This window comes from Anthonomus grandis, chromosome 13 (genome assembly GCF_022605725.1).
Source record: "Anthonomus grandis grandis chromosome 13, icAntGran1.3, whole genome shotgun sequence".
NCBI lineage: Eukaryota > Metazoa > Arthropoda > Insecta > Coleoptera > Curculionidae > Anthonomus > Anthonomus grandis.
In genome coordinates this window covers 26,604,949-26,677,037 of record NC_065558.1, presented here as the reverse complement: position 1 = coordinate 26,677,037, position 72,089 = coordinate 26,604,949, and the positions used below count along the sequence as shown (strand labels likewise).

The 72,089-nt window shown below is 32.5% G+C and overlaps 2 protein-coding genes and 1 long non-coding RNA gene across 3 annotated transcripts; 1 reads left to right on the top strand and 2 right to left on the bottom strand.

Moving 5' to 3' along the window:
- Window positions 1-32,393: 32,393 nt before the first annotated feature.
- Window positions 32,394-35,313, bottom strand: LOC126744115 (uncharacterized). The gene is made up of 2 exons (XM_050451464.1): window positions 34,829-35,313; window positions 32,394-33,383 (listed from the first exon to the last, which is right to left on the bottom strand). Exons 1-2 carry the CDS (start codon window positions 35,137-35,139, stop codon window positions 32,414-32,416), a joined length of 1,281 nt encoding a protein of 426 aa, XP_050307421.1. The 5' UTR covers window positions 35,140-35,313; the 3' UTR covers window positions 32,394-32,413.
- Window positions 35,314-37,574: 2,261 nt separating this feature from the next.
- LOC126744205 (uncharacterized) lies at window positions 37,575-38,965 on the bottom strand. Its single transcript, XM_050451562.1, has 2 exons — window positions 38,771-38,965; window positions 37,575-37,859 (listed from the first exon to the last, which is right to left on the bottom strand). The coding sequence occupies exons 1-2, from the start codon at window positions 38,942-38,944 to the stop codon at window positions 37,575-37,577; spliced, it is 459 nt and encodes a 152-aa protein (XP_050307519.1). The 5' UTR covers window positions 38,945-38,965.
- A 9,782-nt stretch (window positions 38,966-48,747) lies between these two features.
- Window positions 48,748-49,616, top strand: LOC126744127 (uncharacterized). Its single transcript, XR_007663071.1, has 3 exons — window positions 48,748-49,045; window positions 49,105-49,212; window positions 49,456-49,616. It is a non-coding gene; the product is annotated as an uncharacterized LOC126744127 (long non-coding RNA).
- Window positions 49,617-72,089: the final 22,473 nt, after the last annotated feature.

Here is a 72,089-nt window from a genome sequence, read left to right as displayed (position 1 = left end):
ACAAACTTCTCTCCAAGGCGATTTAAGTGGTGACCATAGCAATAATGCTCAAATAGGTATCGAGAGCGATCAAGAAGAGGGAGAAGAGCAATATAGCGACAATATGATTGGTCTGAATAATATTCAAGACCAATTACAGGACCCTAATTTTTTACCGGATAATAATGAGCTTAGTGAGGAAGAAAATATCGATGAAAATACAAGAGGTAGGCCTAGGCAAGGAAGAAAAAGAAAACATCCTGACCAAAATAGGCAGATTCGAAAGAAGAAAGCCAATCAAATACCAATCAAGATCATTTTAACGGAAAAGGCAAAAAAGTTGCGGCCAGAAAATTCACAAATTTTAATTGCACTTGTCGGAAGAAGTGTACCGAAAAAGTGTCTGCAAAGATTCGGCAAGCGGAATTTGAAAAATTTTGGTTGGCTGGATCATATGAAGCTAGATGCGCGTTATTACAAGCAGGTGTTAGCAGAGAAATAAAAAAGAGAAGAAGTTACTCTGCAGATTCCAAAAGACAGTTTAGTAGACAGTACTATTTTTCAGGTGTCGAAGTATGTAAAAGTACATTTATTAAGACTTTAGGTATAAGTCAGACACGAATTGATTTTGCGTTATCAAAATCTAGAACTAACCAACCAATTAATGATAAACGTGGAACCAATTCTGGAGGAAGAAATGCGACTTCGGAAGAAAAAATAAATGAAATAAAATCTTTTGTTAATACTATGCCCAGATATATTTCCCATTATACACGTAACACTACAGCAGCCAAATTTTTGTCTTCAAATCTTAACCTTCAATCATTATACGACCTATACCATGAAAAATATCCAGAGGGTGTACGATTATCCAAATTTAAAAGATTTTTTACACTTCGTTTAATCTTCGGTTTAAAAAACCTCAAAAAGATACGTGTTTACGTCGCGACACCTTTAAAATCAAAATGCAGGTAGTAGATGGCAATGACCTAACTGTAGTCAAAAGTCAACACGATGCTCACTTAAAACATGCCTACGAATTAAGAGAGGAAATGAAAAATGACTTAAAACTTGCTAAAACAGAAGTTGCCATTGAAACCCTTACTTTTGACTTAGAGAAGACTCATAGCCTGCCAAGACTTCCAACGAGCATTGTATACTACAAAAGACAGCTGAATTTATTTAATCAAGGAATACATTGCGGAAGTAGCGGTAAAGGATTTTTCTACGTTTGGTTGGAATATGAAGCGGGCCGCGGAACCCAAGAGGTAGGATCATGTCTAAGGCATTATATTGTAAATCATTTGAAAACTACAGCTACCAAACTAATATTGTGGGCAGATTCTTGTGGCGGACAAAACCGCAGTATTAAAATGGTTTTAATGCTTCAACATATTGTTCAAAATCACCCAACTCTTAATACTATTGTGCTACGATTCTTACAACCCGGACATACATTTTTGCCAAACGATTCAGAGTTTGGAGATGTTGAATGTGCGTTAAAAACTCACAATCGTTTATACACTGACAATGACTATATCCACGTTATGACAACTTGTCGGCGCAAAAATCCTTTTATAGTAACTAGACTACACAAAACTGATTTTGTATCGGCATCTTCCCTTCAGAAACTCATTACCAATCGTAAAATAGATATTGAGAAAAATAAAATCTCTTGGTTAAAAACTTGTGAAATAAAATTAAAAAAAAGTGATCCGTTTAAATTGTTTATGAAGAGCAGACTCGCAGATGAACCGCAAACTTTTGACATATCTAAAGGTCGTAAAGCTAAAACCTCAATATTTACTAAAGAAATGCCAATATTATGGCCAAATGATCGAGAGCTATCTGCTGCCAAAATCAAAGACCTAAAAGAAATGTTAAAATTAATTCCAAACGATTCAAGAAGCTTTTACGACTTTTTAAAAAGTGTCGCTTCTGGGGACTTTGTAGACGATACAGAGGGATTTGGTGCTTCGATTGATTAGATTTTGATATTGAGCAAATGAATGATCCTGATGTTGATATGGATTAAGTGATTAATTTAAGTATTATTTTTATTATTTGAAGGTACTATGCTATGTAAACCATTGTGTTTTTAAAAGAATGTATTTGTTTATTTTAATTAAAGACTTTAAAAGTATATCTAGGTAGGTTCAATACTTTAATCAAATGTATATCAAACAGTTTTGCTTTTCAAACCGTGCAATAGTAAATACTAGTACTACTTTTACTAAAGTTTAGATACTTAAAGGTCCTAAAAATATAGTTTATAAAAAATTTGTATTTTATGTTATTGAAGAACTTATTATAGGTTAAAGAGAAAGAATATTTTTGATACTTTAGCCGGCGATATAATAACTAGGCTGACTTACATTAACAGGCTTGTTTATCGATATTTAATTTTTGTAATATAACGTTAAGTGCTATAAAACGTAATGTGTATTATTTGTGTTCACTAGGTTACGGATATGCAATAACATGTTAAGTACCTTAAAACATTTGTTGAGTGTGGAACTGCTTGAAAAATATTTGCAATAAAAATTATAGTGTTTTTTATAAGCCTTTTGCAATATTTGCCACATTTTACTAAATAAATATATACTATAAGCAGATACTAACAAATTTTACCAAAAATTTTATCCTGTGTGGTCGCAATGTTAATGAAATATTGTATATTTACTTTAAAACTTAAAGCGCGTTTTACTCAAAATGACTTGCGCGTGGCTTAAGACTCTATTGCATAACACTGTCCATATGGAGTAGAACATTTTTTCATTTAAATTTATTTTTGTTTCCAATATGCAAGTGCGATATATCTTTAAAAAGGCAATAAAAAAGCCGATTTCTTGACATAAAAAATACAAACTGTAATAGGTACTAATTTTTTTTTTTAATGATTTTTTAATAATTTAAAACTTTGGTCCAAATCTTCATTAAAATGAGCTAATATTTTCTAAGATTACAGAAGACTTTGGAAGACTAAAGAAGCAAATTTTAAAACGTAATAATAATAATATCATATTGTGCGACTTAAAACACACAAATTTGTATATTATTGTGTCAATCGTAAAAACTATATTATGTACAACAAGATACGGTATTTGTATGGTACAAACCATTGTGCACATCAAGGTCAGAGGCCAAGCTACTTTGGCCGAATTCTAGGTAGGTATACATATTTATATTCATACAAAAAACAACAATAAACCCCAGTATAAAAATTGTTTTATACAGTGATAAACCGCGCTTCGATTCATGAGAAAACAATTTGATTATGCATTTGCTAAAACTCCCCTGGGTACCCGATATCGGTTTTCTTTCAGCTGAAACGAAATGAGAATTGCCGCGCTTGGCCGCTAAGCGTCGCTCAAAAGCAGCAAGTCCCTCTCGTTCCGCGCGTCCCCGGCCCTCACTACAGATGGGCACGGTTTAATGCAGGGCATTTACGTATCTTCCCAATTTCTCAATCAACGATACTACTGAATAAGTTTTCTGAGCTCAGGAAGACTATAAGAATTATTGCTTACATTTTGCGTTTTGCATTAAATTTAAGGTCTAATTATAAACGAAATTTTGGCCCGTTAACTCTAGAAGAATTAGATAATGCATTAAAATTAATAATTAAAAATGTGAAAATTGAATGTTTTCCGCGTGAATACGCCAATTTGATTAAAAATCGATCTATTCATTCCTCAAGTGTATTATTGCCACTCAATCCCTTTATGAAAGAAGATTTAATAAGGGTAGATGGTAGATTAAAAAATTCAGAGAAATCATTTGAAAGTAAATATCCCGTAATATTACCTAGCAGTCATATATTAACTAAATTGCTATTAAAACAAGAGCATGAAAGGTTACTTCACTGTGGTGTTCAGAATTTACTGTATAGTATCAGGGAGGTTATGGCCTCTCTCTAATTAATGGCCTCTTTCAGGTAGAAAAGTTTGTCGATCTATTGTACGCAAACGTATTAAATGTTTTCGGGTTAATCCAAAATCCTCAGAATATTTAATGGGGGATTTTCCAGAAGTTAGAGTGAATTCCTTTTCTCTGTTTACAAATGTAGGAACGTACTTTGGCCGACCTTTCTTACTTAAGGATAGACAGACTCGGGGTGCTAAAATTGTTAAAGCTTATATATGCTTATTTATACAGTGCTTTTCTTTGAAGTCCCCCCCCCCCCCCCCCCCCGCCCATTTATTTTTTGAACCGGTCAAAAAAAATTTTTGAAACTTGGCATAAGTAAATTGGTCTATAGATACTATTTTTCACTGTAAACTAGGTAGTTGTAAATTCCAAGATGGCGGCTGGGCGACATCTTGAGAAAAAATTTTAAATAGAAAGGGGGGTCGTGTTGTACCTCATTTTAAAGGCCTCAATGAGTACTTGTTTAACTCGTTTCAAAATGGCGGCCTAATAAAAAAGTATTTTTTTTTATTTTAACGTTTTACATTTTTATGATTTTTGGATAGGTAAAAATCAGTGTACGAAAATAAATGCGTCACTATTTTATTTTGACATAAAAACGACAGTTCTAAATGTCAAAATAACACATAAGCGCCATCTTGAATAAATGCATTAAATAGAAATCTTGTGTTACCTCATTTAAAAGGTTTTATTGAGTACTTTTTATATTTATTACATGGACTCGGTGGACTCCGTTTTGACCTATCTAAAAGTAACAGCCAAAAAAATACACTGTTGCGATTTTATTAACGTTTTTAATAATAATATACAAATAATTTACAATTTTTGAATTTTGGATTTAAAGATTAACTTTTTGGTTTCTAAAGACTTACTGAACCGCCCTCGTATGTCACATTTCACGTTAAAGGTTATTGAACATTATTTAGACATTCCAAAAACCAAATAGCTATTAAAAAAACTCGAAAAAAATTTTAAGATATTTTTCCTTAACCGATTTTACATACATTGTTAGATATTGTTTAGTGTGTTTGGCAGTTTGAATTTATTGTTTTTTCAAAATGGTTAATTCTCGTCCATTGGACGAAAAAGTAGAAGCAATTTTTATTTATGGAGCAACGCGTAATTTTCATGAGACTGAAAGGGTTTTCAACGAACGTTTTCCTGATCGTCCTATTTGCCGTAAATATTTAAGGGAACTTGTAAATAAATTTACAACTACTGGTACTGTCCAGGATAAAAAACGCCCAGGCCATATGTCTATTTCAGAAGAAAAGCAAGTCCAAATAATTGGCGAAATAATAGAAAATCCCCAACATTCTACTCCAACTGTTGCTGATATCTGTGAAGTTTCAACTTCGACGGCATGGAGAGTTTAAAAAAAAAATAAGTTTCACCCATACAAGATCCAAATGGTCCATCAACTGACTGAAGATGATCCTGACCGAAGAGTGCAATTCTGTGAAATTACGGCAGAGAGAGTAGAAAGGCAACCTACGTACGTGCGCAACATTTGTTTTAGCGACGAATGTACTTTTTTTTTAAATGGTAATGTCCACAGACAAAATTGTCGATATTGGAGTGATACCAATCCACACATTTTTCGTGAAACCCGATCTCAGTTGAATGGGTCAGAAATTTCTTGATCATTATTTTGTGAGTATTCTTTCTCATTTAATTCGACATTATGATTAGAAATTTGATTCGGTCTTTGGATAGATCGTATTCTGGAATTTGAAGAGGATGTATCCATTGGTTCAGGGATATCATTTCTGTTATTATTATTAAATGTTCTAAAATTATTATTTTGGTGTTAATACATTGTATTAGGTATAAATCTATTTTGTTGTTGGCGATATTGCATAGAGTTTGGCTGACTAAAGTTATTATTTTGATTATTAAATCTTTGATAATTATTATAATTATTCGTGTTTCTAGCCAAACGATTAAAAGAATCATTATAGCTTAAAGGTAAAATAACAGGTTTATTAATTTTATTTTGACAGTTTGAAGGATTATTATTATTTTTATGTTGATTACTATTAATATTTAAATTATTTGCTCTATTTTTAAATTGTAAAAAGTTTTCTTCTTCTTTAACGAATGAAAGTGCTTGTTCTAAAGAGTCTGGGTTTTTTAATCTAACTATTAGTTGCATATGATAATTAACACATTAAGCGCCATGCACATTAGTTATACACCCCTTTACCATGCATATTGTTTACGATGCATTTTGTATATTGCTTACTTATTATTTTTATGCCTTTGTTATATTAGTATTACCGTTGCTTTTACAGTTAGTCAGAGTTTAGAGTTGTTGTAACTAAGAACTATGTTAATTTGATTTTTGATATATTTTTGTATTCTAAACTTACATGTTGGCTGTGTAGCCTAATAAATAATTTTTTAAAAACATAAAATCGAAAAACCGATTTTTAATTGGCGCAGTCGGTAGGATTGCCAAAAGCTGATATATCGAATATTGGCTTTTCGTTCAACGATTGATTGGCAATCGAACGGTCGAGAGTGCTTCGAAAGGACATCGAAATATTCGCTAAGACCACAAGTTAAGTGCGTGCGGTTAACTGAGGACATCGTGACCTTTGTGTAAACTGTTTCGCAAAAATTAGGAGATTGGTACTACATTGACCAGTTTCACGAGGAGTTGGACCTTGGATTGGACTACAATCGCCACCCTAGAGTTCGCTACTTCATAGATGGCTAGAAACGCAGTCATAATATTCATGTAAGTCGATTTTTTGTTTAGTGCAACTGTATTTTGCTAATGTCGATTAATGAATTAAGCAACGCACTTGAAAGCCTTAGAATAGAACCTTCAACTAGCTCTGTCTCCGCTTCTATAACTGAGGAAGCGTTAAATAATAAATTAACTATTGATTTAGATCAATTGAAAGAAAATCTTTCTAATATTAAAAAAATTGAAAAATTAATTTTTAAAGACTTAGAAAAAGAAACTAGTCATAAAATAAATTCAGAAAATAAAATGGCGCAATTTAAACCAGAATTTTTAAATTGTGTGCCGAATTTTGATGGTAACCCATCAGAGCTGAATAGATATTTGGCAATTTGCAAATCAATTATTGATACGTTTTACGATGCTAACAACCCCGCAAATTTTCAGAATATTTATATTTTAAATAGCTTGATAGGTAAATTAGCGGGAAATGCAAAATTAGTAGTCAATGTTCAAAATGTCTCCACTTGGGACGATCTAAAAAATACCCTATATAGAAATTTCGCTGACTGTAGAGATGAAACTTGCTTAAATAGAGATTTAGTAATGTTAAGACAACAAGGCAATGAGTCTCCGCAGAATTTCTATGATAGAGTATTAGAAATCCTAAATCTTTTGTGCAGTTATGTTGATGCTCATGAAAATGCTCAAGCTGCCCCTATAAAGAGGGATATGTATAAAAAATTACCCTTAACTACTTTCATATCCGGACTAAGAGAGCCACTTGGCAATACTATACGTTGCATGCGACCGGTAGATCTAGCCGAAGCCATACAGTTCGTTTTGCATGTTCTCTTGCATGCGATGTTCTCTTGCGTGCGTTCTCATACAAAGTATTTTCAAAGTAATTATGTGCATAATACACAAACACAAAACAAACAGAAATTTCAACAAAAACCTAACTACCAGACTCACAGAGACACAAATCCTAACAGACATAATGTAAATATTTATAGTCATAACAATAACAATAGATTTTTCCCAACAGGCCCAGTTGATATAAGACCTAACCCGAATTATAAACAACCCCGTTTACCAACAAACTCGGAAGTTTTTGGTAGACAACAAAATGTCTTTAAACCAAATCCCAATAGGCAATTCCCCAAGCCTACTCCCATGTCTGTTTGTACTAATAATACAAATCGCCCTTCTACTTCTAACTATAGAAATAATAATTACCAAAATCAACAAAATAGGCCAAAACCTATTGTTAAAGAAATTTACAATACACAACTTAACCCTTCCGGTAATTTGCACCCTCTTTCGTATAGCGATGAAGATTACTATGAACAAATTTTCCAAAATGACCCACAAAACGAATACTACGAAGAAGAGGAACCGAACGACTATTTTGAAGAGAATTATGATTATTTTCCAAATGTCGATTAAGTCAACCCTCAAACGTAGCCCCACCGATCTTGTCTTTTAATACAAATAGCGTAAGCGAGTTACCGTATGTCACCTTTCCGGAACATAACATCAAAATCTTAATTGATTCTGGATCTACCAAATCATTTATAAATCCCCAACTTGCATTAAAATTTTACCCTAATTGTATAAAAAACGACCCTTTTATTGTAAGTACGGTCTTCCAGAAATCTGCTCATAAATTTAGTGCGCAGATACTCGCGTCAAAAATTTTTAAATTGCCACGCCCGAAAAATTTAAAGTTTCATTTGTTTAAATTCCATGATACTTTTAAAGGACTTTTAGGTCTAGATAACCTAAAATCTTTGGAAGCGAATTTAGATTTCAAACGAGGATATTTGATTACCCCTCACGCAAAAATTAAACTCCAATACCATCAAACAAAACAGGAACTTAATTGCGTAATAATAGCACCCCGTACAGAACAAGTAATTAAAATTGCAACAACAATAAAAAATGGCGAAATAATAATTCCCCATCAAAAAATTCACAATTGCGAAATTCCAGAATGTCTTACAATTGCAAAAAATGGTTCAGCGATCACCACTATTTTAAATAATACGTGTGACCCAGTAGTTCTCGATTTTTCACAACCAATCGAAGTAGAAAATTTTGATAGGAGATTCATGGAAACCATAGATTATAATAATTTTGATGATTCCCCTAAATGCGAACTAAATTTAAACCAAATAAGAACTGACCATTTAAATTCAGAAGAAAAGAATGCAATTTTATATTTATGTAAGGAATTTTCGGATATTTTCTATCAAGAAAATACGCCTTTGACTTTTACTAACAAAATTAAACATCACATTCGAACAACGGACGAAATACCTGTATATACAAAATCGTATAGGTATCCATTCATCCATAAAACCGAAGTTGAATCCCAAATAAAAAAAATGTTGGACCAAAAAATCATTAGGCCCTCAAATTCCCCTTGGTCTGCACCAATCCAAACCACCAGGTAGTCCCAAAAAAAACTTGACGCCTCGAACAAACAGAAATGGCGCGTAGTCGTAGATTTCCGCAAATTAAATGAAAAAACGATTGACGATAAATATCCTTTGCCCAATATTTCCGATTTACTCGATAAATTAGGCAAGTGTCAATATTTTACGACATTGGACTTAGCCTCGGGTTTCCATCAGATTGAGATGAGCGAAGAAGACATCCCCAAAACAGCTTTCAGCACTGAAAACGGACATTTTGAATTTATCCGAATGCCATTTGGACTGAAAAATGCTCCGGCAACTTTTTAGAGAATAATGGACTCCATCTTGCGTGGAATTCAAAATGAAAAATGTCTAGTTTACATTGATGACATAATTGTTTTTTCGACTTCACTTCAGGAACACATCGATAGTCTTAAAGCCGTTTTCAAAAGGTTGAGAGAGACTAATTTCAAAATTCAGTTGGATAAAAGCGAATTTTTGAGACGCGAAGTCGCTTACTTAGGACACGTTGTAACCCCCGAAGGTGTGAAACCCAATCCTGACAAAATAGTAGCCATTAAAAAATTCCCTATTCCACAAACGACGAAACAAATAAAAGGTTTCTTAGGACTCCTAGGCTACTATAGACGATTCATAAATAATTTCGCTAAACTCACAAAACCTATGACGAAATGCTTAAAGAAAGGCGCAAAGATTGAACACAATGACGAGTTCAAAAATTGTTTCGAAACCTGTAAAAATTTGCTGATAAACGAACCCATTTTGCAATACCCTGACTTTTCCAAGCCGTTTAATTTAACCACCGATGCAAGCAATGTTGCGTTAGGTTTTGTTCTGCATTCACCTGCAAAACCTATAATCAAAATACTCTTTAACAGAAAACGTAGGATACTAGTTCAAATTTCGAAAAATAACTTCGAAGAAGATATTTTGAGTTTTATGAAGGAATTAGTAGTCCCAGAAAAACAATACCATCTGTATTTTTCAGACCCTGAGATTTATCAACCCTTTTCAGAAGTGATTAGAAAAAATTTTAGATGGCCTTCAATTAAATTCAAACGTTGTTTGATAAAACTAATTAACGTGACCGACAAAAATGACATCAAAGAAATAATTCAAAATTACCACGAAAGTAAAACAAATCATCGCGGTATCGAAGAGACGATAAAAAGATTACGAGAAAAATATTATTGGCCTGATCTTAAAAGTTCTGTACAAACGTACATAAATGAATGTGAAATATGCGCTCGAAGTAAATATGAAAGAAAGTCCGTTAAAGTTCCAATGAACGTCACCCCAACAGCAACTAAACCCTTTGAGATTGTACACTTAGACACGTACACACTCGAACAGACAAAGTTTCTCACCATAATAGATAGTTTTTCTAAATATGCTCAAGCATATCCGTTAAAGTCTTTAGCTGCTAGTGAGATAGTAGATAACTTGCTAAACTATTTCTCTCACCACTGTACTCCCCAACAGATTATCGTCGACAACGGAACTGAATTTAAAAATACAATAGTAACTGAACTTTTAACTTTACACAAAGTAAAAGTACATTTTTGCTCACCACATCACCCCCAATCAAACGGTGTAATTGAACGCTTACATTCAACACTATCTGAACATATAAGATTACTCAATAATCAATCATTTTCCACAACACCAGTAAGTCAAAAAATGATTTACGCTATTCTAGCTTATAATCATACGATTCATTCTGTCACTAAATATAAGCCTATTGATGTAATTAAAGGTCATATAAGTACATACAATAACTAATGATGTATTTGATATAAAATTGGATCAATTGCTTTTAAGTGACTACGTAAATACACATAAGGAGAAAAGTAAACTTCTGTATTCCCAAATAAATAATAGACTAATTAACCAAAAAGAAAGTCTTGTGAAAAACTAAATGTAAATAAAGATAGCCCTGAGATTTTCCAAGAAGAACAATTAGTTTACCCCCGAAAAAACGTACGACAGAAACTTGCAAATAAGTTTGATTTTCCCACAAAAATTCTTAGCACTAACCCTGATAAGAAAACAGTCAAAACCTCAAATCAAGAAAAAGTTCATATGTCTAATATTAAACGTCCTTTAAAGACAAAATATAGTTTTGACTAATTCTTGACTTTGTTTCATCCCTTTCAGATTGCTACAAATGGCATTTGCATTTGAAAATAGAATAACAATAGAAAAATTAACTGATAACCCTGGACTTGTACCGATAAAATTAGGACAAGCAAAAATTGAAGAATACACACATACTTTAATACACTACTACGACCTTAACCCAATAATTACAGAAGTAAATAAACTTCATGTTAAAGTGAATAACATTACGACGACAATAAACAACAATGTTAACCACCATTCGGAAGTTGCTGACTACTTACGAATTTTAACGATTACGCAAGACCAAGTCAAAACGAAAATAAAAGATATTGTGCCTCACCCACGTAGATTAAAACGCAGATTAATTAATGGCATTGGCTCAATATTTAAAAGTATAACTGGTAATTTAGACGCCTCCGATGGAGAACGTTATGAACGACTAATTAAACAGTTACAAGACAATCAAAAAGCATTAGCATCAAATATTGTTAAAGAAAATTCAATTTCCCTTGGTTTACTGAAGAAGTTTAATTCGACAATTTATCAAATTAATCGTAATGAACAACTTCTAGATGAAAAATTGCATAAGGTTGAGTTAGCAGTACAAGCGTCGAATTTTTTGCAAAGTTCCAATTATATCAAGCATACTGTTAATCAATTAATCAATTTATATGAACTTATCGACTCCATTTTGCAGGACATAGAAAATGCTATGACATTTTCGAAATTAAAAGTTTTACATCCTAGTATAATAAAAACCGAAGATTTGTTTTCTGAATTAAAAACAATTCAAAAACTTGTAGGCGCAAAGCGCATGCCTTTAGAAGTTACTTTAGAGAATACTCTGTTGTATGAACAAATAATTAAATTAGAAAGTTTTATTCTAAACAACAGAATAACATTTCTTTTACGCATTCCAATAACATACCAGAAGGATTTTACTTACTTTCATCTGTACTCAATACCAGTTAAAAAACAGAGCATGTTTAAGGTCATAATACCAAAAAGTAAATTTCTACTCAAAAACGAGTTGCACTTCTCATATCGGACGAATGAATGCCAAGAAGTATTTGGAAAATTATACTTCTGTGACAAAATGGACCTGCAAGAAATCAGTAGCAGTAGTCCCTGTGCTGTCCAGCTGTTAGAAGGTCAAGGTCAACCAACCACCTGTCAACAAGTCGAAGTCGAACTGTCTAAACCCATTTTCACCCAGTTGGACTCCTCTAACAAATATGCTGCCATTCTTCCCGAAGAAGCCACCCTTCACTTGGAATGCCAATCTCAAGAAGAATTTGCGAAACTTCAAGGTTCACTGATCTTCGATGTACCTATTAACTGTCAGATAACAAACAACCAGGAAGTTGTTATCTCAAACTATCAATCAATTGGAACAAATCACCAACCAATTTTGTTCCCTGATTTAAAGTTAGCCCCCGTTGTCCTGCCCACGCTTAATTTAACTGCTGATGTCAATGACCTGAAACTGGATGGACTAGACCGATTGAAGAGCCAAATCCTCCACAATCAGCCCAAACCGATAATAGACGAAATGACGCGCTACCCCAGCGTCTGGACCACCCTTTTGTATTTAAGCCTAGTAGTTGCAATTAGCTACTATGTCTACCAGAAGCTGAAGCCTAGATGCATCTCCACCCCAGGTAGAAGCCTACCCGATAGCGACACACCGGTTCAACTTCCTCGACAAACTGTGGAGTTGAATCTTTGAGGGGAGGAGTTATACACCCCTTTACCATGCATATTGTTTACGATGCATTTTGTATATTGCTTACTTATTATTTTTATGCCTTTGTTATATTAGTATTACCGTTGCTTTTACAGTTAGTCAGAATTTAGAGTTGTTGTAACTAAGAACTATGTTAATTTGATTTTTGATATATTTTTGTATTCTAAACTTACATGTTGGCTGTGTAGCCTAATAAATAATTTTTTAAAAACATAAAATCGAAAAACCGATTTTTAATTCATTTTTAATATCTACCTTATCGGACCACCATAATATTCTATGAACAGACACGGCTGTCTGTCCTGGCTTTCCAATTAAACTTGACTAAACCATGCTAAAACGCATAATGCAGACACAACCTATTTCATCGCGGGGCCAAAACAGACACTTTTAGCAGACACAATTTTGCAAGCAGACACGCTGAAACTTGTGCGTTTATGCCTGCGGTGCGCCGCGCAAGTTAAGCTACGGTTTGTTAGAACAATACGCGGCGCAAAACTTACATTCTGCTGAACGCTGCGCACGTCCGTTGAATTCAAACGTGTGTAAATAAAGAAGAGAGTTTTGTTAAGTTCTGCTTAGGTAGGCGCACGACAGACAGCGTCGACTGTGTGCGCTGAAATTAAACCGCATTTGATTTTGACGCAGTCGTTCAGTTAAGCTGAAAGTGGGCAGATAAAAAACACATTGAAAAATGGCAACCAAATTTTCTTTAGAGGAAGATGAAAAGTTGATAATCTCCATTGTACACTGTGAAGAGTAAAAGTTTTAAGGATAATGTTGTGAAAACTAATATATGGAAAGAAATTGGAGAAAAACTTTAAAGGAATGGTAAGGGCATATTTATTATAAAAATATAACACGTTTCATGTATTGCACATATAATATTTTGACAATAATAATATTACTCGACACCATATTGCCTTGCCATGGTACAGCCCCAATAGTATTAAAATAGATTTTAAAGTTATCTCTAATGCTTCATATGATGCTCTTTTGTCGCAAGTGACGGTTAACTTTAACATACTTTCTTTTGGAAAATCCGGAACTCTATTGGCATTTTCGTTTGGACAAGAAATTTTTGCCTTTCGAAGCATGTTGTGCAATATACAAGCAGAAACTATTATGTTGTCAGCTACCTCTGGAGCCACGGCCATGGGTGTGTAAAATATTCTAAAGTACTGACACATTATACCAAATGCATTTTCTGATGTTCTTCTGGCCCTGGAATGTATGTAGTTAAAAATGGCTTTTGTCTTGTCATGCTTTGCTTGATTTTGTGAATATGGTTTCATCATATTTGTTGTTAAACTGAATGCCTCGTCCCCGAAATATTACATGAGGTTGCTGCATATTAGTACCAGAAATAACTCTTGAAGGAGGTAAATTAAAACAGTTAGTAGCAATCTGCTTTCCTATGTTTGATTTTATAAATATCCCCGCATCGCCCTCTGTGCCATAGGATCCTACGTCAATTGCCACAAATCTATACCTAGCATCGACGACTGCTAGCAGAACAATTGAATGAAAGTTTTTGTAATTAAAATAGAGAGATCCTGCATTGGATGAACACGAATTCTTATGTGTTTACCATCAATCGATGCACAACAATTTGGGTAACTCCATAAGCTATTAAAATCTGAAGCATTTGCCTCCATTTGTTCTTTACTAGGCTGAGGTAAATAAATATGAAGCATAGGTTTAACAATACTTTGAAGAACTTATTTTACACATATGCTAATCCAACTATGGTGAATTCTGTATTGAAAAAAAAACATGATAGTTCTAAGCGAAATTAGAAAGGGACGAGAAGAAAGAACTGCTCTTTTACGCCATTTATTAGATAACGAGAAGACTGCAAGCCAACCGACCGAGTCAATGAACCATGCAATAAATATGTTTTTTAATAGTGTGGCTTCAACAGTTTCCAAATGTTCACCAATCAAGAAAGCAAAAATCAAAGCCGAAATTATGTCTCTCGTTTCAAAATATGAAATAGATGAAATTACGCAACAAGAAATTGAATCCTTTACTAATAAACAATGGTCCAATACATCAGCGCACCAAGGATAGTATTCCGAGTCAAATTCAAATTCAGCATCAGATGCCAATTTTCGCAGCCAGACTGCCGCATCTGGGGCCATCTCGAATGTTTTTTCAGAAGAACCATAGTATGAACTTTTTTGAATATTGTTAAACATGCATTTAACATAAATAAGTTCTATAAATAAAGTAAAAGTGTTTTATATTACTTTTATCATTTATCTTAAAGTCAAGCTGAGTTTTTCTTCTGGACTAATTGGATTTTGACGCCTGTTGTAAGGATGTTTGGTAATATCAGCTCTTATATAATCTAACACTAATTGAAATAATTCTGTCGATAGTCGAAAATATTCCCGAAATTTGTAGTCGTTTCCAAATAGTCTTTTTTCTATTGTTACTTTATAAGCCCCTTCAAAACATCTATCAGAAAACATTCGATTTTCAGTTTTGTTTTGGCGACGACAACTAATTAAACTCAGAAGATCCAATTCATGTTCTTCTTCATCAATAAGCATCGCCAGCAAAAATTTTTTAGACATAATGATTATTCTTATATTATACACTATAAATATATGAAAATGTGACAAAATACGTTTGTCTCCATCTGCACCCACCAGCATACAATTAGGAACTAACAAAACACTTGTATGAAAACTACCGTGCGTCGATCAAGGTAGATTCTGTTGAACGTTTATGCTATGCGTCGCGCAGTGTTCTAACAAACCGTAGCTTTACGGGTACCAACCCGCCACCTTATAGCTTAGTTTGTATTGTCATCATTTTTAGAATCTATAAATATAATGTAATAGACAATAGCGACAATAATTACCATAGTATCGATGTAGTCATTATCTATCAATCAAGTTAGTTGTAAGTTAGTTAGTCCCTGTTTTCAATAAATTTGTTTTTTTTTTAAAAGTAAATTCTGGTTGTTGTCCTATAACTGGCGCAGTCGGTAGATCGGTCCGTCCAATATTGCACAAAAATCGCCATATTTGGGTCCGTTTCTACGGTTCGAAGACCGCTACAATCCCTGCTGAGAGCTGAAAGAAGACCTGCAGAAACCTTCAAAGAACAAGAATCGTCGGAAGTACCTGCAGCGATCCAATTGAAGCAATCACCCGTTCAGCACTGGATTGAGAACAGCTATAGTTTAGGTCCTGGGAATACAAAAATCGATTCCTTTAGGAAATTAGGCTAAGAGACAAATGGAAATTTTGGCAAGAGCCTTACTGTAAGTGATCTACTTTTAAATCCTTTTGGTGATATATTTTTACATTTATTTTCGAGTATTTTGGTACATTTTAATATTTACCAAGGTGTATTTTATTTTATGTGAGTGCAATTTTAATTGAAGATTTTACCATTTATTTTTATTTCTTTATAAAAAGACGCTTTCCCTTTTTATAACCTTTATTTTTACAATTTTTACAGTTAATAATTGTAAATTTTACTAGATTTTTGAATTTCTTTTATGCCTGAGCATGAAATAAGAGAACTCAACGAATTCATACATTTTTTGCAAACCGTTTCTCACGAAGAACTAAGACATTTACCTTCAATTACTATCGAAGAAAAGAAAATGAGTCAAATAGATATTGGTATGTTAAGATATCAAGCTGACAATATCCCTACTTTTGATGCAATCCAAGACAACTCAATAGATTTATCACTGCTTGTGAGCATGTACTTCAAAACTTTCAAGATACCACTAATTTAAATAATCTGATAAATTCAGCTTTAATTGATACAATTTTAATGAAACTGAGAGGTCGTGCAGCCGATCTCATATGCTCTAACTCAGATTTAAATTCATGGTTATTAATTAAAGACGCACTTTTAATAGCTTTTTCAGATCAGCGTAGTATTGAATGTTTGATACAAGATTTAATTTTATTAAAAATACGTAGAAATGAAAATCCTGTTCAATTTGGTATGAGAGTGCAAGATGCTCATTCACTCTTATTTTCAAAACTCAATACTTCCGTTGCAGATGAAAATGAACGTAGAATTAAGTTAGCACACTACGAAGATTTTGCCCTTAAAACATTTTTAAATGGATTACCTTACCAAATCCAACTTGTTGTTAGACTAAGAAACCCTGACACTTTGGAAAAAGCAATTTCTTTAGTCGTAGAAGAAGAGAACTTTCTTTATTTTTCTCAAGGCAAGAATTTTCAACAAAACTATTCAAGACCGCTTACTTTACCACCACCCTTACCACCTCGAAATTTCCTACATTCTTCCAGGCATCAACCCCAACAATGACCATATACGAATTTTCCAACCTCTAATTTTCCATATAGAAATGCTCCTCAACCGACCCCATTACCTCAAAATATTTTCAGATCTAATGTACCACAAGGTATTGGATCAATTCCCCAAAATTTGAATCGTTCAAATTTTCCTCAAGGCCCTATTCATCTAGGCAATAACTTCCAAAATAGATCTCGTACTGACTCTATTTTACAACTCCACCTTTTTAGAAGTAGTAACAGCTCTACTTTTAGAAAACCCTTTCTACCCCCAAGTAGACCAAATAATTTTAATCCCCGAGCAAGCTCTATTATTCGAAGAAATCAACCTGAGCCTATTGATACAAGTTCCGGCAACACTATTATCCATAATAATTTGGAATCCGCTTACCCCGAATATTCAGAAAATAATTACTACAATCCTGATAATTATTCCAATGACCCCTATATTAATTTATATTACAATTATTCCGATTATGACAGTGAAATTTTGTCGCCACATGCACAATTAACTGGTGCATTCCCAGAAATTCAAGACGATGAACCTCATGATAGTTCATCAGACCATCAAAGTCATCTACCTCATAGTTCCAATGAACCCTACAATAAATCTGAACAGCAAAATTTTCACGAAACCACAAACAACGAACCCGTAACATAAGATACCTTAACAATATCAGATCAGATTAACCGTACGTTTACATCCCAGAAATACAAGCATATTTTTTAATTGACACTAGAAGCTCGAGAAGTTTGATGAGTCCGCAACTAGCATACAAATGTTTCAGGAATCACATTTCAAATGAGATATTTAATATACAGAGGGCACACGCCAATTCCTTTCACGATGAAGTTGCTAACATCCCTATTTTTAAAATATATAACACCCTCACACAAATTTTATCTATTTTGCTTCTCACAAAAATATGATGGATTGATTGGTACTGATCTTTTAAAACAACTAAACGCTAAAATTGATCTAAAAAATAGTAAACTTTCTACACAAAACTCTTGACATTCCAATAATTTTCGAAAACTCAAAAGAAATAATCAATTTTTCCAACAATTTTTTTCAAACCTTTTCTATAATCATTTCACCAAGATCGCAAGAAGTTATTAAACTACCTGTGACTATTGAATCTGGTTTAGGAATTTTTGATTACATAAATTTCGAAAATGGAGTAGAAATTCCAAAAGCATTAGTAAACATTACTAACTTTTACGCTTATGCTATGGTCACTAATTCTAACAAGACCCCCGTTGAAATCAAAATAAATAAATCATTTAACGTTGAACTAATAAATTCTTACGTAAATTTTTGTCAAAAAATAGAAAGTGAACAAAATCTTACTATCAAACATGACAATTTATTAAAAGAAAATCTGAAAAATTTACGCTTACAACACTGTAATAAAGAAGAAAAAGAAAATCTCAGAAAATTATGCTTTAATTTTAGAGACATCTTTTATTGAGACAAAATCCCATTAACTTTTACAAACCAAATTCAACGCAAAATAAACTTAACAGAAGAAAGCCCCGTTTTCACTAAAACTTACCGCTACCCCGAGATTCACAAAAAAGAAGTCAGGGAACAAGTTTCTAAAATGCTAGATCAAGGAATTATTCGAAATTCAGTCCAGTCCGATATGGATCGTTCCAAAAAAGCTTGATTTTCTGGCAAACGCAAATGGAGAGTCGTTATAGATTTCAGGCGATTAAACGAGCGCACGGTAGGAGATCAATACCCCCTTCCCAATATTGCCGATATTCTGGGCAAACTTGGTCGAAGTCAGTATTTTTCCACTTTAGATTTCGCCAATGGTTTCCACCAAATCGAGATGGATCCACATGATATTTCTAAAACCGCTTTTTTTACTGGACATTTTGAGTTTTGTCGAATGCCATTCGGTCTTAAAAACGCACCCTCCACCTTTCAGAGAGTGATGGATAACATCCTTCGTGGCCTCCAAAACGAAATCTGCGTAGTTTATCTCGATGACATAATAATATTTAGCACATCGGTTGAAGAATATCGTCTAAAACAAGTTTTTTCACGAGTTCGTGAATCGAATTTTAAAGTTCAAATGGACAAATGCGAGTTTCTCAGGAAAGAAGTCCAATATCTCGGACATGTCGTTATATCCAATGGAGTCAAACCAAATCCAGATAAAATATCTGCTATCCAGAAATTTCCAATTCCTAAAAGTCCAAAAGAAATTAAAGCCTTTTTGGGTCTTCTAGGCTATTACAGACGTTTTATCAAAGACTTTGCAAAAATAACTAAGCCCATGACAGCTTGCTTAAAAAAAGATTCAAAAGTAGTTCATTCTCCTGAATTTATCCGATCTTTCGAGCATTATAAACAACTGCTAATTAATGACCCTATCCTTCAGTACCCCGATTTCGAAAAAGCATTCATCCTTACCACCGATGCAAGTAATTTTGCAATAGGAGCTGTTCTTTCACAAGGCAAAGTCCCAAATGACAAACCTGTAGCTTATGCCAGCTGCACACTTAATGATAGTGAATCCAGATATTCTACTATTGAGAAAGAACTTTTAGCAATAGTTTGGGCATGTAAATACTTCCGCCCTTACCTCTATGGACAGAAATTTAAAATTAATTGGGATCATCGTCCTCTTGTTTGGCTTTTTAGTTTAAAAGAACCAAATAGTAAACTTATCAGATGGCGCCTCAAGCTTGAAGAGTTTGATTACGAAATAATCTATAAAAAAGGTACTCAAAACACCAATGCCGATGCCCTTTCCAGAATTCAAATAAACGCTTTAGAAGACGAAAGCATCATTAATAATCCAGGCGAAGTCAACAACGACATTTTAGATTTTTTGCGTAATATTGCCCAAGATCCCCTCGAAAATCAAGATACAATTTATTACCGCCCGTATCTACCTGAATCGCAATACTTTAACCCGCAACCATCGACAAGCACCAACTAAAACCCCAACCCGACCATAAACCTTAATGAAAACAAACAACTAAAGTCGCCAAAAATTAAAATATTGCAAGATATTTTAATAAGACCAGCTAACAATAACACGAATTTAGAAGTCATAGACAATACCCCAACTTTGGCAACACCGCATTCATGCAGTGACCCTGATAATCTTAGTGAAGGAATTAAAATACTAGATGACATAATAAATAACAAACCACACCAAATGATCATCTCTAGACATTCCATAAACAGACTTGATGTTATACACGATAAGTTCGAACATCTAAAACTTCTTTTAGTAAAAATCCCTAAATCAAACGACCAACTAATATTTGATTTACTAAAAACCTACGCCACCGGAAATAAAACCTTTTATCTATATTTTTATGACGACTCACTTTATTTAGATTTTAACAGAGTGTATTTAAAAAAGTTCTATAGCTCTGGACTGAAACTAATTGAGTGTAAAGTCCAGTTCAGAGATCTATTAGAATCTTTGATGTGTCGCAGATGCCGCACTACTACTAACTAGTCCGTGCGCCTATGTCGTATTTATTGTCGCATGATATACATGTTTAAATGGCAAAATTTTATATTGTTTATCTATGAAATCATTTTAAATATACGTAAAACCCCATGTTTTATACTATTTTTTATTTTTCTTTCGAAAATGTCCATTTTTAGAAAGAAAATAATATCAAAAAATTGACCGCGAATTAAATACACAGGCCAGCAAACTTCCTTTTAAAAAACTTTTATTTACTACAAAAGGGTTACACACACTGTATAAATGATTAATTAAAACTTAATTTTAGATTGAACCATTAGCCGAACAGCAACTAGCTTTGACACGGATCTAATGTTAATTATTAATAATACTATTCCTATTTATATAGGGAATTATGGTGTCTCAGCACTAATCAGCAGTATTAGTATGGTTTGTGGATATTACTCCTCCACCCTTAGAGGTTTCAACGTCCTCGTTAATCAGTTTTTGTAACAATTGTACAGGGATTGTCCTATCTAACCTACGTTTTTGATACAAATAAATTCCTAAAACTAAAATACAAAATAATAAAAATAAAATAACAAAAATTACATAAGATTTTTGCTGCTTAAATTCTAGGTCTTCAAAGTTTACAGTTTCGATTAAATCTTCCTGAATTTTCTTAGGATTACTAAGATGACGAAGTTGTAAACTAATTGATAAATTAGTATCGGGTACCGTCTTAATTTGTGGCAAAGATATTAAAATGTTGTTAACAGATACAGAAAATTTGTCATGATTTATTATGACGTCACATTAACTTTCTATCAGATGACACTGTGTTAAAGAAACTTTTTCAAATTAAAAACAATTTTCATCATTAAATTATTTATGGACTTTTTGTACAAAATAATAGAGATTTTTTGTACGTAATAATGTATTGTACGTAATAGTATGCACCTGAAAATTATTATGTACTATGATTTTCTTCATTTAAAGGGTTACTGTTTACAATATGGTTATAACAGGTCCATTTAGAATTAATTTCATTGCAGTTGTTGTAATAGCACATGATAAGTTATTGGGTCACCAAACTTTCGCCTTAAAGCATCTTTTATTTCTTGCCAGGATGTTAAATCTGGTCTTGTCAATAAAAAATCACGTGCCTCGTCTATTAATTTACTTTTAATAGCAGCTAAAACTACTTTGTTCAGATCATTATTATCACTTTGGTATAAACTATAAAATTCTAAATGGTTTTGAGAGCCTGAGAAAGTGGGCAAAAGAGATGTATGGAAGCGAATGTTTTCCATGTTTAAAGATTGAAAATTTGTCTCTTCTTGAGATTCTTCTACGTTTAAATTTAAATTACAAAAAAGATTTTCTAAGCTATCAGAATTGTTTGTATCACTTAAACTTGACGTTTGATTTTCACTATTTTCCTTAATAGTATTTAATCCTAAAGAAAACCTATGTTTCCTTAAAGTTGCGGTAAATGATTTTGTGGATTTAGGCATAAAATAGCAGTAAATAAAAGCATAAAATATGGCAATACAGTACAATCAAGGAATCCATAAAGTTGTACTTCAGAAATTTCTGGATTGGCCTCAGGAAATGTCGACTCGAAGATCCAGGTCTCAGGAAATAGCAGAAAGGTAAGGCCTCGGCAACACGGTCGATGGTCTCGGTCTTCAGTCACTAGCAGCATGGCAGGACTTTTGTCTCCACCAAATTTCTCTGGACACCGGAGATTTTTTGGAAAAATCGTAGAAAAGCATAACACTGCCGGGCCAGAACAAACACAATTTAAAATAGGTCAAACTGTTTATATAGTTAACAACGCTAGAAACAAAAAAGACAATAAGTTTAAAGGCCCCTACGAAATACTACAACTACTACAACATAATAAAGTTAAAGTAAAAAATAAACAATCTAAAAAGGTAACAACAATTCAAACTCCCTGTTGTTACAGAATCCTCACCCTCGTTGGAAAAGAACTAGCCCTACCCCAATTTCATAACCTCAACCAGAAGCCTGGACTACTACCACTTAAACTCGGCAATGCCCAAAACACAGCAGACTATTGCAATAAAAAAAAAACATAAACAAAAATTTCAACGTATTTTAGAAAATCGTATAAAAAAACTAGAATTGGTGGTTAAACAAATGAATTTGAAATGAAACTTTTAAAGTGAAATACTTGTCTCTCAAGTGATAAATGCGTATCAAAATATATACAATATCTTGGATAACATCGAAATAGCGATTACATTCTCGAAATTAAATATATTTCACAGCTCAATAATCGACCCAAAAGAAATTCTAAATGAAATAAAATTAATTGGCCCTAACTTAAGTAAAACTAAGTTACCATTTGCGACAACTTTAGAGAACATTTTACTATTCAAAAAAATTGTCGAAATCAAGGGTTATACAAAGGAAAACAAAATGTTCTTAATAATAGAGGTACCTATAGTTGAACTTGAAAATTATGTACTATATCACCTCTACCCTTTGCCCGTACCCTTAAATTCCATTTACCAAATAATTATCCCTCAAAGTCAATACCTCATCCTAAATGAACACTCATATATACTGTTCAATGCCAAATGTCAAGAGGTAGCTACAGAAATCTACCTCTGCAAAGAAAACAGTCCTCCGAGCTTATCCGAGGATCCGCCATGTGAAGTACAAATGATGTTGTATTCAAAACATCCCTCAAATTGTCGAGCCATTCAAAGTTTTCAAACCGAGGTCAAGTCTTTGAAAATCCAGAAGCTGGAATAAAAAAAATGGATAATTGTTTCACCCCAAAAAACCGTAGCTGTCCAACAATGTAGCTATAATAAAGAAAATAGCCCAATCCAAGGCACCCTTGTCCTTGACGACGAAGAAACCCTACAGAATCCGAGCCATATTGTCATATAATCCACCCCTGGGCTCATTTCTTAGGAAGGATGAGTTACGGGTACCAACCCGTCACCTTATGCCGACCCTGCATACTTTATTTAAAAATAGCTTAGTTTATATTGTCATCATTTTTAGAACCTATAACGTATAAAAGGTATTTTGGTTCCAAATTTAATTTATCCTTTTTTCACCCTAAAAAAGACCTTTGGCAAACTTGTGAAAAACATAAGACAGGTGATGAGAGTCGATATTGAAAAATTTGAAAGACATGAAAGTCGTAAAAGGGATTGCTACTCTGCCAAAGAAAAGGACAAAATATGCGCTCTTAACGACCCGACATTTATTTCAGCAACTTTTGATTTGCAGTCAGTCCTTCAAATACCCTGCTCCGACGTAAGCCCCATGTACTACTCAAGAAAAGTTCAGAAATAGGCACTTGTTTGTTTGAATACTTAACACACCTGCCTCTGCATGTAAATCGGGTGTCGCTCTGGTCCGATACATGTGGAGGACAGAACCGCAACCAACATGTTGCAGCTTTACTGCTTTATTTAGTGCAGGTTACGCACCTTCAAGTTATTCAACATAATTTTATGGAAAGTGGGCATTCCTACATGGAGGTGGACTCCATGCATAGCTCAATTGAACATGCAAAGAAATATGTACCAGTTTACACAATTCAAGATTGGCTTAATATTTTTAGACTCGCCAGATCAAACAGAAATAAAAACAAAAAAAGTCAACCATACAATGTCCAAGAATTAAAATTTAATGACTTCTATGATCTAAAGGCTTTGTCTGTAAAAATACTTCGAAATAAGAGTAAAGATACAGAAGGAAACACAGTCAATTGGTTACTAATCAAATCATTACGTTACTCATAAGACAAGCCAGGCATAATTGAATTTAAATACATGCATTCTGACCCTTATAAGTATATTAATGTTTTTGGAAGGGGGAAAACCCCAACTTTTCCGAAGGTCTTAAAACCATTATACAGCAAGCAACTGCCAATCACTGAAAAGAAGAAAGAGGATCTTCTAAAACTGTGCCATAACAATATAATTCCGGCCGAATTCCATGGATGGTACAATTCTTTGCCAACATCCACAAATGCACCAGAACACTTGGTCGAATCAGACAGTAGTGATGATGACGATGATTTACCATTAATCACTTATGTCCAACAAAATAAATAAATTTATCAGAAAAAAAATGTAAGTCCAACCTGTATGTAAAAAACGTAAAATAAAAAAAAAACTTAGATGATATAGGTGTTTTACTGATAAATTATCATTAAAAAAAAGCTAACAAATCATGTCTACAGCTTTAAAATATCACATATTCAAAAACAACTTTTACAGGCAAATTAAAATCTTTTTTTCCATTTTTCTCACAATTCACTTTTATGGACTTATACGGTTTTGCTTGTACGCCCACGATATATTATGATGATTTATTGGGATATTATTGTCATCATCATCTGACAAATCGGGAACATCACTCTCATTATCCTCCGGTACATCCCTAACATATTTGCTGTTAATTCCGTAAAATATTTTCGGATCCACCTGAAACCAACCAAACTCTTATTATCACGTATACGTGCATGATATCCCATATATGCATCAAAACAATGTTTCTACCTAATGTCTAAAAAAATTAAAAATATTGCTTGACCTCACCTTCAAATGAAAGTGCAACAAATAAACTATAAACGTCTATTATTTTTTTAATCACGAAACTAACTTTTTACTAAACAAAAATGACACTTTAAAAACATAAACATCGACTATACCGACAAATATGTGATTCTCAACTGGCAAAACGCGCCAAAAAAGCGTGATTTGTTGCCGCGATGTCGGAATTGTTTTCACGTGTTTATTCCTCGGTCCCAAATATGCTACATCATGCATTTATTTCATTTTTAGATTCTAGATTTTTGAAAATATATTAGTTTTAGTATGTATCATATATGACACAAGATGCAGCAAAGGGTTAAGGCAGTATATCAAAAATAGAAATGTAGGTCAGGAAGGTTTTACTCCAGTTTTCAATGACGAGACGTGGATTTTTAGCAAGGGATCATTTCGTAGTAGCGGGCAAGATAGACACCAAGCACACGGATTCAAGGAAAAACAGTGAAGGTAAAAATTATCTGGTTATCTTTTTAGATTTTTTTTTGAATAAAAACTATTGCCCTTGTAAGGGCCCTCTAACTTCATAATTTCATCTGTTTCATAGTTTTATATAATTTCTCTCTAAGACAATATGAGGGAATTTAACTCCATACACTACTCGTATGTGCATGGAACATTATTTATTAATTATATTAAATTTATGTTCTGAAAGAATGATTTCTAAAAGAAGAGAATTAAATTATCTTTTATTTTTAAGGTCATCGTTATATCGTGGTCCACGTCGGAACCAAAGATGGCTTCATCAAGGGTGCAAATTTAATATTCAAGAGTGGATTAAAGACGGGAGATTATCATGACAATATGAACAGGAGAAACTTCGAAAACTGGTTTAAAACTCAGCTGGTTCCAAATCTTCCCCCAAAGTCATTTATAATCATGGATAATGCAAGATACCATTCTGGTTTATTAGAAGAAATCCCGAAAAAATCTTGGACAAAGCAGAGACTGACCGAATAGTTGAAGAATATTTTAAACCTTTAGGATACAAAATTTTGCGACTACCACCATATCATTGCCAGTTTAAGAACATTCATCACCCATGTATTCGTTTTTCCAGGTTTTTTAATTTATTTTAAGAGATATTTTAATGCGGTTTTTACTATAGTATTTTATTTTTTTGTAGGAAGACTGGTATCAACTGATTTTTCTTTTTTTTTTTAAATCAGTTTTTTTTTTTTTAATAATGTAAAAAACAATAAAATACTTTGTTAGCAGTCAAGCCAGGCCATTTTTAGAAAACATATTCCAATAGTAAAACACTACATTTTTATTAGGAAGACGATAAAATGAGAAAAACAAAAATGAAGCAATTTGCGCCCTATTTCTGAGGCGCTACTATAGTTAGCTGTACGTGGCATCATTGCCTTAAACGAATCCGTCGCTGGAATTTACACGGTTCCCGCAATCCGGCGAGTTGTTTTTTCGATTTGAATAATAATTATTTGAGTTATAATAATTCAGATTTGTGTTTTTATCTGGCTCTGGTACTTTGTGAGTGTTGAGAGTTTGTGGTGAGTAATTTGTATTACTGTTTCGTGTGGAAAATGTGAGTTCTGTTATGTTAGTTATGTTATAATCTTTGAGCTTATAGTTATATATTTAACTTTATAGTAAAAAAATGGGAAAGCAAAAAGACGGTAAAAGGAATGTGTATTACGCAAAACGAAAGTCGTCGAATAAATATCGAAATAAATATCGAAATAAATATAAGGTAAATATGATATTAGTTACCACTTTAATTTTACATAAATTTGTTTTCTTTAGAAGTGTATCTCCTAGGCAAGATATTAATTTCTCAACAGAATTTTCTGAGAGGAATAATCAAGAAGACACAAGGTTTGTGCAAAGTTGTATGTTCTATGTACTTATAAATTTGTAATAATGATTGGTTGGTATACCCACCAACCTACCAATTGTCACTATATATGTATAAAAAAGCTTTTTTATTTATTATTTGTCGGTATATGATATGATTAGGTCGAATAATCGACAAATAATAAACACAAAAAGACTTTTTATATTTAGCGACAATTCTTTTATTTTGTTTTAAATAAAGCATAATAGGTATACAAACAAAAATTAGGTAGCCATATACTTATTAATTATTTATATTCTAATAGTGTGTTTAGTAAGTTCTGAATCTATAGGTTACTAATATAATAATTATAGGTATGTACCACTTTTTTGTTATTTAGGTTCAAGTTTCGTTTAGAAAAAATCAGTTACAAAAAAAATAGCTTCATATAATAATTTTACACAAATATACTAGTACCTACTATAGTAGAACTTTTTTCACCCGCAAATCTTTTATTTTTTAAAAACTTAATTTTTTTAAATTTTTATAATAGTTTATTTTAGAAGAAATCAGTTACAGAAAAAATAGCTTCATATATTAATTCTACAAACATATGCTAGTATAGTGTAATTTTTTTTTCGCCCCCTTTTGTTTTTGTAAGAAAATATTTTTTTTTTAATTTTTGTAATAGCTTATTTTAGCGGAAATCAGTTACAAAAAAAATTGCTTCATATATAATAATTCTATAATTGTTTTGTTGTTGGGTTGGGTTGGTTTATTAGTTTATTACGTTAAATTTGCAAAAAGGGATATCTATCGTGGGTTGGAGCTCGATCGCTCGATCGCTCGATCATGCCTCAAACTTGGCAGTTGTACTCAAATTCAAAAGACATTCAAAATAAGATATCACTTGAATCCTTCTTTCCATTTAATATTTTGGGGGTGAATGTCACCCCCGCTTGAGGGTGAAGTGACGAAGCTGAATATAGGTGCATGCATAGCTGAAAATAGTTGTTTTTTGGGGAGGGTGAGCAGTTATTTGGGGTGGATAGTTTAAGTTAAGACTTTTTCTTTTTCATATTTCATTTTATTTTATCATGGACAATAACACATCTAAAAATATTAGCGCTCTCAAGAGTCCGCAATCCGTGGTTAACTTAGAACCAAAGAAAAAAAAGGCAAAATGGTAAGCACGAATCGTTTTATTTTCAATTAAAATTAATAGCAATAATATTTATATTTTTAGTAATGATGTGGAATTAATAGATGGTCGGCGAATATTTGATATAAACCATCTCTTCGGACAAATTTTAAACAACGAAACACATGAGCCATTTGGTTGTTCCATAGTTAATATGGAAATCGTCAAAGAAAACCGAAATGGCTTATATAGTGCATTTACTTTAAAATGTAAGATGTTTAACGTTACTAAAATAATTACAAATGAGGACAAAGATGAACGAAAACTTGACGCTAATTCGGCTATAGTTATAAGTACTATTTCTACGGGTCTTGGATATTCCCAAATAAATGAAATAGCTGCTATATTGAATATGCCGTTTATGAGTGGAAATACTTTTACCAGCTATCATGATAAAGTTACAGACTTAGTCAGAGAATCCTCATGGAAGAGTATGCAGGAAGCGGCATCTGAAGAAGCACAAATAGCAATAGCTGAGGGCGAAGTTGATACCAATGGCATTCCATGTATTACTGTAGTGACTGATGGCGCATAGGGAAAGCGTTCATATAACGTTAATTATGATTCTTCATCTGGTGTGGTAATTATAATATTGGTTTAAAATCCAATTAAAAAAAAAGTTTAAAACATAATAAACAACTCAAACAAATTTGTAGGCCTGCATTGTGGGATACAAAACAGGTAAAATATTCTTTCTTGGAATAAGAAACAAATTTTGCTCAGTATGCTCGTGGTACCAAAATAAGAAAAGAGAAATTCCTGTACATAAATGTTATAAAAACTGGAGCGGTACATCGACCTCAATGGAAGCGGACATTATTTTGGAAGGTTTTAAAAAAAGTGTAGAGTTTTATAATCTAAAATACACTAAAATGATTGGAGATGGAGATTCTTCGGTATACCGTAAATTGTTGCAGTCTAAACCTTATGGTAATAATTTGGTTCAAAAAGTGGAGTGCAAAAATCATTTATTGCGAAATTTTGCAAAAAAAGTTCGACAAATCTGTAGTAAGTATTTGCATGATTATAACATAAATATTAAGTACAATTATTTATATAATATAGGTATTTTATTAAGTATTTCTATTCTTAATATACATAATAGATATATTTTTTTATAATTTTTAAGGTATAGACTATAGACCCTTTCACATATAGATATTATAAATTTTTTTTTTAATTTTTAATTTATTCTAGATAAAAAGCGAAGTAGCTCCAAAAATTTACCAGTACCTTTGGCACTTAGGAAAGAAGTTTTTAGCCGGTTTTTGAGACTAAGGGCTGCAATTACAAAAGCTACTGCATATAGAATGCAAGAGGAAAACTTAATAGATGAAAAGATTTCCTTACTCAGAGGTGACATTTATAACGCTCCAAGTCATGTATTTGGAGAACACGCCCAGTGCAAGGCAAGAAATTACTTCAAGTGTGATAGAGGTGATAAGGAAATAAATATGGTTCCCATTATGCAAAATTGCGGCATTTATGAAGATGTCCTAGCAGCACTACAAAGAGTAGTTGATAATAGCAGCAGTCTAATCCTCAACATGGATAATAATCTTGCGGAGCACTATAATAATGTCGTTTGCAAATTCGTTGGCGGTAAGCGAATTGATTTTTCGAAAAGGGGTTCCTACCAAACTCGGTGCGAGGCTGCTGCATTATCTTTTAACTCTGATGGTGACTATTATGGCATTCTTCATAAATCAGCAACTGGTAAAAGTCCCCGATCATACGCTAAGAGGTATATAGAAAGGTGTAAAAAAATAAGGCTTTTAAAGAAGCAAAAACTAATAAAAAGAACTTTGTTTATTAAAAAAAAGAAAAAAAACATCACTTCCCGACAAGGATTACGGCCCAGACGCTAACTATATACCTTTAGCTATAGATAGTGACCTATTTATAAGCAAGAAAGTAGCATTTTTAGAGGAATTAAAAAAAAGTCCAGACGAGATTAAGGATATTGAAAAATTGACGATTGGTCAGGCTTCTAATTCCAAATGGTTGCAAGAAAGGTCTCTTAGAACCACAGCTTCAAATTTTGGCAAAATTTGTAAGATGAGAGCTAAAACGTCACCTTCCAAAACAATAACTTCCATGTTGTATGGAAATTTTATGGGAAATAAAGCTACAAAATATGGCAATGATAGCGAAGCGCGAGCCATTTTAGATTTTGAAAACCAGTATGGTTTGAAAGTCACTCGCTGTGGACTGTTTATTGGAGAGTCTGAGTTTTATTTAGCAGCAAGTCCAGATGGTTGTATTGGTGACGATGCAATAGTGGAGGTAAAATGTCCTTTTAACATTTCCAAAATGACCCCATTAGAAGGAATTATAACAAAAAAAATAACGTTTGCAACAATAGTTGATGGAAAGTTGCAACTTAAAAGGACCCACAACTATTATTACCAGATTCAGGGACAGTTGGCTATAGCTAAGAAAAAAATATGTTACTGCATTGTGTGGAGTCCTTTTGGTTTGCTTGTAGAACAGGTAAAGTACCAACATTTAAAAATTGACTCATCAAGTATCTGAGCAAAAACCTTTTTTTTTTTAGATAACACATGATGAAAACTTCTGGACACAAAATATGTTACCAAAATTAAAAGGATTTTACTACAATTTTTTGGTGCCAGAGTTGGTGGACCCACTTTTCCCAAAAGGATTACCAGTCAGAGAGTAAAATTATAAAAAACATGCAGGTAATAATTAATATCTATGTTACAAAATATTATTATTTTAAATAAGAGCTTTTAGAGAAATAATAAGATAAACCTTTTATGACGAAAATCATAATGATATGTACCTTTTTTTTATTACGTATAATTACCTAAGTTTTGTGTAAATATCTTCAGGCTCTCTATTTTCTTCAATATATTATACGCTCTTGGCTCCGTTTGTTTTATTTATACATTTCAAATTTAAAAGATAATAACATCGAAACATAACATTTATTTCAAAAGATACTAACATCGAAATTCATTGATTATATTTTATTTTGTATAGAATTGAAATTAATCTGTTTGTAACATGAAATTACAACTAGTAAAGTTTTAGTAGTAGATTTATAGACTATTACATAAATAATAATCATGAAATAAAATTAAGAATAAGAGTACAATATATAGATATTTCAATACATTAATTAATATAGAAATTATTTCTTATTGTATTATTATGTATTAAATCGTCATTATAACTTCTATTATTTACATATCTCTTTCTTTTTAGGTTTGATCTACTGCCTATAAACTAAACATTTATTTATTGTTATAAACTGTTCTTTAAGTTTAAGTTATAATCATTATTATTATTGATTATTCTTATAAGTTGTATATTCCTATATTTTTAAATGCTGTGGCTGTATGAATAAAATGTGTACTACTAAGTATACTATTACTGTTTAGTGCTAAGTGTACTGTTTTTTATTGTAACATTAATAAATTAAATATTATATAAAATTAAAAAAAAAATATATATATATATATATATATATATATATATATATATATATATATATATGAATTCGCCGCAACGATTTAGATTTTATTTAATTATTTTATAGTCATGTTAATGTGCCTTACATCATTTAACAGCTAAAATATTAATTAACTAAATATTAGCTAACTTTATTTATCCTGCTAAAAAGAGTTAAATTGTTCTTGATTAAATTGTTCTCTAGTTTTTTCAGAAACCCATAAAGAAGGATAATTTTATCCCAGTATATTAATACTTAGTTTTCTAAATAATATACTGTTACTGTTAAGCCGGGAACACATTGCTCTGACGTGTTGTGTTGCGATGTGTTATGATGTGAATCATACTGCTTATTTTGCGTGTATTTAAATGAGCAGTGTGCACATTCATCTGATGCGGTTCGTTCTGACGCGTTCTGACCTGTCGTGTCGCGATAAAATGCGGGTGAACCAGATTTTTGTTTGACACCGTCAGAGCGTCAGAACGTTTTCGGCCGTAGGTTGTAGCGCGATGGCCGCGATGGTGAACGAAATTGAACTAATTGAAAATGTAAGAAATCATGAATGTTTATTTAACGTCAAGTCAAGACACTACCGAAATCAAAGTATGAGACAAGAAGCATGGGAGGAGATAGCAAAGGAAATTAATAGCCCATGTAAGCTTATTTTAATTTATTTTATTTATTTTTATATACATACATAGTTACATAGGTACTGTATTTTTTTAAATTTATTATTACGTTACGTCCACGTCGTACAGTTTCTAATTGCCATGGTACACTACCAATATCTGATAGAAAATAATCTCTAAATTTGTCCCGAACGCGAAAAGCATCTTGAGTAGAATTTTGACCCAAGGGTGGCACTAATGTAAAACACGATTTGAGGGTGTTACGATATATTTCTTCTGGCTCAAAATCATTATTGCAGCATAACATATTATGAAGACAAATTGCGGCATATACTATGTCATCAACAAAATCTGGTTGTATTTCCATGTGCTTAAGAAAAATTCGCCATCGTGCTGCAAGAATTCCAAAACTATTTTCCACTACTCTCCTAGCCCGCGAAAGCTTATAGTTAAAGATTTTATTTGGCTCATTTCCTGCTACATAACGCCGGCTATAGGGGCGTAATAAATACGATTTTAGTGGGAAAGCTTCGTCTCCCACAATAACATGAGGTAAAGCTTCACCGTTTTGTGTAAGCGGCTTATCAGCTGGAAGATTCAGTGTATTATTAGCTAACGAAATTCCCAGAGAAGACTTGGCAAAAATTCCTCCATCGCTGTTGCGACCATATGAGCCCACATCAATCGCTATGAATCGGTAATTAGCATCCACCAGCGCCAGCAGAACAATTGAGTTACAACCTTTGTAGTTATAATAATTTGATCCGCCATTAATAGGACAGCGAATATTTATATGCTTTCCGTCTAAAGCGCCTATACAGTTAGGAAAGTTCCACATAGACTGATATCTTGCACTTATTTCTTCCCATCGTTGCTCTGTGGGTATTGGTAAAAATTCTGATGCTAGAAGTTCCTTTATGGCCTTTGCTACTTCTTTGATAATTTCACGAACTGTGCTAAATCCCATTTTATAACTGAAGCCAAGAGATCGAAATGAATTGCCAGTGGCTAAGAATCTGAAAAGAAAACCTGCTGTTAGCAAAATGATCACATTTGCATTTTATATAGAGATTTCCATATTAATTTTTCGACCCGATTTTGGCCCTGTTGTAATAGAAGGACATTGCTAAAATTTGGAGTAGATAAATTACTTTCAAATTACTTTAGTTTGTTTGTGGTACCAAAAAAGTATGACAAAAGACTTAAAAATGCATTATTTCTCTAAAAACAATTAATTTTTTATCACACGTATTTGCAGACGTCTATCAATTTTTAACATTTTTATCTAGATACCGAGATGTAAGAAAACACTAATTTTGTTCTGTTTTTTTGCATGACTGATAGCTTATGGCATTTTGAGACTCTAAAATGTATCTATGTCAAGCATCAGTTATTTACTTCTATTAGATCAGGGCATAAAATAGTTGAAAAGTTAACTGGGAAATCCCTATGTGCGCCTTGAAAAAATACACCTAATAGTATGTATATGTATAAATAATTTAACTTTTTAATTAATTTAAATTTGTATTTTCTTTTAGTGCCATCGGTTCGAGAGACTTGGACTAAATTGAGAAACGCATTCCTAAACGCAAAAAAGCGAAGGCAGACCAAGAGTGGACAAGAGACAACAAAAGTGGTTCCCTGGAAGTATGAACAAGAAATGTCGTTTTTAATACCATATCTAGAGTGTCGCCAAACTAAAAGCAATCTAGAATCACAAAAAGATCAACCAAATGTAATTGATGATGAGAGCACTGGCAGTGACGATGTTATTAATAATACGCTCCAAGAAAGTATCACCTTGAATGCAGACAATTTGACACAGACACAACATTCAAGTACTGACACACCAGTTATTAGTACCCCGATCCATCCAAAATATTCGCAAAAAAAAGCCCGTTTATCCAGCAAAGATATATCTCTGAATCCAGCAGAGGAAATGGTGCGTATCATGAAACAAAACGCCGAGGCACGAAATGAGAGACGCAATAAGATAAATTCAGATTCTCCTTCCTCTAATTTGGATGAGGTAGACATGTTTTACCTTAGTATGGCCAAAACAGTGAAACGCTTACCACAAAGGGAACAGGCATATATTAGAATGGAGTTTTGCCGAATGGTATCTGAAGCAGAAATCAGGAATTTGGATGCAAAAAGCCTTCCCGTCTCGGTGACAATCTCCACAGATAATCAGTCAACGTCAACATCATCTCTGCAATCCACTCCTTTGCATAGTCCAACTGATTTATCAACTCAATACAACAACTGTCCATCATCTGGTACGAGTACTTCCTACGTGCAACTTACTCCTTTGCGAAATCCAACTAATTTATCAACTCAGAGCAGCTGTCCACAATCTGGTACGAGTACTTCCTACTCTCCATCGCTGTATGAACACGGATTTACCCCATTTATGTAAAATATTACTGTAGATACTTATTTAGAAATAAAAGTTATTTACCTTAAAAATACAGCTAATCTTTCTCTTGTACAGATCGCTCTTCGAAAAGTGGTATCAATTTTTTTTATTCTTTCTTCAATTTTTCCATGTAAACTTTCAAATTGATCCCTGGACATCCTAAAGTACATATGGAAGCGATTTGCATCTTTAATAAGTAGATTCACTAAAGTATGATATTCGCCAAATGATTCTCTATTTTCGTTTATTTCGTGAATCCAAATTTTTTTTTTCTTAGGTTTTGTAGAACAAATAATAGCAACAGCACATTCTTCAATTTCTTCATCAAATTCATCTGATGAGCTTGAATTCATGGTGAACAAACGCAAACAACACACCGCTATACTGTCACTGCATCAATTAAATATAAAATATTAACGTCTGACATTGGTCAGACCTAATATGATGCATCAGAACAATCTGTTTACAACCCGTCACATCATAATGCATCACAACACATCGCAACACAACACGTCAGAGCAATGTGTTCCCGGCTTTATAGTAGTCTGTACTGTTTCTTTTCTGGTCTTTTACATTATTTTACTACTCAAATATACCTCTTATAATTCTGAAGAAAGTTAGCTTTTTCGAAAAACCTATATAGAATTATATCAATATTTTTTCCCAGCGTCATAGTTTTTTAATTAATAATTTTATACTATTGTTTATAGTTATCATACACCTAAAATATTCCTGTAATTATCATACTAAAAAATGTTTAATAGCTTTTGTATATTTTTTGTAGCCAAACTATAAAGAATGTAACACTTTTTCGAATAATATAGGATAGGTAAAATTTTTTTCAATAAAAAAGTATCCCATTACTATTTTTTTACTGATGTATTTTATATTTTAGTTTTTTTTACTAATATTTTATGCATCATTTATACATTTTATAGCTAAAATGATTCTCGCATCACGCAGAAAACCAGTGTAATTTTTGTTTTCTAATTATTTTTATATATAGAAGTAGGTACATTTAACTAGGTAGGTAGTAGATAAAGTATAAGCTGTAAAAAATACAATTTAAAATAATAAGAAAAATCTGATATTATCTACTACCTACCCTGCGAGATAATCAAACGATCAGTTACTCCGCAGCCAAACACGAAAGTTTGCGATGTCTGTCCGTATCGAATTATCCAGAATATCCTGCCGACTGAACTACCAAAGCACAATAACAAAGCAACGCGAACGCCAAGCAATGTTGTCACATATTCACCCGGCCGACGGAACGACCGAAATCTGATTCTGGCGGGGTCACGTGCTGATGAATCCTCTTAATGCAATTGAAATAGTATGGTCGGAATGTAAACGAAAATATGATCAATATATTTCCAATTTTAAGGGGTCACCTTCAGAAGTTCTGACTACATGGAAAAGGGTAATAAACGAAATTTCTATAGATCATTGAATCAAAAATATGTTTTTCATACAGAAAAGGTAATTGAAAAGGCTTGGGAAGCAATACAAGTGTGTAATGCCTATGACATTCTGCCACTTATGATTACGACTGACGAAGAGGACGATGACGAAGACAGTATCTCTGATTTCAGTTCTGACTCTGACAATACTGACGAGATTGATTAAGCTTTTTTTGTTCTAGCAAATTTTATTTTATGATCGTCGCTTAAGTATTCAATCATATCGTTGCAATTTCATTAACTTGGTAATGCAATATGGCGTGTTTTTTTTAAGTTTGTATGTTTTATTTTTTGGAATGGTATTTTCATTTTAATGTGTTAACATATTCCTTCAAGCAGCATTTTTTTTCATGAACAAGTAAATTAAATTGTCGGTATTTAAATTTTTCCCAGTTAGTTAAAATAATTTTATACCATTATTCACAATTTTTGTAATCTCGGTTTTGTTACGTCTACTGCTCGTGCCGAATTCTACTTTTAAAATATGTTGTAGATTTGGTTTTTGCGGTCTTTTGCTTGGAAAATATATGAGCAGCGTAATCCTGATCTGATTTTATCCCATTCTTCTTTATATTTGCGATCGTTGTTGCGCTCAATTTTGTTGCATCTGCGGCTCGCTCTATCACATTCTTAATTTGAAGTGCAATTCCGTTTCGGACTTGTTGTTTATGTTCCATTATTTATGATTAATTATAATAATATTTGTTGATTGTTAAGTTTGTTTTTAATACAATAAACACTACACGATTTTTTAAAATTTTTGGGAATGAAAGTATATACACGAATATAAAAATATAATAATATGCTGCTAAAATAAATCATTTGTTAATTTCTGAACGTATAAAAATACATAGCAGACTATTAATTTCTGAAGGCGTTTCTAACCTAGTTTCTAACCTAATACTGATTGGCAAAAATGGCACAATTGATTGGCACAAATGGGTATAATTTCGACTATACCGGTAGAAGAATTTGCATTATCAACGTCATGTGGTTGCAAATAGTTCCTTCTATTTCTTAAGCACAAACAATTGTGCAAATGGCAACATACCATAACAATTTTTCTAGCTTTATGTGGTTAAAATTTAATGTTATTTTGGAATACCTTGAATCTCTTTGTAAGTATTCCAAATACATTTTCGACTATCCTGCGTGCTCGGGATAATCTGTAATTGAAGATCCTTTTCTCATCTGTTAAAACAGCTCTATTATAGGGCTTCATAAAATTAGGAAGCAGTTGGAAAGCCTCATCACCAACGAACACATACGGAAATTTTTTATTAGTACCTGGTAACTGTCGAGAATCTGGCATATTCAGCCGATTCTCAGACCACCTGCGCCAAAATAACGTATTCTTCAACACTCCACCATCTGACACTCGGCCATTTGCTCCGACATCGATCATCATGAAATAATAATTTGCATTTACAATCGCCATTTACAAGCACAATATTAAACGAACCTTTATAGTTATAATAGTAAGACCCCGAATTGGAGAGTTTTTGGATTAATATGTGTTTGCCATCAACACTTCCTACACAGTTATGAAAGTTCCATTTTTCTTCAAATTCCTGTGCAATCTGCGTCCATCCCTCTTTAGTTTTTGGAATCTGAAAAAAATATATATATCAAACACTCATAGGACAACATAACATCTTTACTATTATTCCGTAGTTTTGTTTTAACCAATTTATTTGTTTTTTATTGCAGTCACTGTTGCCTGAAGACTCGTAGCCATTTCCTGCTTCAAGTACTGCTTCTACTCGTACTAATGAAACTGCACTAGCTTCGATCACTCCTACCCGAACTCCACAGCCTTTTTCAAAAAAGGTCAGCCAGATCCAACTGAGCACCTAGTGGAACTGGCTTCAGAGTATTTTAGAAGACCTAAGCTAGAAGAGGACATACTAGCTAAGGGTTGGGCTATAAAACTAAAAAAGTTACTTCCAGACCAAAAGCGGTTCGCCGAAAAAATTATAAATAATGTGCTTTTTGAAGCAGAAATGGGTAGCTTAACAAGGGACGGATTGCGTTCTGGAAGGCACCCAAGTTGGTCACCCTCTCAACCTCCAGCGTCACCACAGCCGGTTATAGTTGGCAGCGCTGTCTCACCGCACCATATGCACCTCCGTTACAACAAACAATGTGGTATCCATCTCCGTCACAAGAACCAATGTACTCTCCATCTCCATCACAACAACCAGTGTGCTCTCCATCTCCGACACAAAAACCAATGTGCTCTCCATCTCCGACACAACAACCAATGTGCTCTCCATCTCCGTCACAACAATCAATACACTCTTCACCTGAAGCCAATGACAGTTCTTCCTGAGGCTCTACCCCTTCTGTAATGCATTCACCACAACCCAGTGCAGAAAATTGGCAAGAAGAAAGTGCGGCGGACTTGTTTTCAACATTTTTGTCAATGTGAATTAGACACTTTAATTTATTTTTATGTTTCTTTTTTTATTTTTATATGCATATATGTTTAATGTGTAATAAAAAGATTTTGAAAACTTACCTGAATATTATCTTTTAATGCCTCGATAATTGCTGAGCAAGTTTCCATTATTATAAGTTCCAGAGTCTGAGGAGCAATGGCGCACATGAACTTCAAGTCTTCCAAATCCATACCAGAAGCTAGGTACCTCAATGTGATGGAATGTCTCTGAGTTTCAGGAATCGCTTCATGCATCAGTATCGGTTTAGCAGTCGTACAGAGTAGACGTCTATACTCGTAGGAGGCGCCGGTGCTCAGTTTTGTTTTGTTTTGATTTGTTTTGATTTAATTTAAATTGTTTTGATCTAGTGTTGCGTGTTTATATTAACGTGCTATATTTTCGCGGTACAAGTGTTTCCAAAAAAAACTAATTAAGTTCCTGCGTCAGTAAATGTTTTTGTTTTATAATCAGTTCCTGTTTTGACTAAATTTAAATTATCTGGCTACCATTGACCTTAACTTGAAATAATTGAACATTAACCGTAGGACGTGCAATTGTGTGTTTTGTTGTACGTTTGTTTCCTGCTTTGGGTTTAAGTTCAAGTTACTGTTTACTTGCAGTTCCTGCTTTAATATTTATTTCAATTTAATAACATTGCCTTATAATCTAAAATGAACCGCAGTTTCAAATGTTGTCAGAAGAGGGATTTTCCAAATTATTGCTGCATCTCTTGTATTTCAATATTCCACCCAAGTTGTCTGGAAAGAAATTCTGATGCCATAAAACTGGGAGGCTATAGGATTTTATGCTCACAAAGATGTCAAGATGATTTTAATGAAAGAGATCAGGAAGGAAAAATTAATGAGCAAAAGATTTATGATTTGTTGACAGAATTGAAAGAGAAGGATAGACATATAGAGAGAATGAGAAGAAACAGCATGGTTTTTGAAGATGAAGTGTCGGAGGCCGAAAAGATGATTTCCTCATCCCTGGAAAATGTGCATAAACGGAATGAAGAGCTTAAAGTTGAATTGGAAAACTTAAAAATTAAAGAAGGTGAATTGTTGGCATTACTGGAAGTGAGCGAAAGGGCAAGTCTTAAGTTCAATTCACAAATAAGCGAGCTAAATATCCTAAATAAAAATTTAATAGTAACGATAAAAACATTAGAAAATGAGTCTTCAACCTATAAGACTGAAATAAACTAGCTACAAAAAGACGTAAACGACTTAACTAATTTAAATAAGAAGATGTTAGACTCCGTAAAGGTGTTGGAGGTTGAAAAAGATACCTGTTATTCCGACATTTGTGCATTGAAGGAACAGTTACAGATATCCAAATCTGTTGTTATTAATTCTCCAACACAGCTACCAACTAGGCCAAATACACCTGATGATAGTCGACCTCGGCTTCTCTTTGTTGGTGGAAATTGTAGCAGAGTGTTCCTAAAACATTTACGTTTAAAGTTTGAAGCTTACTACAAGGTCCAGTGTTTCCTGAAGCCGGGCAGTTCAAGCAGTGAGGTGATTAGGACAGCATCAAATTTAGTTAAGGACTTTACGAAAGAAGATTTTTTAATAGTAATGTTAAATGGAATTTGTTCTTCATCTGATGTTTTAAAAAATTTAATTCAAAATCATGTTGATACAAACACTTTAGTGATGACAAGCCCTTATACTTATTTAAACCATAATGTTATCTATAATAGTAATAAGTCCCTTTATCGTACTTTTCATGAGAATAATATTAATCTGTGTGGGATTTTGGAGTCTAATCACGCCAGTAACTTTGGTTCAGACTTGGCATCATTAATACATGCACATATTTTCAAATATTTTAAAATTAATATTTCATCGAATAAATTGTCTTTGAATCATCAAATTAATGAGTCTGAACTAGTTACTGATCGTGATTTGGATTCTTCTTTTTTATAGACATGTCCACGAAAGTTGAATCTCATTCATGTTCATATTCTACTAGTAAAATTGAAATTAGCTCTTCGAAAAACTTAAGTATCTTTATTCTTAATATACAATCCCTAAGAAACAAGATGGATGAGCTTCATCTTTTGCTGGACACATGTAATTTTCCTGATATTGTACTTCTGACTGAGCACTGGTTGAGGCCTAGTGAATGTTTTTTAATATCTGATTATCTTCCTATATCAAATTTTTGTCGTCAACAATCTATACATGGAGGAACCATGATCTTGGCTAGGCAAACAATTGAAACGATTTTTTGTAATATTGATAAGTATGATAATCTTCTGTTAGAGAATGTTTTTGAATTCTCTCTTTCTTTTTGTAAGCGTTTTAATTTATATATTCTTTGTGTTTATAGGCCACCGTGTGCTCCGAATACATAAAGTAGATACTCGATATTTCCAAACAAGTCTGCACCTGAAAAAACACCAAATAAACAAGTGCCGCGTTTCGCATATTCGTGTATTAGTATAAATTCAAGTATCAGTGTGCAATGAGTGAAAGTAAAGAAGAAACTGAAGTCTGCAAATGGGATTTGTAAACATGCTACGTGATGTTCCCATACTTTTATCCAAGTCACAAACACCAGCTGTCCGAAAGTCAAAAAGCCAAGCAATAGAACTGATTAACAAACAGTGGAAGCTGAATTTCGGGTCACAAATAACGACAGGTCAAATGCACAAAAAAATTAATAATATGAAATCCAGACTCAAGAAAAAGACTGACATAAACAGGACTGGAAATAAGAAAATTGTGCTGCAGGATTGGGAAAAGATTTTGTTGGAAATCATGGAAGGCAACACAAATCCAGTACTTGCAAAAGTTCCAGGTAAATTAATTAATATCTTCTTCATAAGTAACTTTATTTAAATTACCATATATATTAGTGAACCTATCTAAAGTTTGCTATTATTTATTATTTTGTGAAAATTGAATGATTTATAAAGTTATGTTGTTTATAATAATTAATTACTTATTGTTTAACATTTGATCAAGTATTTTAGACAGACATTTTTGTAGCTTAGAAACAAAAAAAAGTTACAATATTATTTACGAAACTTTATCACTTGTCCATTTTTTAATATAGAAACTGTATGAATATTTACTTAATTTTTCATTTTAGGAGCATTATCCGTCGGCATACAACAAACAGAGACGAAAATCGGCCATGAAGATACAATCCCTAGGCAATCAACTTCTGCTTCTGAAACGAGTGCAGCAACATGCTATTAGTACAGTACAACATGCACCTAAAAAAAAGAAACATAATAAAGGTAGTCCTCTCGAAGAATATGAAACAAACGTTACTAAACAACTCTCGAATAACGAACTACAAAGACTAGTTTTACTGAAACAACTGAGAGTTTTAGAAATGAAAGAGGAAAAACTCAAGAGACAGCTAAACAGAGATGTTGATGAACAATCTAATTCAAGCAATAATAATATCATTCAAGCTGACAATGGACAAGCATATTTCAAATTATAATGTGTCAATACTTTTTAGAATCACTTACGAAATAAAGAATTCTAACGTGTGACAAAAACATTTTTCTAAAGTGTTAATAATAAAAATGATAAATAAGTTCTTTCCACGCTTTACTTACTTCAAGCGAGAGCAAGAATGACATCTGCTACCTCAGATCGCCTCCGTTGCCCGCTTCTTCTAATATTATTATTATCCAACTCCTCTTCTGCCGGATACGCAAGTGGGATATCTTCTAATGGGAGCTCCATAGGATCTAGCTCATCTTTTAAATATTTTGCTACATTGTGTAATATACAACAGCATATGACAAATTTTGGAACTTTTTCTATGGATACCCGCACTTTATATTGTAGCATCGGAAATCGTTGTTTTAGTTGACCAAAACATCTTTCAATTATTACACGTTCCTTTGTAAATAAATTATTATAAGCACGTTCTTGTGGTGTATTAGGATTTCTAAAAGGTACCATTAGCCACGGTGCTATACCATATCCTTCATCTCCTAAGAGTAGTGCTTGCGAACTATGAAAATCATTCCTCGCAATATTTGAAATTTCTGAATTGCTCCAAATCCGTGAATCGTGAACAGATCCTGGCCATGAAGCGTCTACACTTGTAAACCACTCATCTGAATTACATGTGGCTTGGACATTAATGCTGTGATATCCTTTGCGATTAATGTATTCATCGCTATGAATAGGTGGCTTTTTTATTTTTATGTGGGTACAGTCTATCACGCCCAATGCACAAGGAAAAGAATAATTTGATTGCCACTTTTGTTTCGCCTCTATTATGTCGGCAGCAGTGTGAGGAAATTTTATCCACAGACCACATTTTTCTATTAGCTTCTCAGTAACTTCCGTCACTACTTTTGAGACAGAACTTTGATGAACACCAACATCTTCTCCTACTCCTGATTGGAAACCCGGATCACCAACGTATCTAAAAAATATTTTCATTTTATCAATGTTATTTATAGCACCTTCTTTCTCCAGATTCTGTACCCAAAAAGTGATTTGATATCCACTCTACATGTTCTCTAGTAAATCGATATAACACTTTAAAATCACGATCACAGGTACGCCTTCTAGGTTTGTAATATTTTTTAGAACGCAAATTAAGAATGAACTCACTTCAGTTTGTCTACGCCATAGTTCTGCCGTAGACAAACTGAAGTCTGCTATATATCAGACTCCAAAATTGTGGAGTACATTCTCCTTCCGAGGAGCATCAACAAATTTTTATTCATAGGAAAACTGAGAATGAACTCACAGCAAATTATACATAAGAGTACCTACTCAAGTGGAGCATCTGCTCCCTATTTTTATTCATATGACATGGAGTATTTGCTCCAAATTCATGAGTAGATACTAAATGCTCATTTTTATTCATACGACCCATTAAGTAAATGTTCATGAGTGAAGCGATTTCTTAATTTATACCACTGTTTTGACCACCGCCTCACACCATCGCGTCCTCTTCTTTTTCTGTTTTTTTGACTTGACGGCAGCTAAAGTCAAAGCAAGGAAGCCTAAATCTGCACTTGAGACGATCGTTTCAACACACTATATTTGAAATTTTACCACGAAAAATTCACATAAATAGGAAAATATCGGGAACAGTACCGTTTAAAACGAAACCTCTTTTGGGAATGCACTTTGATCAAAAAATTCATGGATGATTGAAGCGACCGCCAATGATTGACTCAATCGTTTGATTCAATCTTTTTCTCAAACGATTGACCGTCTAGGGCCTCTTTTAAACGCGTCAAGTCTCCCACTGCTACCAGTGCCTCGAGTAGGCTATCGGCAATATTTTTCGCCAGGTCTAATAAAAATGTAGGTGCTAGCGTGTCTCGATTCCTGAGGTTTAACAATCAACGTTCGACAATATTAATTTTTCAATTTTACGTGTTAAGAGGATTAACCAATAAATAAAAGTACGTTAATTTGACGTGTCAAGAGTTTTATCGTAAATTTTGTTCTTATAAAATGAGTAAAAAGCCGCTAACGGATGCCGAACTTGAACGGTTAATATACGAGAGTAGTGATAGTGAGGAGGAAGATCATATTGAGCTGGATAGTGCTGGAAGTGATAGCGATTCTGATGATAGCCTTTGTGATCCCGATTATGTTCCCGATGTAGAAAATGTGGAGGATGACGTGGAAAAGATGTTAAGATATACATGGATAAATAAAAAGAGTACTACTGTGCATACAAAAAAGCGAAGACTACTATCGGATGCCCCTAGTACACAAGGAGAAGGGTCATCTAGTATGGGTTTTGAAGGGGTAAGTTGTTTTTCTTATTCATTGACTAGCATGCAGTTGTTTTTATTTTTGTAATGTATAGGATATTGCTGTCGATACTGAGACAATGATACAACCAGACCATGCGCAGAGAGGGGAGCTCTCCAGTACGAATTTTAGTGAGGTATGTATATAATTTTGTTGTGCTATATATTGCACTATAATTTTAATAATTTTTAGGATACCGCTATTGATCTAGAGCATATTATAGGTCCAGATAGAGATAAAGATACTCTTAGGGGCAAAAATGCATATAGTTGGAAAACCAGTATGCCACATGCAATCGGTAAAACACCTTCAATCAACGTTGTCCATGTAAGGCCTGGTCCTAAGGCTGAAGTCAGAGGTATTTTAGAACATTTGCGTGCGTTTGAAATATTTTTCACCCATTCGATGCTAACTAAAATAGTGACATATACAAATCAAGAAATAAACCGAAAAAACAAAAATTATCATGACGCTTCCCAAAGGATATCTGAAACCAATCTAGATGAACTGAAGGCGCTCTTGGGACTTTATATACTTAATAGCTCATTTCTAATGAAATGTAAAATGTGCAATATAGTAAAGCATTTTAATCTTTTCGATGAAAGCAGATCACATTTCGACATAAACTCCGAAGCGACTTTCGCAATTATATCAACGGGAATTGGTTTTTCCACAGCAGAAGAATTTATGTCCATTTTGAATGTTCTTTTCATGTCGCCCAATACCTATCAGCAACGTCATGAGAATGTGGGAGATAAAATTCGTGAAACGGCTTGGGAAACAATCGCAGAAGCAGCAAAACAAGAAAGTAAATTGGCAAGAGAGTTTCGTGAAGTAGACAATGATAATCGTCCTTGTATTACTGTTGTCGCCGACGGGGCTTGGAGCAAGAGATCATACAACGTAAATTATGATCCTGCTTCGGGAGTCGTAAGTTCAATCAATAACTATTTTTTGTTTGTTTAAATTTAAAATTTTCGTCTATACATTTTAGGCTTGTATCATAGGACAAAGGACTGGGAAACTTTTGTTCCTAGGATTGCGCAATAAGTATTGCAGCTTTTGCGCACATGCCACTGCTAAGAAAATAGACCCAATTCCGGATCATTTGTGCTACAAAAATTGGTCCAACACATCAACTAGTATGGAATCCGATATAATAGTTGAGGGTTTTCGAAGAAGTATGGAAATGTACAATATTATATATAAAATACTAGTTGAGGACGGTGACAGCAGCGTCTATAAAAAATTACTTGAAGCTCGGCCATATGGAAGTTGAAAGGATTGAATGCAAAAATCACCTTCTTAGGAATTTTTGTTCCAAATTACGAGAAATATGTGGTAAGTTATTTTTTTTGTTGTAATTTTTAATGTAGTTTGAAATATGGTTATTGATGATTGATTTTTTTTTGTTTTAGGCAAGAAAAGAAGTAACAGCACCAATAATCCCGTTTCGCCATTTTTAAGAAAAAACATTTTAAATAATATAAGAAGATTAAAAACAGCTGTTACCATGGCTGTTGCACACAGAAATAAAGAGGATAACAATTTTACCACCAGCCTTGAAAATTTAACGAAGGATTTAAAAAACATTCCTTCACATGTATTTGGAGAGCATCTGGAGTGTGCCTCCATAGGGTACTTTAAATGCACCAAAAACGATGGGGAAAAGAATTATATTCCGGAAATGAAGGCTTGTGGGGTCTTACAAGTCATACAAGTATGTTTAAATAGGCTAATTAATAATGTCTCCAGTCTTCTTAGAAATATGGACAATAATGCCGCTGAACACTATAACTCCATAGTTTGTAAATTTGTGGGAGGAAAACGTATACATTTTACAAAAAGGGGTCATACCAAGTTAGATGTGAAGCTGCTGCAGTGTCATTTAATCTTGGAAGTGGAGATTACCATAGAAAAATGATTAAATCGTGCACTCAGAAAAGTCCATCGGGTTATACAAAAAAATTTATTGAAAGCAGGAAACGAAAAAGAATATATTATTCAAATATTAAAAGTCAAAATATTTTTAAAAGCAAAAATAAATCTTTTGCATTACCCGACAAGGATTATGGATTACAGGAAGATGACAATATTGTAATACCAGATATGGAATGAGATGAATTTGAAAAAAAGAAAATGGAGTTTCTAAAAAATCGTGAAAAAAAATCCCGAAGAAATAAAAGAAATTGAAATAAATACACGAGGGCAACAAGTTAATCCACAATGGAGCCAGGAAAGGAGCCTAAGGATTACAGCATCCAACTTTGGTAGTATTTGTTAAATGCTGCCAAAAACAAACTGCAAAAATAAAGTTCGGCATTTACTCTATAATGATTTTCGTGGAAATAAACACACAAAATATGGAAGTGAACACGAATCTTTTGCAATAAAGCAATTTGAAGAAGAGTTTAGATTAAAAGTTGAGAAGTGTGGACTTTTTATTGACCGGGAATGTTCAGCATTAGCTGCTAGTCCTGATGGCTTGATCGGGTCAAGAGCTATAATTGAAGTAAAGTGCCCTTCTACAGCCTTTAATATTAGTCCTGCCGAAGCTATATCCAACAAAATAATTAAATTTGCTAGCCTAGATGAAAATGGTGACATGAAATTAAAGACAACACATGACTATTATTACCAAGTCCAAGGTCAATTACATGTCACACAAAGGGATTTGTGTTACTTTATTATATGGACACCTAAAGGGATGCTGGTTGAGCAGGTAAGTGCAAATCGATTTTTAAAATCAATTGTCTAATGTATGTTTTATTATTTTAGATTTGGCGACAAGATTCCTTTTGGAAGGACAAAATGGAAGACAAACTAAAGAATTTTTATTTTAAATGTACACTGCCGGAAATCATTGACCCAAGGCATAGTAGAGGGCTAGAAATTAGAAATCCGCCTAGTGAAAAATAAGACAATACTATATGTTATTTAATCTTTAAATATTTGTTGTAAAATCTTTTAATTAAATGGTCAATTCAGGTTTTTCTTTTTTAATTTAAAATACCTAAGATAGCTTGATTTTTAAAATTTAATGCTAACCTATTATAGATATTTAAATAATATTATAAAAAAAGAAATTATTAATTTACAACTTTAGCATAATAAGCGTGTCTTTTTGCTATTAACAATGCAACAACGCCATCAAAGTTCTTGTTACATCTTTCATACAACACAATTTTTACATAAATAACACATTTACCTTATACTGGAAAAGTTTTAATCGCCATGTAAAATGTACAGGGTGTCCTCTCGGTTGCTATGGAAATACGCGATATGTCATCTGTTCTGTTGTATAGTAAACTTTCAGATAAAAATATTTAGTTATTTTTTTTAATGTTTATTTTAAATGTTACATTTATTTTTAAATCAATTAATCTAGTAGGTTGCTTTCTATTTTCCTTTTAAAAAATATATAGAGATATCCATCACTTATTTACAAAAATAACCAAATAAACTATTTTTTTTATTTTATTTAATTTTAATAGTACTTAAAATCCATATCCGGAACAAATAAAAAATATATGCGCCGTCGGATTAACTTTACAACATTTTACAACAAATCATTCGCCCTACCTAGGCGTACGTATACATATCGCGCACCCCCCGAACGAGAACGACGCAATTCATAATCTTTAATTTTTTACTTTTAAAAAATGTAATAAAATGTAATTTTTCGCTATTGAGCGACCTCTAATGATAACTTTTCAAGCTAACATTAATAATTATTAGTTTGCTTTTAGGCAAGAGCAATCAAAATAGGTAGCAAAATAGCAAAAAAAGCCAAGTTATGGCGAGAACTAAAAAAAGATAAATTTTAAGTCCTATCTTTTTCGTTCTAAAAGTACGGTAAAGCGTACAGTGTATTTCAATATTTTTTCCCTATATAGTCATAATACATTTCAGTACACTTTAAAACAAACATTTAAGCTTTATTCTATTACATTATTGTCATAAAGACAAGCTCCCATCAGTCTTATAATCCATAGTAAATAAAATAGGTAATAATTATATAAGCAACTAAAATGTGGCGACGCGTGACGCGACCATCACCATGCAGCAGATACCTCTGCCCACAGCACAAAGCAACAATAGAGAAAAAACATGAATGGAACTGTCAAAAACATGTTAGGGTCCGGCCCACACACTGCTGGCGCTAGCGTCGTAATCTCATGTCATTTCTGTCAATATCATATGGTGGTATTTTTTTCGACATAATTGCGTTATTTATAATTTCTGATTTGTTTGTTCAATTTTGTGAATTTCGTGATATATTAGTTCTTATTCATTGAAAGATTTAGATTTTGTGAAAAACTATGCCTAAATACGTCAAGAAATGTTGTGTTCCAAATTGTAAAGACACTCATAGTAGAAGACATCAATTTCCAAAGTTTCAACCTCAACTTTTTAATCTATGGTTGCAAAATATCAGTAATGTTAAGTTAAATAGCCTTAGTAAAGACAATGTATATAAATCCTATAAAGTTTGTGAAAGACACTTTAAAAAAAGCTGTATTGTGCCAGGTACTCGTAAAGGGCTTGTTGTTAATGCAGTACCAACACTTTATCTTCCTGGGAGTCCTGGTAAGTTTAACATTGATCTAATAGGGTTAAACTATTTATCTTATATTTTTATTTTTTAGAAGATAATGTAATTCTACAAGACGAGCAAAATAAGAATGCATCAACCTCGGCATCAACATTTACTGACCATGATTATTGTTTGTTAGAAAGCAATTCTGACTTAAGAGGTATGTTATGTTATTAGATTAAATAAAATATAATATGAGTAATCTGCCATGTAATTTTCTTTTCTTACATATCTTGGCATTATATAAATCAATCTAATATTGTCTAAATTGTTGAAATCTAGAGATAATAGAAAATTAATCCAATAAGTAGTATTGTCAAAGATTGAAGTAACAGAGTTATATTACACACATGTAATTTAAAGCCAAGCTTAGAAACATAAGAGCAAAACTATTATATTTTAGCTTTCCAAGATATTTTTACAACTCCTGAACTTTCAACATCTCTGAGTGAAATTGATAACCAGCTGAGTGATAAACCATCTGTATCTGGAAATGTTGGATCCAAGAGAAAAAGGAAAGGTAAATTTGGATGCCAGGTACTGCAAGTTTCTCTTTTTATTGCTCTTCAGATATACATACGAGTTATGATTATTATTAATTTGAAATAGTTATTAAATTAAAACTTAACCTTAAATTATCATTAATTTATTGGTATATACATATTTATTAAAAATATTGTTAAATTTACATGTTTTTTTTGTTTCAGAAGTTTTTCGCCAATATAAACACATCCTTGGTAGAATAGGAGTAACAAGGCAAAAGCAGCTTACACCACGATGCAAGTATTTCTATAAAAGTGTGATGAAGTATTGCTCATTATCAAATAATCTGCAAAAAAAGTTAGATCTTTCCAGACAAGATTAACTTATGCAGAAAATATATCTAAATCTGATACTTTCATTAACTTAATAAAGTATGTAAATACTACCACATATAACTTCATAATGTGTCAAGTTAAAAATCAGCTAAAAAAACCACAGGCAAGAAGATATTCAGTAGACGAGAAAATTCTTGCACTGTCTCTGCTAAAATGTGGAGGCCGAGGCTACCAGCTACTGTCAAAAATTTTTTCACTGCCAAGTAAAGGTACACTTACGAAGTTTTTAAATAAAATTCCCTTTAAAACTGGAGTGGACAAAAGAATGTTTGATGTTTTGGAAGGTCCAATTAAAAAAATGAAAATACATGAAAGATATTGTGCTGTATTATTTGATGAAATATCGCTTAGCACCAACGTACAGTATGATATCAAGGAGGATTGTATTGAAGGTATACAGGACAATGGGGTTATAAGGAAACCAATATTAGCCGACCATGCAAATGTATTTTTTATAAAGGGCATATTTCGTAGCTGGAAGCAGCCAATAGGATATTCATTTTCTAATGGGCCGAGCAAAGGATTAGAGCTTAAAAAATTGCTGGTTGATGTAATTAGAGAATGCCGGAGAGTTGGCCTTAAGGTTATTTGTTTGATTTGTGACCAAGGTCAAAATAATCGGGCTGCCATCAATTCACTTTTAAAAGATACAGCAGAAGAATGTATTAAACACAATGTTGATAATCGCCATCATGGGTATGTTCTAGACGGAGATGAAATTGTCCATGTCTACGACATTCCCCACTTATTTAAAGGAATTCGCAATAATCTTTTGACGAAAGACCTAATTTTTGAAGTTGAGGGTAAGAGGAAAGTGGCCAAGTGGGAACACATTGTTCAATTCTATTTGTTGGACTTGGATGAAGAAAACAGAATATGTCCCACATTGTCAGCTGCACATGTTTTTCCTGAAAAGATGAACAAAATGAAGGTGTCACATTGCACCCAAGTCTTTAGCAATAAAGTAGGATGTTTAATGTATAGGATTGCTAAGTGGGGTAAGTTTTTGTTTAACTATATTTGTTATATGTATTTAATAACAACAATTAATGTATTACAGATATAAAAGATGCTCAAGGTTTGCCAAGGGAGGCCATGGATACTGCAGAACTTATCCTTTTATTGGATCAGCTGTTTGACAGCTGCAACTCTCACTGCAAGGTAGCACCATCCAGCAAACCCCTTAAAGGGGCTCTTACGGCTTTCTCAGTGCACGAGAAATATTGGCTAGAAAAAATAAGCCTTCTTAAAAGTATGAGGTATCATGATAAAAAGAATAACAAATACATTACTGTACCATCATTAACTAATCTTATTTTCACTTTACAAAGTTTTATTCAGGTAAAAAAATTAATTTTGAAGGACAATCCTAAGTTTTTTCTGTGTTTGAGGGAAATTAACCAAGATCCATTGGAAAATTTTTTTGGCTTAGTTAGGGCACATGGTATAAGAAATATCAATCCCTCTGTATCTCTTTTTAAAAAATCATTTAAAGCATTAATAGTTAGTAATTTTTTGTCGTCACGATAACCAAACTCAAATTGCGAGGAGGATCAAACCCAAGGGGCGTTAGATACTCTAAGGTGTTTTATTACAGGGGAAATAATACCTGGCGTAATGCCATTATATCCTGAAGTCGATTGTATTATTCCAGAAATTTCAAATAGGAAAACGAGAATTGGTCGGTCAACAATATGTTATATAGCAGGATTTATAGTAAAAAAGCTAAAGAAAATAACAAGTTGTAAATTTTGTCGTGATAACATTTCGAACATTACCAAGAAAGGTGATTATGGTGAATTCATAGAAGCCAGGCAATATCCTAATTCCTCTCTCACTGAGCCTGGAACGAACTTTTATCTTATGACTAGTAGGTGTTTTGCAACTCTATTTTATTTAATACCAAGGTATTGCCATTTACCTAATTTGTCAGCTTCTTTGGAAACATATTTAATTAAAAATATTGATGTCGGAAGTCTATGTTGCAAAGATCATCCCAATTTTGTAAATATTGTGATTAAGCTGTTTGTCAAATATACGTTGTTCTTTTGGTGTAAAAGAGTAAATGTTATTGCTAAGGGCAAGGATGAAAAATTTGCACGGTTTATAAAAAAAAATCCAACAAATGTTGATCCTATCAAAAAAATGGCGTTATTAAAGTTTGAAAATGGCAAAAAAAGATACATAAAAAAAGCTAATACTGTATAATAATATTTAATAAAGACGTTTCTGTTATAATGCCTAATTTTCCTTCTTTGAACAGTCTTTTTTTCTTAGGAAACGTCAAAAAGTGATACAAAGATAAAGGATTGAGATAATAAAGATAAAATCCTTTTATACGAAATGAGTTCTAAAGTGATTTCAACACTCTTGGATGTCTTTAACTTATCAATTTATATAATGTTAGAATGGTTAATTTTTGTCATTTGTCCATTCTGTAATTTAAGTAAGGTATCGACACTTACGAAACTATACCATGTCAATCTAATTTTTAGATTTAAAAAAAAGCATATTTATTTATAGGAAATATGTTCCACATTTCATAAACATGTCTAGAATATTATCTCAATTCTTAAAAGAATTTTGTTTGTCGTAAACAATCACCCTTTATCTCAAAAATAATTAAGAAGAACACACGTTCATGCAAAAAAAATTCTTGAAATTCGTCCCAAAATCACCCACTCTATGTATAATGCCTTTAAGGAACACCCTGTACAACTAAGAAAATAAGATTTTAGTAAAGTAAGTGTATAATAAAATTGAATAAACATATTTCTTCTCTAATGTATTGTTTTAATTATTCACACCGAACCTTTTATCAGGAAATGTCCAAAAGTGTTCAAAAGATAAATCGCTTTCATACGAAATAATTTAACGTGCTTTGAACACTTTTAGACTTTCTTGAAAACAAGAATTTCGAAAAGAGTAAGTGCAATACAGGATTTAATAAATTCGAATTTCCCGCTATTTCAAGTTAGTTACGGGCCCACACACAGCGGCGCTGTAACTTATTTCCAACCTTTACACGTGAGAAACTTCTCTATTGGTGGTTGCTTTGTGGCCCACAGTAAACAGCTTCTCTAGACAAGCGTCTTCGTGCAGTCCACCCACATCGATCAAAAGGCTGCGCGCATGCGGATTTTACATTATTTTTAAATCGTATCGGCGGTCCGGTTATCGATACTATCGATCGATATTCGTCAGCTGTTTTCGTTCATTGTCATTGCGTTAATTTTATGTTTTGGTTGATGTTTTGTTTGCTTTGCCCGACTTCAGTTCAGTTTTATTCTAGTTAATAATATATTATCTATGGTTTTATCTTATTATTTGACAATCTCTTTATTGTGTTGTGCGTTTATTCAAGTGTATTAATATAATGTCAGACACTAATATTACTTGTAAAGACTGTAACACAAAATTTGTTACAACCTCCAACTTACGGAATCATGTAAAGAGGAAACATCCAGGTAATAAAATCATCACACAGTAAATCACAGTCTTAAACATAACCTATTTACATAAGAAAGTTGCCGAAGTTGGTAATTTTCATTTTTTATTTGACTAAAAATTGTGAGTATGATTATAATTACAATTATGTAAATTGTTATACATATAAACCTGGCTTAAATTAAAAATAATCATAAATAAATGAAGATAAATATTTTTTTTAGAAAAACTAGATGTTCTAGCTTCCAAGCGCTGTCGCCAAGCTGGTACATTTTTATGTGGTGAATGTGACCTTACCTTTCTCACCTTGGGTAAATTAAGAGAGCATGTTCGACAAAAACATCCAGGTAAAACGTAAAAGCAAAATTATCTTGGTTATAGTAATTAATATGAATTAACTGTAGGAAAATTGGATCAGTTGGCTCCTTTGAAGCTAAAAAAAATTAACAAATGCGGAAAATGTAATGCTGGTTTTGATAATTCGAAAGAGTTATCATTACATATGAAAAGTCAGCATATTTCAAAATAGAATTGCTCCTTATGTGACTATAAAGATGTATTGTCAATGGATATGAAGAAACACTATGAAACCAATCACTCAATTATAATGGACACAGAATCTTATCACTTTGACTCTGAGGAGACATTTCAAGCCTGGAAAAGTAACATTGAGAAGGAGAATTTTGCTTCCTTTGTTAAAACGCAAGGATCAAAGCGAGGTGAAAATTGGATAAAAACCAATTATACATGTCACAGGTCAGGAACCATTAGGCAGCGGGGAAATAACCATCGAGAAATTAAAACACAGGGAAGCAATAAAATAAATGCCTACTGCCCGGCTGCTATGAATGTGATGATAAAAGAAAAAAAATGGACAGTAGATTTTTGTAAAACCCATGTGGGGCATAGGCAGGAACAGGATATAGGACATCTATTTCTTACACAGCAAGAACGACAAATTATAGCTGCAAAAATTCCTTTACAATGTATCTTAGATGAAGTAAGGGATTCTGTTGTAAACTGTCAGCTTGAACGACTCCATCTTTTAACGAAAAAAGATCTATATAACATTGAAAAGGCTTTTAATTTAAGTGGATCTTCAATTCGACATAAAAATGACGCTATTAGCGTTGATGCTTGGGTGCAAGAGCTGAAAGCTAGTGATTCCTGTATGTTTTATAAGCCTCAAGATAGCACTCTTAGTGAATATCCTGATCTAAAATCTGAAGACTTTGTATTAACAATAATTACAGAAGCACAGAAAGAGTTACTGTTAAGGTATATTATATTTAGTTTAATGGTACAGTAGTACAATTTTTTATAAACCTTCTTTTTTGTAATAGGTTTGGTGATGATTGCGCGTGTATAGATGGCACACACGGTGTTAATGGATATGGATTTGAGCTCCATACTCTTCTTATACTAGATGATCTTAGGGAAGGATATCCAGGTGCCTTTTTAATATCCAACAGAAGCGATGTGAACATTATGGAGATTCTTTTTTCTTGTGTTGAAGAGAAAATTGGAAAAAAAAATAAGGCCACAAGTTTTTATGTCGGACATGGCAGAAGCATATTATAATGCCTGGAAGAAAGTCATGCATCCTGCTCAATTTAGGTAGTTATATTTGTTTACTTAATGTTTTTAGTCTAACAAAAAATATACATTTTTATGCCCACTTTTATCAGACTATATTGCACATGGCATATTGACAGAGCCTGGAGAAAGAATTTGGAGAAAATTCCGGACAAGGAGAAAAAAGTAACATTATGCTGTCAGTTTAAATTTATATACCCTTTGCGTCTTGCGCGTTTTTTTTTAGGTTATTATCTATAAGATGCTGCGAATGTTGTTGCAAGAGAGAGAAACAAATACATTTAAAGAACTTTTGTTTAAATTTTTTGAATATTGCCAAAAAAGTCCAAGTACTTTGGAGTTCTATACATACTTCAAACAACAGTAGGTAGGTAGGTAGTGGTCTCAATACTAATATGCATATTGAGAGAATGCATAGAACCCTTAAGTATCTTTATTTGAATGGAAAATTTGTAAAAAGGCTGGACAAAGCCATAGGAGCCATTTTAAAATTTGTTCGGGACAAAACTTTTGAAAGGCTTATAGTAGTGCATAAGGAAAAAGTCTCTACCAAATTAACTGACCTAAGGAAAAGGCATAAAGTTAGTGAGACGCTTCAAACAAATCAAGTTGTCAGAATTGATACTGGCTGGATGGTTCCATCGACTTCCAGCAATGAATTGTATGTTGTAGAGGAACTGCAGTTAGATTGTACTTGCAAACTCACATGCAATGAATGCAATGCGTGCATTCATCGCTACACATGTTCCTGCATGGACTGCAGCATAAAATGGAATATGTGTAAACATATTCATTTAGTTTGCAGATTTTCAAAGCTTAATCTTGATTTCAATAATCCTAATGAAGCTACAGAGGTATTTATCTGGTAAGTATTAGTACATTTTTTGGAATATCCAAATATCTAATATTTTAAAAATATCTGGTATTTTAATTTTTTTTTTACACCTGCAAGGACTAAAGTGATGGAAAAGCTTCTGAAAAAAATTATACATTTTTCAATGTAAAGGTATTAGTAAAGGTAATAATTATGTAAATGTATAATAAGTATATACTTACTTATTGTTTTGGTTGATGGTAAATTATTAAATTTATATGTAGATGTGATTTAACCACAGATAAACTAATTTTCTGGTTAAATCTGTGATTTAACTGGTTGTGCTGTGCTTGTTATTTGCTTTTGGAAATATTTCAATTACAGGGTGTCCCTAAACGCAACGAACAAACCATATAATAATATTAAGACCTATTTTGTTATCCAATTGTTAATATTATGTGACACCCTTTGTAAATATACTGGGTGTCCGGAGTTCATGTGGAAAATCTCTCAGATCCAGGTAGAACTCTACCGGGTAGTTTAAAAGTAATTGAAGAAAAACCAATTTCCAGCAGCGTCCTTTAGGAGGCTGTATCTTCGTTAAGAAGGACTGTAGGATTTTTTTAGATAGGAACGTTGGGTATTATTATTCGATGTTCTACCTGGATCCGAGAGATTTCCCACATGAACCCGAACACCCAGTATAAGTAGCCTGTATATGCGTATTATGAGTACTATCTATGGGAATTTATAAAAAGGACAATACAATTATTATACTGCTCGATTTAATTAGTTAATACCTGCATTTCTTTTGCTAGATAATTTAATTATTGATCTCCAAGAGAATGAACGATTAAATGAAACGGCCAACCTGGTAACGTCAGTCAGTATCAATAACCAATCATAAACCAAGCTCACATGTGATGCAACTAATGTTCTTTTTGAAGAACAGCAAAAAGTTTTGCATGTCCTTCAGCAGCAGGTCATGGATGTGAAGACACTGGACGAGTTGGAAACAATTAAGAAAATCATTGCTCCTATTCAACCCACTTTAGAAGCAATGAGAAATATAACTAATAAAAACTATACTTCTCGTTACCTTTAAACATACCACAAAATAAAAAGATTGAGCCACAGAGACGTTTATTTCAAACGAAGAAGAAAACAAAAAAGATTCCAAAGCACTTACCTGTCCCGTCTGCTAATGAAATGGAAGTATTGGCAATGAAACTACTACATCCAAAAGGTAATATTTTTGACAGTACTTATAAATTTACCTATAGTAATATTGTTTATATTGTAGGCCCAGGTGACCAGCATTTCCAATTAAATAACTGTATATAATAAAATAATATACAATTAAGAGAAATTATTTTGTTATTTTTTTAAATAAAGATGGCTATATAAACATTAATATTTTCTTTATTTAATATGATGAATCTTGATATATTCCGTACCGGCATTTTTAAAAAAGCAGATTTACAAAATACATAATACCATGTCATCAGGGCAACCACATTAAACATTGTCATAAGTCCTAAGATTTTGTTACAACATAATTTGTTTGTATATTATAGTTAGTAAAGTTATTTTAAGGCACTTGTGATATTACCCTCAACCCTCAATAATATATCTGTCAAAACGTTATTAAAAACATGCCAAAGAAAGAATGTAATCAATGTAGGTAATCATTTATTGTTTTTATTATACATAATATGTTGGTATTTAATATGACATTTCCACCTTATAATACATATAGTACATATCTATATATATAGTACAATATATATAATACATATAGTACAATCTATAATACAACAGCCTCTTTCTGGTCACAATGATGCCCAATTTTCATCAATGTTGAATGTTGATCATCAGTTGATTGATGCTGGTAATCTGGAATATAAAAAATTATACCTAGGTAAATAAAGGTTCATAAATCATTTTAAACTATTACCATATTATATTGTTAGCTCACAATAGTTTTATAAAACTTGTCCTGTGTAGTAAGTTAGTATGCATCTTATACTTTGGTTTGGTATATTGCTTCCTTGTTGTCGATTATTTACGTCACTTCCTAACATTTTGCCTGTCATGTGCCATTTAAGTATGATTTTTTCCAGTATTCACCTTGCTTTGATCCCTGAATAATGTTTCTAAAGGAAACAGCAAAAGTCTCTTTAACAATATTAAACTGTTGCAACCTTAAAATCATTCCAGAGAGGTAACTGGTTATAAGTAGGTTATATTAGACGTTCTGACAAATTTCATTTTACCTTTCACGTAAAATCTTCGATTATCAGAATAAAACAATACATTACTTACAAATAATAATTATTAGAAAATTATTGTATTTTGTTAAGATTAGAAGAGATTTTTAAAAAATCATAGTCAATATTAATCAAACCAAAATTAACCACAAACACAAAAATACAAGAAAAACAAAAACACAAACAGCGGAGTGGGAGGCACAAGAAATCCATGGTTAATAGATCAATATTAATCACGTGCACGAAATCCAGAAAAGGTGTAATCTGCATGCGCGCAGCCTTTTGATCGATACTGACGGACTGTACCTAGACGCTTGTCTTCTCTAGTAGCGTTGATTGAATATTTGGGAAGATACGCAATCCTGTGTTAAAAAGTGTACCCGGTCGACTATCGGATTGCCGTTCAGTTTCGTGCACCGTGTGGTGCTGCCGCAAAGCGTCAAATCTAGGAACGATTTATTTTAGCTGCGTGGACCTGGCTTTTGGCTTCTTTGAGTCAGGTTTTCAACGACGATGGAATCTCCGGTTACGCGGCCGTGTTGGATATTTTTTTAAGATATGGGATGATGCTGCCAACTATGTTTTTATTATTTTTTTTGAACATACAACACAGTGTCATTTATGTAGTGGTCAAGTGATAAGTGATATACTTAAGGGTGGAGGCATATTGAACTTTCTTAAAAGTTAAATTTTATAAACAAATAATTACTTACCAAAATATGTTTTTGAGACAAAAATTAATACAAAAATATATATAAAAAGCTATTTTTACAAAATTACCAAAAAAGTTTAATACAAGTTATAATTCCAACAAACATTATGTTTCCTTCATTTTGTGTTCAAGAGGGTCAAGTTTTTAAATAAAAAGCCCGTTGCACTTAATTAACTAAAAACTAATATACAAAAAATATGTAGAACAAATTTTAAGATATAAGTAGGTTTCACGTAACTATTATAAAGAATAATTTAAATAATTCATAAGACTTAATACCGATGGTAATATAACTTTTTGATCAATAATTTTTTGTAAAAAGTAACCCATTTTGTCATGTGATTCAATATCTGAAAAATTGTGCAGCCTAGTGAGATCTGTAAAGTAAGGGGTTGTGAGTGAGGATGTTAATAGAAATAGAAAAAAGGCCACATTTTAAGTTTTAAGCGACACAGGAAAATTCTCAATTACCAGTTGTTACAACTATACTTAAAACTATAAAAAGATACCTAGTAACAAAAAAAAACATTTTGTTTAAAGACCCCATCACGGTTATACAGGACGTCAATAGAGGTGGTCAATTAGAGGAAAGTTGAGCAATATAGTGTCCTTTTATAATAAAATCTAAATACTTCCTAAATTTTGCAAAAAACTGAAATTTGGCAAAATCATTTTATTTTTTTTCTGGCGTTATTTCAAAATATATGACAAAAGTATTTATTAAATGAATAAATTATTGTGACCACTTTTTCTCGCCTATACGATGACACCTTTAAATTTAAAATACGACGTTCTGTCTTTAAAGAGCCATCATCAACTTTGTTTTTCTTCGTCGGCGCTATATTGACCATTTGCAGTTTAACGACGCGGGAATCTTTGGGCACCCGGCCGTTTTGTTATTTTTTTAAGACAAGGGCGATGATGATAACAGCGCTTTTATTTATTTTGTTATTGCCGATATTTAAATGCGCTGTGATCTCGCATAAATAACTAGATAAATGTGGTGGTCAAGTAATGTATTGGAAGGTGCTATCTCTTACAACTTAAATTTTATTAACAAATAATAAATTACTTACCAAAATCCTTTTTTGAGACAAAAATAAATAAATAAAAACAAAAGAAAAATTCAATAAGCTTTTATTTATTAATTAGAAAATTAACAAAAATATTAAATAAAGGTGATGATATAGGTAGGTTTCACGTAAATATAAAGAGTAAATTAAATAATTAAAGATTTAATATCTATATACGATACTATAGTTTTTTAGAGTGAATAATTTATTGCAAAAAGTAGCCCGTAATGTGATTTTTGACAATACGGGTTTGTGAAACCAGCCAATATCTCAAAAACTGTGTAGGGTAGTGAGATCTGTGAAGTACACTTTTTTTGGACAAAAATATTGAAAAATAGATACCTTTAACTGAAATTAATATAAAAATAAAATCGCAAAATTTAAAAGGTTTTCAATAAGGGTGTAACAACACTATAAAATATAGAAAATAGGCCACATTTTAATTTGCAATACAGGCAAACACTTAATTACTAATTCTTAAAACTAGAAAAAGTTAATAAGAAAAAAAACAAATATTTTGTTTAACAGTATGAAGGGTCTCATCGCGATTATACAGGATGTCTGCGATTATACAGGATTGAATAAATGCAATCTAAAAATTGGAAAAATGCCAAATACTTCCTAATATTCAGGAAAAAGGTGAAATTTGGCAAAATGGTTTTTTTATTTTTTTCTGGCGTTATTTGAAAATATAAAATAAAATCATTTATACATTGTTGTAAACACTTTCTCTCATTTACAAGTTAACATCTTTAACTTTTAAATACGACGTTCCTTCTTTAGAGAGTCATAATCAACTTTGTTTCTTCTTGTCGACGCCATGTTGGCCACTTGCAGTTTTGAATAACCCTTTTAATTACTTTATCAACGAGGTAATTTCTAGCTAGTAGTTGGAATCATCCCTATTAAATATTATATACCTCTCTCTCTTTTAAATACAATTTCGAATTTCAAAAAATTCAAAACATACTTTATTCATAAATACATGGTACCTACTTGTTGACATGGTACTTTTATGATATAAAATAGGCACATTAATCGACATATTACTAACACATAATTTAAAAACAATACACAATAGTGGGTTCAACATACTAGTATAAACACAAAATGTATTTTCAATTTCAAAGCAAGACGACTTAAAATTTTTTTAGAGTAACATCACAAATTCTAACCTTTACATCTTTACTAAAAACTAATTATATACTATTGGCCTATTCCTAACTATCTTCAAAAAATTCTAATGCTATAAAAATATTTGCTTTTAAGAAGTTTCGTTAAGGACTTTTTAAAGCGAGGAGACTTTTATGACATTTGGAAAATGATTAAAAATTTTTATGCTCAAGTAAATAAGAGAATTCTTAGTTCACTTTTCGGGATGGGCATTGGAATATTGTATTTTTTTCTGATATTATAATGTTTTAAGGAGCCATTATTTTGAAGATACAATTTATATTTTTTGTATATTAGTCAAGCAGACTCAACAATAAACAAGCAACACAAGAAAAGTATCTTTAAATAGGGGTCTGCATGTCCTGTGGAGATTTATGACACATATATTTAATGGCTTGTTTTTTAAAAACAAACATCGAGTCAAAAAGCCGTTTACTAATGCAACTCCAAAATGTTATTCCATACTGTAGGTATTATTGTATGAAAGTAAGTTCCAACTTTCGACAAAAAAAATATCAATCTCAGTTCATTTAAAACCATTCTAACAGCATAACATCGTCTAGCCAGTTTTTGCCTCCTGACATATCTCCATAAAACTTAGGTTTATGATCGATAACAATTCCAAGAAATCTGTTAAAATTATTCACTTCCAATTCTTTGTTGTGAATCATGAACTGCTCTGAGCATAAAAACTTAACAATTTAGTCTTATCTATGTTTAAAGACATCAAATTAGCATCAAACCACTGTTTAATCATTAATAAATCTTTAGAAATTGTTCTAGGTTAATGTGCTTTTATTATTGTCCATAAGATAGTGGTGTCATCTGCAAAAATAGTGAAGAATCCTCTTATCTGGAGAGACCCCAGGTCATTTATATACAATAGAAATAAAATAGGACCGAGAAACGAACCCTGCTTACTACACAAAGTTCAGACAAACTGCCATTTGGCCAAACAAACTTTTTTCTGTCTAACAAAACAAAATTTTAACCATTCTAGAGCAACTCCCCTAAACCCATATCTAGAAAGCTTACCGAGCAATATTCCATGGTTAACACAGTCAAAGTGTTTAGAGAAGTCGCAGAATACCGCTGCAGCAAAGTGACCTTCTTCAAGCTCAAATATAATCTCTCCAGGAATGAAAACATTACTCGACATTCATTTAATATGTTATTTTTTTTAATTAGGAAAGCTACCATTCGTACTATAACCAGTTTCTCAATAACTTTAAAGGCTTTTTAGGCTTTATTTTTATCTTTTTCATGAATGAATTTCATCATGAAAACAATTATTGAAAATACTTAAAACACTAAAGACCATAAACATAATATATTGATTTAAAATTTTCTTAAAGTAAAAAAAAGAAAAAGAGAAAATGGCTCTCATAGACATGAAGAGACAGTATTTTTAAGAGTTCGGATTGATTTTTGTAGATAAAATAGATAATTTTCTGTGAGGTTTATAATTAGATTTTTTTAAAGATTATCTAATAAGATTTTGAGATTCCCATATTAGGTTGTTATAAATCAAAGTCTTAATTAATATACGCACACTGATTAATTTTGCCTAAAGAAGCCATCGTCTCACAAACTAAACACATTTACATATATCTATCTATTTGTGATTATGATATCCAAGAAAAATTTTTAACAACTACCAAATTGCAATACGGCAAACACGAACCTGTGCAAAAACTCTCCCACACGACTCGGATGATCGGCCGATTACTAATGAGAAGCGACGGACGAATTTATTTTCGCGCATACTGGAGAGAATCGCCATCTATTTTTCACGCATATTTGCGGTCACGTTTTAGCCCATAAGGTTGCGTATCTTCCCAAATATTCAATCAACGCTAGTAGGGACACGCAAACGCAGCCGTCCAAATACATTTGTTTCAACGTAACAGTCGCTAGATGGCGCGGAAGCAACATCGAAACAGTTCGGAAATTACAGATTTCGTCTATGCTCTAAATGTTTGCGGCTTAATGAGGCCGTCACGAGATGGCACACTTGTATTAGTAGTAAAATATTTTGGAATTCCCCCAATTCCCATTTCAATTGTCATAAATGATAAACGTCATAAAAAATATCAAAATTATCAAATATTTGGATTCTCAGAAGTTTTAATAATTGCCTCACAGAGATAAAACCGTTTAATGTGCATAGATATACCTAAGTTTACTTCACATTTGAATTGTCCTTTTTCTTTTCTTTGTCTCGTTTACATAGTATAGTCGGAGTGCGGTGCGGATTGCCGATTGTTTGTGCGTTTTTAAGTTTAGAAGTTACCAGAAACAATTTACTTTTTTTGTTATTTTGACGTTTTTGTTTACTTGTTCTTGTTTTGTGCTTTCTTTTTGCTGAAGAAATGAACGGTACTCCCGAGAATCCTCCCAAGAGGATGAGAATGGAAAAACAGCAGAAACCCTGTTGTGTTCCAGGGTGCAAGGACTTTTTGAGTAAGAGGCATCGTTTCCCCAAAAACAACCTACCGGTTTTCAGAGCTTGGATTCGAGCTGTTAAACCAAAAAATTGGGATATATTGACTTTAGATCAGGTGTATAATAGATATTTAGCATGTGATGTTCATTTTGCCAAAAAAGATTGTATGCCGGGGTTTCAAAGAGGTCTTAAAGCCAATGCAGTTCCTATGCTTAATTTACCAGGTATATATCTCACCTTTCAATCACTATATAAATAATTTTATATAATAGTTATTTATCATACAATATGATCAGTAGCGGAAGATTAAATTTTAGGACTGTCCCTCCCCCCTCCCACTCTGCAGAATTTACTTAAGCCTAACTTATAACTACTTATATAATGATCTAATAATTATTGCTTTATAGTATCAAAATATTTTTTTTCTACTGCTACAAAATATCAGTAGCTTAATTTTTTGCGTTAATAGAGTTTCTTGGAATCAACTGATTTTACAAAATTAAACATGAATATAAAGGTATTAAAAGGGCCTTTTAAAAGAGGTTTTATTGAGGTATTTAACTGACAACAGAATTTTTATTGTGAAGTATTGTGGTAGCCATCCTCGCTTACCCTACTGCTGGTGCCTTGGCTGACATGCATCAGGCTACATGGTATATACTCCCATAAAGAGTTTCCCAAATTATCTGCAGGGAAGTTGATGCAAAGTTGAGTTGACCTCATACTGCTTGTACCTCTTGCCCCCAGATCATTAGGCCAATATTTTTTTATGTGTTAAATTTAGGTATAGGGAATGCCATATTAAAAATATTTAAAATTTCCAGAAGAAAGCAAATATTGAGTTTTTGACAGATGGCATATTTGTCATGTATGCGAAATATGTCGAATAAAGATTATGTATTAAAAAGTTAAGGTGGTTAAGGAAAAGCTGTTTTGCTCTATCTTTATTAGAATTAGTTGTAGAGCCCCTTAAAGTCATAAAAAGTGCAATATTCAACGCTAGTAAAAACAAAAAATGTTATAACATAGAGGGTTTTCCATTAAAGAGATACATTTTTGTTTACCACTGCTTTTTGAAACACCCCATATAGTTTACATTTTTGTCAGTACATTAGTATACATTTTTTAACCTAATTTTCACACCTATACATATCTCCAGAAACACTTTTTTTGTGTACAGAGTCATATACAAGTTAGGGGGTAGGGGGTGGGTAAATATAAAAATTGTGTCTGTAGGTACATAAAAAAAATGTGTACAGTTAATTTTTTTAATACCTGTAGATCCTGAGAAAATGTACCTAAACTCATATTTTTTTTTTAGATTTTAGCTCATCAACCGTATAAATAGTTTTTTTATATATTTTTTTTAATAATGTATGTATCTTTTTTCAGTGAGTGAAGATAAAGAAGTAGGAGATGATTTATATGTGCATGAATCAAACTCAATAGATTATAATTCATCAGATATGGACATAGACATAACTTTGCCAGACCCAATAACAACGATCAGTGTTGTAACTGATCAAGAAAACAATCACCCTATTAATGCTATTGAATTGTTTTCTCCTATTTGCAAACCCTCCACTTCTCAGAATGTTTCTAATCAAGCAGCACCTTGTGGTATGTAATAAATAATAACCTAATGTATCCTTAATTTGATTGTTTAACATAAATTTCAAGTTTATTAAATATTATTTTTTAGCTGCAACGCAGAGCGCAACACCTTCAACCAAGCCCAAATCACAAATCAGCTAAAACAGATGCTAAACCAGTTAATTGAGACATCATTGTCACCTCCAAAATCACATGTCATTGTCACTTCTAAGATCAATGGAACTAAAAAAGCACGAAAATTAAAGACAGGTAAGTCATATTAAAGTGGATTTCATCTATTTCAGGGAGGATCCAGACTCCAGGTTCAAATGGAGTTTTCGAAGATGCTCTTTCCATCCAGAATATTTTTTTAGGATGGTATCATTTCTGGTTATACCGGTATTAAGACCTCTACTTGTTGATATTAAATCAAATATCCTGTATATTCTTATAATTTTATATAAGTCTTACAGAATTTAGCTCTGTAGCTAAATAGTATAGATTAAAAAAATAGCTAATATTATAGATAAAAAAAATACTAGTTGCACCTTTCTATCTTAACTTTCCTATTTTTTGAGATACATGTTAAATTATCCTATCAAAACTTTTTAATTTTCAATATGTTTCACAAAATATAGGGTTTCAAAAGTTAAGACAGGAAGGTATGAGTCATTTTTTTCTATTTATGATAGAATTAGCTGTAAAGCCTCCCCAAAAGGCATAAAAGCCCAATTTTGAATACCCTGTACCTCAAAAACTATTCATTATGTTAAAATATTTTAGATGGAAGTAGGTGCATCCTCGAAAACCCCATTTGCACATAATTTTAAAAATACATAATACACAGTGTCCCAAATATGAACCGTGCACACTCATTATGAAACACTTAAAAACAAGTACATGTTTGGGTATCTTGAAAACTAAATATTATTTTTTTTTTAAATTTTAAATATAAAAATTATTTTATGATTAAGTTTATTTATTAATTTATTATTAATTATTGTTTTAATTTTATATTTTTTAAGCATACTTAAAAAATATATAATATTTAATTAAAAATAATAATAGTGACATTTTTCTGGTTTCAGCAAGAAAATCAATTTTGGGATTTTCAAATGCTACTAGAATCTCCCAACTGACACCACAGGCAAAGAAATTTTATTTAAAATTAAAAGAGTGGAGTGTTGATTTAACCAACAAGACTAGACAAATTAAAAGTTATAAGTCACGATTAGCAGAAGCAGAGAAATTAATAAAAAGTAATAGTTTTGATAACCTCCGAAAAGCTGTTAATGAGCCTACTTATCACTTTATAATGAGTCAAGTGCACAACCAAAACGTTAGGACACCGAAATTAAGATGCTTCAATACAGAAGAAAAGGTTTTGGCTTTATCAATTTATAAAAATAGCGGAAAATGTTATAGGCTTTTGAGTAAAATTTTTGCATTGCCTTCATCAAAAACCCTGAACAGGCTATTGCAGTCAATAAAATTAAAACCTGGCCTTAATGAAATTTTATTTCAAAGCCTTCAAAGACAAGTAGAAAAAATGAGTGATAAAGACAAAACATGCATACTTGTATTTGATGAAATGGAGATGGACTGCAATTTAACTTACAACCCCTATAAAGATGAAGTCATAGGATTTCAGGATAGTGGTATTCAACCAAAAGAGAAATATATTGCCGATCATGCCAATGTATTCCTACTTAAACGGGTTTACCGTTTATGGAAGCAACCGGTATGCTTCACATTTTGTCAAGGGGCTACAAAAGCAATAATACTAAAACAATTAATAAAAAACATTATTGAAAAATGTTTTGACGTGGGCCTAAATGTAATTGGAACCGTTTGTGATCAGGGATCAAATAATTCAAGAGCCATAAAACTGCTTTTGGATGAAACAGAAGAGCAGTGTAAGAGAAAAAACATAAAAAAACACTTTTTCGGATTCAATGTGACAGGGAAGTGATTCCATTATATGATGTGCTCCATCTCTTCAAAGGGCTAAGAAACAACCTATTGGACAAGGATCTTCACTTTGAAAAAAATGGCATAAGAGGGTGTGGGAAATGGATCCATATACAACAACTTTTTGCACTAGACAATACACAACCTTTAAAAAGGCTTTGTCCAAAATTAACCGAGTAGCATGTAGAGCCCCAAAAAATTTAAAAAATGAAGGTAAAAATATGTACCCAAGTGTTCAGCCATAGCGTTGGTTCTCTTTTAACGAGAATTCCTGGATGGGGTAAGAAATAAAGTTTTTTTGTGTATAATTTTTTAATTAGGTAATATTTTCAGATATTAAAGATAAAAATAAGCTTGGCCCTGAAGCGGAATCTACTGGTGAGCTGATCTTTTTTTTAGACAAGCTTTTTGATAGCCTTAACTGCTTAAGGTATTCAAAAATGGGTAATGCAGCAAAGCCTTTGAAGTGTCCTATGACCAGAAATTCTGGTCATATTCTGGTCATAAAAGTTTTTGGTTGGAATCCCAAAAAATCATACAAAGTATGAAATTTTTTTCGCATGCTAAGCAAACCTTTGTAAATGTACCAACACTTAAAAATCTTAATTTTACATTAAAGGGATTTTTAAGATTGACTGACAAGCTTTTTGATAATGCAGGCTGCAAATTTGTGTTAACAGGGGCATTTAATCAAGATGCCCTTGAAAACTTTTTTAGCTACATTCGCGCACACTGTCTAAGAAATACCAATCCATCGCAAAATCAATTCATGGCATCTTTTAAAACTTTGATGGTAAATAATTTTACCGCAGTTCACTCTCCTGGAGCAAACTGCAAAATAGATTGTTCTGAAGGCTTAGATAATCTTAGGAATTTGCTTACAGGAGAGCGAATTACTGATGTTTTAGCTACAGAAACAAATGAAGAAGTAGTAATTCCAAAGGATGTTTTACTACAAAAAACTAGTAAAATAGGTAGCTGCATTACGACTTATATGTGCGGTGTCTTAATTAAAATTGTTCAAAAAAAGCGAGCAAAAAAAAATGTGAGAAGTGTATGACCAATTTAAAAATTTGGCATCTTTTACCAAATCATTATAATGATGCTACTAATAACTGCCAAGCAATTTGAAAAGGGCAATTTAATAAGACCAGGAGACTTAGTAATTTTTTTGATCAGATCATCTTTTGATTATTTAAGTTTCTTAACTCCGCAATTGGCGACATCAAAAAATATTGGAAAAATTTTAAAAGACATTTTAAGCACGAACTTACTATTTCGCAGTATTAATTGTCCTGATCATAACTTGGGACAAGAGTTGTTGAATGTAATTGTAAGGTGTTTCCTATTTTGGTGGTGCCGAAGCGTCAATAAAATTCTAAAGGGACAGGACCTTAAATTTGCTTCATATTTACAAACATGCACAAACAAAAATTTAATTGACAGTGTAAAAGTACAAGCTTATGAAAAATGGAAAAAGAGACATAAAAAGCATACTTAACCTTTCTTTCACTTGTTTTATATTCCTATAAAATTATGTGTAGGGTGTATATACATAACAAACTTCAAGGAGTAAATCTGCATGAAATAATGATATTGTTTGGGCAACATACATTTACCCATAAAGAGTAAGACAACACAACCGCCTGTGTTGTCTTACACTTTATGGGTCTATAGGTATCTCAAAAAAATAAGGCCCTAAATATTCTTTATATTCTAAGAAAAATGTTTTTTTTTTATATAACGTCATAAGCTCTCAGGCAGTTGAAGTGCCCCTTGCTGTATATTTTCATGCAGATTGTCACCCTTTGAAGTAATAATTAAAATATGTAAACTTAAGTGAAAATATGTATTTCCCTAAGTCATAGAATAATAATTATATTATATTCAAATATGATGGAATTAGATCAAAAACTGACTGAATAATTTAAACTTTTAAATTACACAAAATTTTAAAAAATTGTCCTAATTTCAAGAATATAGATCATAATTTACATTGGCTTTACTTCCTTTAAAACCTTATTTATTTACTTAATAAGTAAGGAAATATAATGTGCCTAAAGAAATAATTATTCTATGACATTTAATTAGATCTTCTAACTCTTGAATCCTTATTAGATGCAGTTACATGAGTTTTATATGTTTGTCCGAAGTATACAAAACTGTACAGGTTTTTTAAAAATATATTGATCCTCTCTTTAACTTCTCCCTGTAGACAAAGGCGTTTAATATAAAAATTTAATAGTTTGAAATACCTTTTTTAAAAAAAAACTCTTTCTTCATACATCAGTGTGTTTCTGAAAGTCTGAGGGTGGTCCTACTTTCTCATTTTAAATTGGCAGCCTCTTTTTTAATTAAATATTTGCCTTTTCCTGGAAATTTGAAAATTTTTTATTTTAATATCTAAATTTGACTAAAATATTTTCATAAAGTGTTATACATCATTTTAAAGGGACAAAAAAGATCTTTTCAATTTAGCAAAAAAACAAAATGACCGCCATTAGAAAAAAAGAAGTTGAGGATGGAATCTCAGAACCGAAACGTCAAAAACAAAAACTGAATTCAGGTATGCGTTGTCCTTAAAAAGTTGTCCTAATAATGTTTTTACAGATTTTAAAAATACGTTGAAATGAAAAAAATACAGCCCTTTTTCAAAAATGCAACTTTTTGATTTTTTCCAAATATTTCAAAATCGGAAAAAGATAAAATCGTTCTGAAAGCGGCACTTAATTGGTAACTAAATGCCCTACAACTTTCCCCATTTAACCAATTTTCTATCTCTTATAGTTTCCAAGATACCCATACATGTACACCCAATTTGGGCCACACTGTATACAGTGACTTTATACAAGATAGTGGCGACAATGGGGCGAAAATGCGATCGGTCGCCATATTGCAGCAAATTTGAAATTGGATATTTTAATACAAGGGACAAAAGATCTTATGGGAATCTATTGTTTTTATTTAAAAATTAGGTTTTTAAAGTATTGTAACTTGATTCCCATAAGATTTTCTCGTCCCTTGTATTAAAATTTAAATTTCCAACTTTAAATTTGCTGCAATATGGCGGCCGATCGCATTTTCGTTCCATTGTTGCCAATGTCTTGTATAAACTCACTGTAATAATAAACAAGCATTTTTAATGATCTCGTGGTGAAAGCGCCGAAATTTTAACGAAAAGTTGAAACATAACTATTCTGAGCAAAGCTCATTAACTACTGTAAAAATGCCTGAAGAATTAAAATTCGATCTTTTCAAATCTCGTCTTGCAAACATTAAAAATTATGACGGCAATGTCGATACACTTTCTAAATTTATTTTGAGAAGTGAAGACTTAATTAATAAGTATAAACCCTTAAATAATACTGAACTGAACCAGCACATATTCGAGTGCATTCAAGAAAAGCTTATCGACAAAGCTGAAATAATGGTAAGTAGAAGAGTAGAATTAGATAATTGGGATAAATTAAAAACTGCCTTAATTCAATGTTTTTCTGACAGAAGAGATATTGATTGCCTTGTTCAAGAATTAACTAGAGTTCGACCTTATAAAAATGAAAGTTTAATTAATTTTGGACAAAGATTACAATTACTACTTAGCAATGTAATTCAACGCGTGAGCAATGACACTTCACTGTCACCCATGCAAAAAGTATGTCAAAATGAGCATTATAATAAAACAGCTCTAAATACATTTATTGCTGGTTGCAGTGGCAGCCTAAGAAATAATATGTATTTAAAGAAGCCTAATAGTCTTGAAGATGCCATAGCTTACGTCAATGAATTTGAGAATTTTGAGAAATTGTATGGAAATTTTCATGAACCTAGACCAATAAGTTGCATCAACCCCAACATAGAAGTCACCAACAAAACTATAACCCTAACCGTAATCTCTATCCATATAATGCCTACCATCAGCCGCATCAAGTACCACAAAATGTTATACCCAAATATCAATGGCCTTCACAACCTGTGAACATTCAACCCCAACAAATGCCACCTCAAATATTCCCAACAAATAAAGAAGTATTCGGCACGCCCAAGAATGTGTTCAGGCCGAACCAAATTCCAGATCATCAACTTCCCAAGCCCACTCCAATGTCGACAACTTCTAGAATCTATTCTCATAATTCTAGGCAATATAATAATTCCAACAATTTTAAAAATTATAATCGACAACATATAACTGTATCACAAGAGTTATTTAACTATGAATCCCCAGACACCCCTGAGGAAATTGAGTCTTCTCAGCCCTATGAATCTAATTACCCCTATTGTGAAGAAGAATCGACCGATGTATATCAAGAGACCCCTAATTTTTATCAGGATTCTCAAATACACCCACATAACTCTTTTTCAGAAAATCAAAATTTTCGGGTCAACCCCGAAAACATAAAAACATAATAGAAATAAATTATTGCTTTTGTAACTCACTTCCCTATGTGGAAGTTCAAAACCCCGAAATGAAACTATTAATAGATACCGGTAGCTCAAGATCAATTTTAGACCCTGCTATTGCGGAAAAGTTTTATTCACACTGTATATACCATACAAATAACGTAATTAAAACTGCTGTCGGCAGTCAAAAAACTAAATTCCAAGCATCTATTCCATTATTTGTTAAATTTGGTATACAAAATAATATTGATTTCGTATTATTTGACTGCCACGATTTTTTCGATGGAGTTTTAGGGATTAATGACCTGAAACGGTTAGGTTTAAATATCGATCTAACAAACCAAAAACTTATCGGGAAAACCTTAGAAATACCCTTTAAATATAGACAACCCCATGATGTAAAATTTTCTTTTTCAGTCAACCCCTATGAGAAAATTGTAAAGCGAATACCAGTAAATATATTTTACGGGGATATTCTAACAAGACCTTGTACTTGTAATAATTTGTATTTTCCACAAATTTTAACATTTGCAGAAAACGGTTTCGCCCCTGTAGAAATTCAAAATCATACAGGCCAAACTGTTTCTATAACAGTGTCTCAACCTCTACTGGCAGATTTATTTGAAGAAAATCAATTCGAAATTTTCTCAATCGAACATTTCCAAA

What these genes read in the sequence shown, in the direction of transcription:
- LOC126744205 (XM_050451562.1), bottom strand. Translation starts at nt 38,944, where the DNA reads ATGCATGAAGCGATTCCTGAAACTCAGAGACATTCCATCACATTGAGG. An exon ending in CATTAAAAGATAATATTCAG is followed by an intron (nt 37,860 to 38,770) that starts GTAAGTTTTCAA and finishes TATTTTTTTCAG; the next exon opens with ATTCCAAAAACTAAAGAGGG.
- LOC126744115 (XM_050451464.1), bottom strand. Translation starts at nt 35,139, where the DNA reads ATGAATTCAAGCTCATCAGATGAATTTGATGAAGAAATTGAAGAATGT. An exon ending in AGATTAGCTGTATTTTTAAG is followed by an intron (nt 33,384 to 34,828) that starts GTAAATAACTTT and finishes TTTTCTTTTCAG; the next exon opens with ATTCTTAGCCACTGGCAATT.